This window comes from Lactuca serriola, chromosome 5 (genome assembly GCF_051521515.1).
Source record: "Lactuca serriola cultivar US96UC23 chromosome 5, Lser_US96UC23_V15, whole genome shotgun sequence".
NCBI classification, from domain to species: Eukaryota; Viridiplantae; Streptophyta; class Magnoliopsida; order Asterales; family Asteraceae; genus Lactuca; species Lactuca serriola.
Window position 1 is genome coordinate 348,187,315 of NC_136412.1, and position 72,089 is coordinate 348,259,403.

General features: G+C 37.9%; 4 protein-coding genes and 3 non-coding genes across 8 annotated transcripts in view; 3 read left to right on the forward strand and 4 right to left on the reverse strand.

Annotated features, from left to right (window-relative positions):
- Nucleotides 1-14,816: 14,816 nt before the first annotated feature.
- LOC145055855 (small nucleolar RNA R71) lies at nucleotides 14,817-14,923 on the reverse strand. Its single transcript, XR_013685404.1, has one exon. It is a non-coding gene; the product is annotated as a small nucleolar RNA R71 (small nucleolar RNA).
- Nucleotides 14,924-32,246: 17,323 nt separating this feature from the next.
- Nucleotides 32,247-37,862, forward strand: LOC145055514 (DENN (AEX-3) domain-containing protein). Its single transcript, XM_079003869.1, has 19 exons — nucleotides 32,247-32,413; nucleotides 32,622-33,259; nucleotides 33,382-33,585; nucleotides 33,685-33,768; nucleotides 34,163-34,222; nucleotides 34,363-34,407; nucleotides 34,839-35,038; nucleotides 35,127-35,573; nucleotides 35,664-35,757; nucleotides 35,835-36,008; nucleotides 36,106-36,195; nucleotides 36,321-36,383; nucleotides 36,497-36,571; nucleotides 36,646-36,696; nucleotides 36,778-36,858; nucleotides 36,953-37,087; nucleotides 37,182-37,289; nucleotides 37,392-37,457; nucleotides 37,626-37,862. Exons 2-19 carry the CDS (start codon nucleotides 33,062-33,064, stop codon nucleotides 37,689-37,691), a joined length of 2,241 nt encoding a protein of 746 aa, XP_078859995.1. The 5' UTR covers nucleotides 32,247-32,413; nucleotides 32,622-33,061; the 3' UTR covers nucleotides 37,692-37,862.
- A 1,187-nt stretch (nucleotides 37,863-39,049) lies between these two features.
- LOC145055515 (Transducin/WD40 repeat-like superfamily protein) lies at nucleotides 39,050-42,656 on the reverse strand. The gene is made up of 8 exons (XM_079003870.1): nucleotides 42,058-42,656; nucleotides 41,626-41,838; nucleotides 41,003-41,203; nucleotides 40,801-40,908; nucleotides 40,573-40,710; nucleotides 40,248-40,499; nucleotides 39,836-40,156; nucleotides 39,050-39,601 (listed from the first exon to the last, which is right to left on the reverse strand). The coding sequence occupies exons 1-8, from the start codon at nucleotides 42,565-42,567 to the stop codon at nucleotides 39,434-39,436; spliced, it is 1,911 nt and encodes a 636-aa protein (XP_078859996.1). The 5' UTR covers nucleotides 42,568-42,656; the 3' UTR covers nucleotides 39,050-39,433.
- A 24,505-nt stretch (nucleotides 42,657-67,161) lies between these two features.
- Nucleotides 67,162-70,473, forward strand: AAS (Pyridoxal phosphate (PLP)-dependent transferases superfamily protein). The gene is made up of 13 exons (XM_079003873.1): nucleotides 67,162-67,320; nucleotides 67,428-67,554; nucleotides 67,632-67,704; nucleotides 67,787-68,017; nucleotides 68,109-68,272; nucleotides 68,367-68,507; nucleotides 68,721-68,780; nucleotides 68,850-69,014; nucleotides 69,184-69,240; nucleotides 69,352-69,416; nucleotides 69,580-69,703; nucleotides 69,955-70,092; nucleotides 70,215-70,473. Coding segments are annotated over exons 1-13 (1,467 nt in total). The 5' UTR covers nucleotides 67,162-67,318; the 3' UTR covers nucleotides 70,335-70,473.
- Nucleotides 70,474-70,829: 356 nt separating this feature from the next.
- On the reverse strand, nucleotides 70,830-70,902 carry TRNAR-ACG (transfer RNA arginine (anticodon ACG)). The gene has a single exon. It is a non-coding gene; the product is annotated as a tRNA-Arg (tRNA).
- A 248-nt stretch (nucleotides 70,903-71,150) lies between these two features.
- On the reverse strand, nucleotides 71,151-71,230 carry TRNAL-UAG (transfer RNA leucine (anticodon UAG)). The gene has a single exon. It is a non-coding gene; the product is annotated as a tRNA-Leu (tRNA).
- Nucleotides 71,231-71,273: 43 nt separating this feature from the next.
- The window catches only part of MED6 (RNA polymerase transcriptional regulation mediator-like protein), a 2,945-nt gene continuing 2,129 nt past the window's right edge, over nucleotides 71,274-72,089 (forward strand). Inside the window, exons 1-2 of one of the 2 annotated variants that reach the window (XM_079003871.1) lie at nucleotides 71,274-71,384; nucleotides 71,893-72,089. The exon at nucleotides 71,893-72,089 is cut by the window's right edge and continues 92 nt beyond it. In XM_079003871.1, the coding sequence (XP_078859997.1) occupies nucleotides 71,934-72,089 (156 nt within the window). In that variant the 5' untranslated portion in view covers nucleotides 71,274-71,384; nucleotides 71,893-71,933. Of the gene's footprint in view, nucleotides 71,551-71,892 lie in introns of both variants that reach the window. The other variant, XM_079003872.1, reaches the window with a different exon arrangement.

Consider the following 72,089-nt stretch of genomic DNA (forward strand, 5'->3'; position numbering starts at 1 on the left):
TTTCCACCCCCAGACAGATGGGAAGAGTGAGAGGACGATATAGACTCTCGAGGACATGCTTCGTGCATGTGTTTTGGATTTTAGTGGCAGTTGGGATACATATCTTTCGTTAGCGGAATTTTCGTATAACAACAGTTACCACACAAACATATACCGGCCTCCTTTTGAGATGCTCTACGGGAGGAAGTGTAGGACCCCAATATGTTGGGGCGAGGTCGGTCAGAGAGTCATGGGGAGTACCGAGGTGGTACTCAAGACTATTGAGAGGATTCAGCAGGTCCAGAGCAGGCTCAAGACTGCTCAGAGTCGGCAGAAGATCTACGCCGACAAGAGGCATTCATATTTGGAGTTCTAGGTGGGCGACATGGTCCTCCTGAAGGTGTCACCCTGGAAAGGTGTCATCCATTTCAGGAAGCAGGGCAATATGGGTCCTCAATACATTGGTCTGTTTAGGGTTTTGGCCCGGGTGGGTCGAGTTGCTTACCGATTGGACCTTCCAGTAGAGCTCAGCCAAATCCACAACACTTTCCATGTTTGTTAGTTGTGGAAGTGCTTAGTGTACGATTCAACAGTAGTACCCCTTGAGGATATTCAGGTTGATGACAGCCTGAATTACCTTGAGCGACCAGTAGCTATCCTTGACAGGAAGTCGAAGGATCTGAGGAACACGAGGGTGGAGTTGGTAAAGGTGTGGTGGAAGCACCACAATGGGTCAGAATGGACTTTAGAGTCGGAGGACGAGATGAGGGAGCACTACCCCGAGCTTTTCACGGATGCAACAGTAGAATTTGAGGACAAAGTCTAGAATAAGTGGGGGAGATTTGTAATGCCCAGTTCCCGGTACGTATTTTAATTTAAGTTTTTGTATTTTTACTCTGGGACTCGACGAGTTGGAGGCCCAAATTGTCGAGTAGATGTGAGTTTTGGGACGCAGATGGAAGAGTCTACTCGCTGAGTCGGAAGCCCCGACTCGACGAGTAGTTTTCTGGATGAAACCCTAAATTTGAGGGTTTGCACCCAGTTTAAACACATTAAGTGGCCTCCACTCCATCCTCCATCACCCTCAGACCCCATTCTCGAAACCCTAATCAGTTGTGAGTGTTCTTGAGCTGTTTTTGTGCCATTTTAGTGATTTGAAGCTTGGAGAAGGAAGGAAAGGCTTGGAGGTTCAAGAAGAAGGTAGTAGATCCAGAGTCTTGGTTGCATTTCTAGCTTGTTTGCGGAAAAAGCTTCAACCTTGACTTCCCATCCGTTAGATATTCTTTAGGGCTTGCATCTTGTCATTTTTGGGGCATTTCTAAGTCAATTTTCGGTTTAAGAGTGTATAGTAGAGTGATGTTTCTCAATTCCTTTCATTTCTTCCATATTACGTCGATTTACATGCAAGTTATACCCGCGAAACCCCGGTATCAATCCCGAGACCCGAAGCGAGTCCCAAAGCACCGAAGATCCCGAGAAGAAAAGAGTTTCCGAGCCGAAGCTCTGCCCGTGAGAAGCCCGGTGTGTGAAGAGATCACAGTTTCACCGAAGAATACTACTCTTAGAGCCGTAATGTGGTCCGATCATCTTCTGATCAAGTGAGTGCATAGTCCCTTTCATATACACGATTTTAATACAAGTATTGATGAACGTATTAGATATGAGTAAGTGTGTAGTTGCTTTCTATAATATACACATATAAATTATACTCTATGAAATACATGCTATGTGATTATATACTATTTTTTATGTGGTATGAGTATCGAATGAATATGTTATACAGGTTTTAAGCTGTATATAAACGAGTATATTTTATCTACAAATATGTTGGGTAGAACATGGGTAGATAGTGATGTGTGATGAAATAAAAATGATGAGAGGCCTCGATGTGATTGTGATCTAGTCGTCCAACAGAATATGGATGACGACCACGGACTTTTCTAGACAGTTCAGTGGAACGCTGGCAGGCTCATAACCTGTAGGTGTAGTGAACTTGGGTGTTCATTTTCTGTATTATATCCCCCTCATGGTTGCCTTAGGACATTCATTGCTGAGGAAACCCCTTTGTAGTAGTGTCTGCCCCAATGAAAAATCCTAGACTAGGTCCCTTGTGATAGTTGTTGTTTTATGGACGTAAAGTGAGGATAACGGGAATGGGTAATCGGGTTATTGTTGGTTGGTGAAATTAAATATAATTATTTATTTTGAAAACCCTATATGCTTACCAGGCTCCCAAGCCTGACCCACTTGGTTTCTTTGTATTACAGGTAGTGGCGCGAGAGCATAAGTTGGAGAAATTGTGAAGATGTTTTTGTTTATAGACCAAGAGTTGTATATAACTGTGTAAGGTCTATGTTATATTGTTTATGCTTGTGTGTCTGTATCGGAACATGAAATCCTAAGTTTTGATATATAATGAAGATACATTTCTTTAAGAAATGCTTTGAGTCTGGTATGCCCTCTCCAACCCTCAGCTCATGACTGGAATGCTCCCAATAACCCATCGACACCGTTGTCGTCACTTCAGATGTCCAGCACTCCATCCTGCAGGTATTCACCTCCTCCACTGTGTAACATCCGGTATATTAAATAAATAAATAGATAGGGCTTAATATGAGTAGAAACCCTAAAATCAATAATAACATCGCAAGGTGTTGGCTTCGAGGAGTTAATTGTCACGATTTTAGAAGTTGGGGGTTAAAAGTTTAAGTTCCAGAGTGGTTTGTAAATATTTATGAAGGCAAGGGCTTCTTGGTAAATTATTGGGACTTAATTTGGATAGATTTTAGGATGCAAGGACTAAATGGTTAATTTCGGATTTAATTTGTAAAGATTTATGAGGGCAGGGGCTATTAGGTAAGTTGTGGACTTAGTTAGAAGAAGATATGGTAAGGAGGGGCTAAATGTGACAAAAACGAAAGGAAGTTTGGAAGGGGGCGGGATCTATCTGTGTTCTATTTCCCTCCTGTTTATGCGACACAACCCTAACCCTAGGGCACGAATCTACAGCCGCCTCCATGGGAGTGCCATCTGCCGCCGTTGCAACGCCAAGAGCTGTCGTCGCTGCTTCAATGCCGATGAATGACGCCATCACGACGCCTGCTACTGGAAGGGCTATGTGCAATCGAAGAACTGCCGAGACCGGTTGAGCAAATCATGTGTGTCGCTATGCAATTAGTGCGCGAAGAGAAAGCTTCGGTAAGACTGCTAGCCACCCATCTTTCTTCTTCTTCTTCTTCTTCGTTTCTTCTGTTTGGACGTCGTGGGATGTCACATCCTGCCGCTGGTGACCTTATGGCCACCATTCCTGCCCATTCCGGTTATGGCAGCCGCTTGTGAGGTGGATGAGTAAGGGTATGATTGAGTATTTTGGCTACTCTCGGCATTTGAGGTGTTCTATGCGAATTAATGGACCAAAAAATCCACCACCACCACCTCAAGGTGGTGGCTGCCACCCATTGTCGCTTTCTGCCGCCACCAGCCACCATGGTTGGTAGTTTTATGCGTGTGTATTTTATGTGTGAGGATGTTTAAGCACTTTTTGGGCAGGAACCACCACCACCATCACTAGAAATGGTGGCCGCCGTCGCCTGCCGCCATGAGCCACTGCTGACCACCACTGCTCGAGGTGGCAGTGGGTGGTGCTCGACCTAGTGGAACCCTAATGGGCCTAAACACTTAATCTTGGACTGGGATGCTTTGTGATTGGGCTTGAAACCCTAATTAAGGTTTAGAAATCCTTAATTTTGGGTTTATTAGTTTGGATTTTACCAGGACCCGTGGTTAGACTGTTAAATTGATATTGTGAATTATGTCTGACTTCATTGTGTGAGTGGCCTAGTGGGTGATGGACTTAATGGGTTAAGTGAGAAACACTTAACCCTAATTGTCATTTTATGTGAAAACCCTAATTTTGCTTGGGCCTTTAATTGGGCTTTGGTGACTGGGCTACTGATGGGCCATCCAAGAACAATCATGTGGACTAGAATATTTAGATGGGCTTCAGGGTAAGGCCCATATGAGGTTTGGGCCCAATTTGAAAAATTGGGCCATTAGTGGACTCTTATGGACCCATTTGGTATTTGGCCTTGGTGGGCCCATTGGGCTTGGGTTATTTCTGGACCGGATTGGTGGACCATATTAATGTGTGAAGGTTTGGTCTTAGATTCTAATGGGGTTAATTGTGGGTTTGGCTCAGTGTTAGAAGTCGGAGTTCAACAGCAGCATTTATAGGATCTGTCCGCCATCCAAGGTGAGTCTTCTCACTATACTTACCCGTGTGGTAATTTATGTGTGACCAGAGGGTCTTATTCGTGTTATTGACCGGAGGATCTTAATTACATTATTGACCGGAGGGTCTTAGTACATTGTAGACTGGAGGGTCTTAGTACATTATCGACTGGAGGGTCTTATTTGTTTATAATGTATTATGTGTTATCGTGCATACTGTCTTTGTGAGTTATGCTGTTATAGTAATCTGCGTATATGTTGATCTCATGTGCTTACTTGAGTTGTGCATTTGTCTGTGTGATATATGTATGGTATATTATGTGATATTGAGACCGGACTGGAGGGTCCAACGAGCTGTGAGACCGGAGGGTCCTCACTGAGACCGGACCGGAGGGTCTAACGAGCTGTGAGACCGGACCAGAGGGTCCAATGAGCTATGGGACTGGAGGGTCCCACTGAGACACATAGACCGGATAACCGAGTTATAGCCTCGAGTGGCTAATGTGATGTATGTGGTATTTTTGGGAACTCACTAAGCTTCATGTTGACCGTGTTATGTGTTATGTGTTTCAGGTACTTCTCAGGATCACGGGAAGGCGCCGACTTGATTGTACACACGAGATGGAGTTGTGTTCGAGGATCCTGGCTTTTATTTAAATAATTATGAACACGTGTTTTTGATAATTGATATATTGAGATTTTTTGATATGTGTTGATGATATTTATGTGATTTTAAAAATGAAAAATTTGTATGAAAATTTGCAGTGTTACACATTGCCCAATAAGGCCTACTAAATGTTCTTTACAACACCAACAAGTGTCACAGTGTTGAAACCTCACCCTACACTATCCACTTGCAGAACAAGTTGCTACCCCATAACACATATACACTCAGAACCCGATCATATAACTAACCATACCCATACCAAGTCTTCAGTATACTCCATCAGCATGCTCAATACCTGGGGACAGACCTATTGATTGCTATAGCATAGCAGCATACTCAATACCTGCACATAAATTTACTAACACATACAGAGTCTTCATCATGACTGGACTGCCTCACCAGGCCTTCAGTCTATCTGGACCACTCTCAGAACCTTCAGCATGCCTGGACCGCCACTCTGGGCCTTCAACTTGTCTGGACCGTTCTCCGAGCCTTCGGCTTGACTGGTACGCCCCACCGGCCTTTAGTCTATCCGGATCGCTCTAAACTGTTGATCACCTCCCTGGACCACCCCTCTTGGTGATCTTTCCCATGCAGACTGTTTTCACCCACTTGGGGTTCCGAACTCCTGATCCATTCCGTGGACTCCAACCCCCACCTAACCCTAGGCCTCATGTCGATCATCCACCTTCTCGGAAATCCGTGGTCTGTTCCCTGATCCGCGTGTCTACCACATACGCTAAATAACCCGCACACCCGTGCCGAAGCACTGCCGAGCTCTAGAAGCTAACAAAACCCTCCTTCTATCAATCCAAAAAAAACCCTCAAAGTCGATCACACCCTCGACCAAAAACTCGAAATGAACTCAATACACAACTAGAAATCCAACCTGGTTCCCCAACTTCTTCTATCAAGCACCAAGAAGACATGTTTCTTATGCTGGGGAGTTTTACCGAACCCCCAACCAACACAACCCTCAAACCAAGCAGCCAATGGGGCCTCCATTCTCCCTGTCGGGTTGTGAAACTCATCCCTGTTTCAAAACCTTCCCTGCTTCTGTATCCCGGGGTAATTCTCCCCCACTTAGGCTCGGCTAAGCCTCCAAAATACATGAAAATTGGAGGATTCCCAATCCTTCTCACTTCCAAACGATCGATCCGATGACAACCAACTCTTTCTAACTAGCGCTCCATACTAGCCAATCCTAATTGATCACACACTTCTAAAAACCAAAATAACACTTCCTGAATCCCAGAGAACCCGACAGTCACTAATTCCTGAATGGCCCCACACTCACATCCTAAAGACCAGAAGATAGATGCTCCAACTAATACCTTGGCGACTGGCTACTTCCCTTGGTGCTTTTCGTCCGTCAATCACGAACGGTTGCCAAAATCACTAAATCTTGATAATGCCGAATAACCATCCTGTGGAACCCTATCCGCAACCTCCCACATAATACCCTTTTTCCAAAGGTGCTCCAAACAAGTTTCCCGCTCTCGGGCTCTAGAAATCATTTCATTCAGGGTTTGCACCCTGACTCACCCACCTGCTCAAACGTCCATAGCTGAACTGCAGTTGTTGAAGCAACCTCTGCCCTAAACCGGGCTAGAACTACTCCCAATACATAGTCTACAATCCCAAAAGTGCGATAGGCCGCACAATCAATCCTTACCGCCTGATAGAAAAGATCCAAGTTACACCAAACCTCACAAAATACTCATGCCACATCGACCCACCTGTGCTCACCGGTGCTGAAATAATATCGCCAATCCCTGCAACCAGCATTGATGGTGATGTAATACTCTAGGTTAACCTTTGTAACCCGTCTTGAAATAATAAAGATGTATTATTTGAGTATTATGTGTTTTCTGTTTAATTGTGTGACTTAAATGAATTAAGGATAAAAATAAGCATCAAAATAAAATGTTAGATAAAACCCGATATCTATGAAGGATGTGGTAGTGGTTGTGACGAGGTTTCTGAATATATAAAGAATGTTGAAATCCGAGTTAGAACGAAGAAGTTATGACCTGTCGAAGTTTGGCGACAGAACCAACACGACGCTGAATGACGTAAAATATGAATTTAAGATAGAGAGATATCTAGCCTTAGTGATCTAAATGAAAGTCATAGAATATGTTAAACTGAGAGCGTGCATAAGAAGAACGTCTAAATCTGACTTCGTATGAGGAATGTATGATTTTTTGAAGTTTCGACTTGGCGATATTGATATTGCCATATTTATACGTATTTTTAGGCAATATTTAAGTACATTTTTATTAAAAAGTTGGTAATTTGTTTAGAATAATGGTACTTATGAGCTTAAATGTTATTTACAGTAAAAAAGAATACATTTTGAAGAAAAGGGGACTGAAAGTGTTAAAGAAAGAAACTTTGGGAATTAAAAGAGTAAAAGTGAAGTAAATCTGGAAAAAGGTTATTCACGACGTGAGACTTAAAGGATTCACGACGTGAATCGTTGGTTCTAGAAGATATGTATGCGGGTGAAGGAATCCTTGACGGGCACGGTTATCTACAACTCACGACGTGAATTGCTTACTATTCACGACGTGAATTTATGGATATCAGCAACTATATAAATCCTTGACAATTACGAATAGAAGAAGCTTTTGGCAGAAGAAAGGAATTCCAGAAGACGATTTAGAACGAAAGAAAGGTTCTGGAAGAGATTTTTCAACACCAAAAGAAGTAAAGGTTTATATTAGAACATGTCTTTCATTAGTTTTAGCTGTTTTGATTTAGTTGCTATGATGAGCAGCTGAATCTAGCTACTCTTGTTTAGCTAGATGAAGCTTTGAACTTATGAATAGTTATATACTTATGGATTAAGTTTAGTTGGTAAAAATTTCTTGTGTTTGATTTGTTTAACCTAGTATGTGATTATTTGTTTATCTAATTGCTTGATTGCATGTTCTGTGTAGCTTAGTGACCATTAAACTGCATGAACCTGTTTACCTAATGATTTAGTGAACATTGAATTGTTAGAGCTAGGATTGACCAATCTTAGTTAGTAATTAGAATAAATAAGCTTAGCTGTGCTAGAGAACGTGTACTGTGACCATAATTGCGTTTATACAACAAATCTTACATAGCATATTTACATTCATAATTAGTTCTGTGCTTAATTATGTGTGAACATACATAGTTTGACATGAATTAGTTAATTATTGGTAAGATAGAACTGAATTACTAATACAACTAAAAACCAGCTTAATAATCCGTAATCATTAGCTAGTCATAAGGGAGAAGTGGATTCGAACTAAACAAGAGTGTGTGTTTTTAAATATTGAATTTGAATTTAAGTTCATCTGATCTTGTAAAATCAGATAAAACCCCTTTTAAACTTGTTAAAAATTAGGTTAATTTAATAGTAAGTAAATTAATTAGTAACACCGTTCCCTGTGATCGACACCCGACTTACCCAAGCTATACTGTAATCTGACTAGGTACACTGCCTATAAGTGCATAGTTAGTTAAGTTTGTTAGGTTATAAATATTAAAATTAGTGAGTACTTTTGTGCACATCAAGTTTTTGGCGCCGTTGCCGGGGAACGAACCCGGGTCACCCGCGTGACAGGCGGGAATACTTACCACTATACTACAAGGTTATTCAAGTGGTGTACCTAGTCAGATTACACTTAGACTAACCTAACAAACTTAATATTTATAACCTAACAAACTTAGACTAACTATGCACTTATAGGCAGTGTACCTAGTCAGATTACAGTATAGCTTAGGTAAGTCGGGTGTCGATCACAGGGAACGGTGGATTAATTTAATATATTTGATTATAGGTTACAGGTCACACGAAAATAATAAAGAAAATGGTTTAATAAGTCTCAAACTAACAATTAATTAACAACTTTCGATAAACTAACAGGAAAATAAATCTCTTCAGGTACTTTGATTTAGATAAATTACACCTTAAAAACATAGACAATTGCATACATAAATTCATTTATTTATGTTCATCGATTCCTAAAATGATTAGATTCGCGTTCACTACAACTAATCCTTTAGCAAACAAGTCAATTCAAACAGTGATCAGTTGATTAAACTAACATGCTTCCTAGTGTTCAGTTCGTATTAAGCAAGACTTGTAAATATAGTTAATCAAATTACTAATTCAATTTAACCTCTTGTTGATGGTCATCAAACAAGGCTCACACATTAACTTACTTATTCCCAAGTTAATCCTAGTTTCACATTCGTTATTCTTAGACTTATAATCTCGATGGTCATCAAAATCATAAGCAACAAGCAATCAAGCAGATGTTCATACAACTCAATTTACTTAATAATTAACAGCAAATAATTATCATTAATACGTAAGGATCTTCTAACAAGCTTGGCAAGATAAATTAAACAAAAACAAATAATTCGATATAGCAATTAGTCTAATAATCAAAGCTTCATTCAATCATAAACACAAAGTAAAAGGTTTTTACACCTAAATCAGAAACTAAATACAAAAAAGTACCACAATGGAATGCTAAACATGGTCACGTTAACAATCCATATGATTACCGACATGTATCCGCTCTCGAACCCTTCCGATCTCCGCTCCCGTTAGCTTAACGGCCTTCCGGCCACCTTCTAAACCCTCAAAACGGCTTAACAGAAGTTAAATATCGACTAAACTAAGTTGTAAGTCGAATCCCCCCTCCTGGTTAGCTGAAAATCGACTTTTATAACCTTTGTAGCCGACTTACGTACGCTGGGCGTAAGTCGGATTACACGGAGCGTACTAAGGATCACTACGCGATTGAACATATCTGAGGCCAACCAGTACGCGGCGCGTACCCTTAAGTTACGCGGGGCGTACGTCACCTTGGTCGTTACGCGGCGCGTACAGGTGTGCTACACGGGGCGTAACCGTCTAATCTAGTATTTTAATTTCTTTTAGCTTCTAAGTCCGGTTTCTGCTTCAGTCTTTTCTTTTGTGCTTTATCGCCAACGAATAGCTGCAAAACATAATTCAAAGCATTATAAGTACTTTTTAGTTCTAAAAGAGAATAAATAAGGCCAAAATATTAAGATAAAGTGCATAAAAATATATATATAAATACACATATCATAATACCCCACACTTAGCCTTTGCTTGCCCTCAAGCAAATTTACTTTTATTTTACCAATATCGCACTAAACAATCCATTTAAAACTCAGCCATTATGCCAAGACCTCAACGCATGCTTTTATGTCTAAAATTTTCCTAAAGTACCCCCCCATATTTTAAATACTCACAATCTTCATAAACACTCGCCCACTTTTTCCGAACAATGCTCATTTTATGCAACCCTCCGAATCCATCCGTAGAAAACCTCCTAACCTCAAGGTATTTTTAGTTGAGCAACCTAAGCATACATAATCTAGAATTACAACTTTTCGATACCACTATGGAGCTCTTTTGGAATTCTTCAATTCTTTGACATTTGATCTTTGATCTCTTTGAATTCACCACCTTTATTTATTTGATTTCTGGTATCTTCAACTTTTTGGATTTCTTGGAATTTTGATCTTTTGATCTTCACTTTATTTGCTCCAAAATTCTTCAAACTTTTTTCGTAATTCTTTTTTTTTATATTACATGTACCTCCCTTTTTTTCACTCAAAACCTACATGCTTAAGCAGAGGCACTCAACCTCAACCTTTATTAGCTAATGATAATAATTTTCCTGGATACATTTCAGGTTTAGGCTGCTAAACATATTGCATCCCTCAAACCAAGCGGGGTTATGTTTTTGTTCCATGATTTCACTAAAATAAGGGAAGCCACAAATGCACTATAACGTATATTGGCTCAACTAAACATTTGAGTTCTCATTGGATCATCACATACAATATTAGCAAAATTTAAATTATCACTAGATTTTTCTAAATTAAACTATTATTTCAAGTTTTTTTTTTTAATTTTAAATTTCCTAAATCTAGCAATTTCCTAACTATTATTTTATTTTTTCTTATAATTTTAATTTACTTTTACCGACCCCCTACCCCTACACTTATTTCATACAATGCCCTCATTGTATGCTAAAACGAATTAAGAACATAAAAAAAAAGGAACAGACTCCCCTGGTTAGTTGTGGCGAGATCGAATGGGGCTGCTACAAGTTGCTCCAAATATTACTGAAAGACTGAAAAGTGGAACTGCTGCTTCTGAATTTGCCGAAAAATAAAATCAAGACCGCCATCTTCAAAAATGTGGTGCAAAAGATTGCAAACAAATGCAATGTGTAATAGCCATGACGTGGGAAATTGTCGACCACGTCGTCTTGTCAAGAATGACATCCTCTTCTCACGATGAAAAATCCCCCACAACATATGAAAATGTCAACCATGTCATGGCAGCCGGGATGATACGTCTTCCTCGCGTCAAAATAAAACTCTATGGTGTGGGAACTGCTCATCCATATCATAAGAGTCAAAACATCGTAAAAATGCCAATCTTCAAAACGATCGCTCACGAAATAAATATGCACCCCACACTTATGACAAATTGTGGGTCTTGACTATAATCTTCAACTCTCAAACCGCTCTCTCTAGCAACAGTCGGACCTAGCTGCTGAACTTACTGTCACCTTTCTAAGGGCGAAAATTCTGCAGAAATCTAAACAACCAAAGAGCATCAACATGGAAAACAAAAGTAAAACAAACTAAATCCAAGTTTAATTACATACCAAATACTAAATACTAAAAAAAACTAAACTAAAAATAACACAAAATAAAAATAAACAAAATAAAAAGGATCACTCATCATCTCCATCATCATGTGGCTGTGTCCCAGAAGTACCGGCCCCATCATGTCGTGGCTGGAATGGTGGTGGGTAGGGAACCGAGTACTGAAACCCCTGGTGGGCAAAGAATGCGTTCAACGCATCCCCATACCACCGCTGTTGCCTGTCCACATGTGCAACATACTCACTAAGACGATCAATGCCCTGAGCTAGGTAGCGCATATCAATCTCCGGCTCAGGTCCCTGCTGCGCTCCCCGAGGAACAGGTCTACGCCGCTGGACCCGTCTCGGCTGTGGCTCGGCGGCACCCTCCTCATCCGCCACATCATCTGCCCGAACTCTCAAGACACCATCTCCACCTCGCTCTAATACACGCATCGACTCTAACAGCTGAAGACTCATCGACCTCATGTCGTGAAACACCATCGATCTCGTGATCTCACGCGTCAGCAACTGATATGATCGAGCTAACCGCGTGACAAAATGCACTCCGCATATCGGGGTATCCCCCCGAAGTCCCCTGGCCCTCCGTCCTAAATATGCAGCTAACGCAACTGGAAGGTTCAGGTGCCTCCCTGGAGTAACCAGTGCCCATAGGAAATACAAGTCCGTCGAAGGCACTCTCTCACTATTCTTGTGATGCGTGAGAGACATAGAAATCAACCGGTGCAACATTCGGTACGTAGTAGACCGAATCATCCCCCATCGTGTGGTAGATGGTGTATAAACTCCTCCCGTAATCTCGGCCCAAAAAGTGTTCTCGTTATAGTCTTCTGGCCGGTCCGTGAGACAATCAGCAAGGAATGCCGGGAAGTGGACATTCCTCGTCTCATCGGCTGTGTAAATACCCACCCGAATCGCAAGCTCTATCACGCTGCATTCCCGGCTCACTCCTCCCAGTCTGAAAGCAAAGGTTGTCCTGTCATCGAGTGCCTTCCTAGGATCATAGGAAACTGTAGCGTAGAACTCCAGCAAAAACTCCCGATAAATAGGCTCCTGGATCCTGAACAAACGTGCCCATCCCTGACACACGAACAAATCCACACCACTCGCGTCCGGGTGTGTGAATTGCAAAAATTCCTGGATCAATGCAGCTAGTCCAGTCCTGGTAGCCAATTCCCAATCGAATGATGGTGCTATATCAATCTCTTTGGTGAGAAGCAAGCTCAAGTTGTTAACATAACGTGCCCGGGTTGCATCGTTCAGCGTTTGCGGAAATTGTAAAAAACGATGATCGGTCACATCCTCGGGTGGGTTGGTCCTTTGCGTCCTTCGGGCCATAATCTGCACACAAAAACAAAAAGCCCAACAAAATTTCACAGAATTAACAATTTTTTTTTAAAACAAAGAAATGGTGCTGGAAAGGGTTTGTACGCTGGGCGTACATCCAGCGTACGTTGGGCGTACGTCCAGGCTTGCGATTCTGTGTCCTGGTCCGTTTGCTTGTTCCCAAATCAAACATTTTTTAAATTACGCAATCCTACAGGCAAAAAAAACCAGCAAGGGAAACAAATGGGCATATCGAGCATAAGGATGGCGTGGTCCTACACAGTAAAAAAAACAGGACCTCCCAAATAATAAACCACTCTCCTGTTCGTTCCTTATCCATTCAAGATTGGCAAAAATTAACAAAGAAACTTCATAGGGTAGTTAATCGGAGTTTTTTTCAGGACATACGCATGGCGTACGTCCCCAGGCTTCCATCGATGGGTGTGGGACGGTATTAAGACCAAATTAAGTCCTAGGGTTTAGTTTATTAACCGAAATCGGTCCATTCAAGCCCTAATCAACACATGCATGTGCGAAATCGGCCCTAAATCAAGAACCCCATAAACCCTAGAATTCGAACAAGGGCTAAATGCAGCTAATGCCACTAATTTAAACACAAATTAACGTGATATGGCTTCCGAATAACATACCTTAGTGTCGAATTGTACAAGAAAAGAAGAAGAATCGGAGATCTTGGAGAGAGTTTTGTCGGTCACAACGTATGCGAAGAGAGGAGTTGTGAAAAGAATAACAAAAAAGTCAAAGGGTCAAGAGATATACCTGGTCGTCGTATTACGCGGGGCGTAACACAAGGTTACGCGAGGCGTAACCTCAACCCCCTGAAATGTTCATCCGCGATCCAGGGTTTATTACGCTTGGCGTAAGTAACCTTACGCTGGGTGTAAGTTAAATGAAACTTTCCTTTTTCTTTAATTTAACTTCCTTTTCACGACGTGAGACTTAAAGGATTCACGACGTGAATCGTTGGTTCTAGAAGATATGTATGTGGGTGAAGGAATCCTTGACGGGCACGGTTATCTACAACTCACGACGTGAATTGCTTACTATTCACGACGTGAATTTATGGATATCAGCAACTATATAAATCCTTGACAATTACGAATAGAAGAAGCTTTTGGCAGAAGAAAGGAATTCCAGAAGACGATTTAGAACGAAAGAAAGGTTCTGGAAGAGATTTTTCAACACCAAAAGAAGTAAAGGTTTATATTAGAACATGTCTTTCATTAGTTTTAGCTGTTTTGATTTAGTTGCTATGATGAGCAGCTGAATCTAGCTACTCTTGTTTAGCTAGATGAAGCTTTGAACTTATGAATAGTTATATACTTATGGATTAAGTTTAGTTGGTAAAAATTGCTTGTGTTTGATTTGTTTAACCTAGTATGTTATTATTTGTTTATCTAATTGCTTGATTGCATGTTCTGTGTAGCTTAGTGACCATTAAACTGCATGGACCTGTTTACCTAATGATTTAGTGAACATTGAATTGTTAGAGCTAGGATTGACCAATCTTAGTTAGTAATTAGAATAAATAAGCTTAGATGTGCTAGAGAACGTGTACTGTGACCATAATTGCGTTTATACAACAAATCTTACATAGCATATTTACATTCATAATTAGTTCTGTGTTTAATTATGTGTGAACATACATAGTTTGACATGAATTAGTTAATTATTGGTAAGATAGAACTAAATTACTAATACAACTAAAAACCAGCTTAATAATCCGTAATCATTAGCTAGTCATAAGGGAGAAGTGGATTCGAACTAAACAAGAGTGTGTGTTTTTAAATATTGAATTTGAATTTAAGTTCATCTGATCTTGTAAAATCACCACTTGGGCTCAAATGCGTGAGAAATTCCTGGACCAGTTTTGCCCGCCATCCAAGATAGCCAAACTCAAGAAGGCAATAGCCAACTTTGAGCAACAGCCAGGGGAGTCCCTATATGAAGCATGGGAGCGGTACAAGGGCTTACTCAGAAATTGCCCTCAACATGATCTAAATGTGCAGCAAGAGATGTCAATCTTTTATGATGGGGTCAACGTGATGACAAGACAACTCCTTGATTCTCAAGGACCTTTGACAAAGAAAAATCCAAGGGAGGTCAAGGAGCTAATTGAAGAATTCGCGAAGCATTCTCGCGAATACCACAACCCGAGGCAAGAAGGAATCAAAGGCGAAGGAGGGTCCCAAACTGAAGAAATAGCAGCGGTCATGGCCATGTTAAATAATATGGACCGCAGGATAACACAGATGGACCAGTCGATACATGCCATAAGAGTAGGTTGCGAGAGATACAATGGTCCACACTTGACAAAGGACTGCAATGTAGATGATTATGGGAACAGAAAGGTTCAAGTATGCTACTCTAGTGGGGATAAATTTGATGAGGACTGGAGGAAACCGAAGTAGGAGTGGCTGCCATATGAGGAGTATAAGAAGCAAAAAGAAGAGAAGTATAGGCAGACAGGTCGAGGCCTCTATCAAAAGGAGCAGCCACCAGCCGAGAAGAAACCCGACCTAGAGACCACTTTAATGAAGTTTATGGAAGCATCGGAAAAGCGACACGATGCCACTGATTCTGCTATTCTGGAACAACAAACTTTGATAAACAATCAGCAAGCCTCCATCCATAACTTTGAAGTACAATTTGGTCAAATAGCCACTCTAGTTCATGAGAAGTTATCCCCGAAGAATACCGAAGTAAAGAACCAATCTCATGTAATGGCCATAGACACCGAAGAAGAAGCCATCTCGGAGTTCCTGGAAGCATTAGAAGAAGAACCACGGAAGCTCGATCAAAAGATGAAGAAGATCAAGCTCGAAAATCATGAAGCTGCTGAGTTCCACAATTCACGACGTGAACCTTATAAGTTCACGCGTGGGCCCATCAAGAATAGAAAATTTCTGCAGTTAGTTTGGTTTATCAGCCGCATTTGCCTTTTCCTTCCCAAGCTACCCTTAGTCCACTTGAGAGAGAGCATAGAGAGTTTGTCAAGCATGTGAAGGGGATCCCGATTAATATCCCCTTTGTCGAGTCCTTATCTAAAGCTCCCGAGAACCAGAAATTACTGCAAGACTTGATAGACACTCGAAGGCAATTCAAGAAGCAGTCTACAGTGATTCTAAGTGAACAAACTTCAAAAGTTGTGTTGGGAGAAACACCAGAAAAGATGGGGGATCCTGGACGCCTCACTCTTCCATGTGAGTTTGGGAATAAAATGAAGGTTAATGCTTTAGCCAATTCTGGGGCTAGCATTAATCTGATGCCTTTTTCATTTTATCAAAAATTGGTGATTCAGAAAATGAAGGCTACAAAAATGAAGATTCACATGGCGAATCGTTCGGTGACACAACCCTGTGGCATCGTGGAGGATATTTTGGTGAAAATTGGAAAATTTGTTTTTCCAATAGACTTTGTAGTCTTGGACATGAAAGAAGATCACGATGTTCCAATTATCCTTGGTCGGCCATTGCTTAACACTGCTGGAGCCCTTGTTGATATCCGCGAGTCTAAGCTAACTTTGAGGGTTGGAGATGAACAAGAAGTCTTTGGGATAAAAGATGACTTTCAAGAAGATAAAGAAGAGGTGTTCACAATTAATGAAGAGAATGAACTAGAAGAACTGGAAAAGCTTATGGAAGAAGAGATCAAGGCAGTTCATCAAGTCAAAAGAACAAAACCTAGAGCATCTGTTCCATATTTGATTGAAGTCATAGCTTACAAGAGCCCGCCTTCTTGGGTAAGCAAAGAGGATGAGGAAATAACAAGTGAGGAAGAGTAGGTCACTTCCAGAGTAACAAGGCCGGTGGTGAAAGAGGAGGAGAATGACATAAAGTGCAAGGAGGAACCCAAGGGCACAAAACGCAAGCTTGAAGAAGAGGGAAAAGCTAAAAAAGAGAATTCAAAGAAGGCATATAAAAGGCGAGTTCAAGCTTACAAGAGGCGGTTCAAGGAACAAAAGATCTTGGTGGAGGACTCTTCCGAAGACTCAACGTAGGAGGCATGGAGTCCAGCTCAAGACTCCAAGAAAAAGAAGCGCTTCTCGGGAGGCAACCCGAATTTGGTTTGAAATTTTTTTCTTTCTTTTTGCATTTTAGTTTTAAAAAAACTTAGATCAAGTCATCCAACTCTATTAGAACAAAATGTAGGGACCTTAAAATGGAAGTAGTAATAATTGAGAACTTAGTCACAATTGATTTTTTTTTTCAGACTTTATTCACGACGTGAATAGTTAGTCGTTCACGACGTGAATTGTGAATGAACCGGACACATAATCCATGATACGGCTTAACCCATTAGACTAGCAAGCCCAAGATCAGTCCGTGAGTACATGGCCCAAATTTAAGCCCAGACACTATTCACGACGTGAATCGTATAGAATTCACGACGTGAATGTTTAAAAGTACGGGACCACATGATAAGTCCCTGGAAACCAGTAAACCCTTTCATTTGTTTATTGTTCACGAAGTGGAAACAGAAATTGGTCCCCCTTGGTCCCCATTGCTGCGATTTTAGCTGACAATTCTACTAATCACCCTTGTGCTTAAGTAATACTTCCAACAAAGGTACTAATTATTGATTATTAAGTTTAATTTTTGCTCTAGTAGAGGAACTTAGGGTTAGGGTTTGTTAAATGACGAAATTAATTCTTTAAAGTTTGTAATAACCTTTGAATGTTCATGCTAAGTGTTTGGAAGTAGTTTAGGAGTAAAACCCAAAGGTATTTTAACTGGATTTCTCCCCGATGGATACGATTCTGCCTTCTGTGGTTGCGAATTCACGACGTGAATCTTACATGATTCACGACGTGAATTCTGGGGTTGAACAGAATTCATATTCCTCTATGTTTAATTTGTGGATATTTGTTTTGGCTGTTTCTTTTCCGTGTTTTTGCAGGAATGGCTCCAAGAAGAGAGGTTCCAGCTGGGGTTGCGGGTTTGCACCTGTTTTACAATTTTCCCGCGACAACAGCCCGTGATGTTTTGACCCGTTGGAACAACAGATTGGGGTGGCTTTACAACAGGGAAATTGCAGTTGCTCCAACAGTCAATTGGAAAAGATTGAGGGAAGTAGGGCTCGTAGACCGGGCGGGCCCGTTCTTGACAAAGATATTCATTGGAGATGGGTATTCGTTCACCTGTTCTGGTTGGCAAAATCTGTTCCGGGTGCAAGAGCGCGTCTACAAGGAATTTTGTGTCGAGTTTTTCGCAACGGTGACATTTCAGGAAACGGTCCAAGATCCACATTGGCCACAAGCGTTGGTATTTTGATTGGGGGGTGAGTACCGGGAATGCAGCCTGATTGAGTTTGCTTGGAGAGTAGGAATGTATGATAGACAGGAGGCTATGACTCCCGAGTTTGGCATGTTTTTGAGTGGGGCTGCTAGAGGACATGCGGAGGGTGTCACGAGGTATTCTTTTTGGCATAACATTGCCTCTGGGATGTTTAATTCCGGAGTATCTCCCGAGAGCAGTATTCGGTCCCCGATCCATCGTTTACTCCACCGGTTCATTACCTTTTCCATCCCGAGAATAAAAGAGTTTCCAAGTCGAAGCTCTGCTTGCAAGAGCCCGGTGTGTGAAGATCTTCCAGTTTCACCGAAGAAATACTACTCTTAGAGTCGTAGTGTTGCCCGATCATCTTCTGATCAAGTGAGTGTATATTCCTTTTCTTCTATCACATAAATACGAAGTATTCTCTATAAAATACGTGATGTGTGTTTATATGTTATGTGTTATTTGAAATGAGTATTGATTGAATGTTTTATACATGTTTTATGTTGTATATATATATATATATATATATATATATATATATATATATACACACACACACACACAAAAATGTTGGGTAGAACTTGGGTAGATAGTTTGATGTGTGATAAATTGATGAGAGACCTCGATGTTGTTATTGATCTAGTCATCTAGCGGAGTATGGATGACGACCACGGACTCTTTCTAGACAGTCCAGTGGAACGCTTGCAGGTTCATAACCTGTAGGTGTTGTGAACGATGTGTTCACCGGTGTACTTTATCCCCCTCATGGTTGCCTTTATGACATCTATTGTCAAGGAAACCCCTTTGCAGTCATGTCCGTCCCGATGAAAATCCTAGATTAGGTCCCTGGTAATAGATGTTGTTTTAGGGACGTAAAGTAAGGATAACGGGAATGAGTAATCGGGTTATTGTTGGTTGGTGAAATTAAATATAATTATTTATTGTGTTTTGAAAACCCAATATGCTCACCAGGCTCCCAAGCCTGACCCACTCAGTCTTATTTGCATTACAAGTAGTGGCGCGAGGGCATAAGATGGATGAATCATCAAATTGTTTTGTTTATAGGCCTGTAGTTGTATATAACTGTTGTAAGGCTTATAATATGCCGTTTATGCTTTTGTGTCTGTATCGGAACATAACATCCCGAGTTTTGATTATCTAATGAAAATACATTTCGTTACGAAATGCTTTGGTAAACTTTATTTTATCATGTATTATTTTGGGGACAAATTCCGCAACTCTTTTAAATCAATGGATTTACTCTGAAATTATTTTAAAAACATAAATGAAACTGGTCTTTTCTGGCCGTGATTTTGGGGATGTCACACAACTCACCTCGTAAGTAGCTCGAAAGGTAGTGTCAAACTCCTCCAAATGTAGTTCCAACTCCAACACCTATATTTACCAATGTCCTTTGCTATAAATACCCAATTTACCAAAATACTCTCAGAAGTCAACTGCCAAGGTCAACAGTCCATGTTGACCTCAACTCGTCGAGTACCCTTAGCTACTTGTTGAGTTCCTTTCATAACTTGTCAACTCGCCGAGTCACTAGACTGACACGCAGAGCCCAAGACAATCTTCATCCGACTCGCCGAGTCACTCAACTGACCTGCCGAGTCTACGATAGTCTTCATCGGACTCGCCGAGTTACTCTACTGACCTGCCGAGTCTACGACAATCTTCATCGGACTCGCCGAGTTGACCATGCAACTCACCGAATCCCTTCAATCCATATCCATACAGATGTTTATTAAGCCATTTTAAGGTTTCATATTGCAGATCCAGCCTCCCAAGGCATGTTTATCACGTAAAGTTGCAATCTTTACGTGCATGCAAGGTGATAATAGCTCAAATCAAGCTAAAGAAGATATTCTAGGCAAGAGAAGTGAACTAACATGCTAAAGGCTGAAACTTTACAACTACATGGACCAAAATGAGACTAGATTTTAGGTTGCAACCTCAGATCATGGCCCAACACCCGAAATGAATCTCCAACATGCTAAAATGGCCCCAAATCATGAACATAGAAAGATCTAGCTAGAACGGTGTCAATGTAACAACTTGTTACCTTCAAATGATGATAAACTAAGGTAGACTTCAAATCCACAAACGTTCTTTCCTCCAACTTCTTGATCTTCAAGCTTCTTGCAACACGGTCCTCTTTCCAAGCTTGAAGTTTTCACTAATATGGAGCGCACACACGAATTAGGGTTTCTGGACTCTCAAGAGGCTGCAAAGGGACTAAGGGAGGCTAATGATCCCTTAAATAGGGTGTCAAACCCCGAAAATTAGGGTTTCACCCTCCAGCTCCAACTAGTCGAGTCACTGTTCCGACTCGGCAAGTTGATCACTTAAACACGTGGCCCAAACCCGCTGCTACTCGACAAGTCAGGCAACCAACTCATCGAGTAGATCTTGAATTCATGAGAATTATAACCATAAATTGGTATTCGAGAATCGGGGCGTTACAACAACATCAAAAATTAGGGTTTTCATTTACCCCCTCGTACGCCCCGTGATAGTTTATTTTATTTTCTTCTTTTTTATAGTTTATTTTAGATATTTTAGCCCTTTTATTAGTATTGCATTGTATATTCTTTATTTTATTTATCATGGATCATGTCGGGTACTTTCTATTTTACAGGAGGTATTTTGCAGGGTTTTCGAGCTCGTTGCGGTTGTGGGTTAGCTTGGAAATGGGCTTTGTGGTGTAACAACCCAAATTTTTATAGAAAGTTTTTTAACTTTTAATTCCATAAATATCAACCACAAGGTGTCCAAAAATCTCATTACATAGCCATATTTTTTAAAATTCAGAGTACGAAAACTAAATGTGAAAACACTGGAGAATGCATGTCGTGCCAACACGCCGGGCCCTTGCCCTTATCAATAGAAGCACCTGAAACATTCAATAAAACTGTAAGCACAAGCTTAGTTGTAACAATTATAAATTTCACAAAAATTTTAAACTTTTTCAAACATCCAAAAATCATTATATATTACACAATGTTTCCAAAATAGTTTCATATCAGAGTATCCCAAAAATCAAAATCATAAAATGTGAGGAGGTGCACGATCATGCCTTTCGCCTTCCCGCGATCATCCGAAGTACCTGAAACAAAATCCAAAATTGTAAGCCCGAAGCTTATTGATTTCCCCCAAAATACTGATACATAACAAATAGCAAACATAATTACAACATGTAATGGGTCCACAGCTTCGCAGACTGGATTACCCCCGAGGCCACAATATGAGTTTGGCTTACCTTTTAGGCCCACAACTCACACATGGCTTGCTCCCGAGCCCACAACTTATGACCGGCTTTCCTCTTCAGTCCTAAGAATGGAATCTAAATCATCAACCCTCAGTGTGAGTCTGGCATGCTCCCATGGCCCTCAGCTCGTATTTGGAATGCTTAGGAGTCCTCAATATGAGTCTGACATGCTCTCCCTGGCCCTTGGCTCATATCTGGCATACTCTAGGATTTGTTGGTTACCGCACGGATCAGTACAACCTCAACCCTACCCACACAACGTAACGTAACATGTCGACATGTAAAAACTAAATGTGCATACAGATAATCAGACAGTATTACAGGTAGTCCTACAGACCTACCAGAATAGCGTAGCAAACTAGCATGCATAACTAAATCATACTCAGTAGATCAACAACTACTAGGATATCAGATCCAATGGGCCAATCTTGGTGCCTTCGACCCCTAAGTATAGTGAGGACAACTCACCTCACATTGCTGAAGTCCCGCGGATAAAACCCTAATTGTTGGATAACAGATTCCCGAATTGTCAACATCAAAACAACACCCAATTAATAATTGGGTTCCAATACATAACCATAAGCCCATGCTTGGGGTAAAAGACTACTTTACCCCCAACCTAGCTTGATTCAAGCCCAAGGCCCAAGCTCACACTCCAAAGGTCCAAAAGTCAAACAATGGGCCAAAGCCCAACATATGGCCCAATTTTCCAAATTGGGCCTAGACCTCTACATGGTCTTAACTTAAGGCCCAACCATTTATTCTAGTCCAAACACTTGGCATTCTAATGGTCTAATATCTCATAATCATCAAGGCCCAATTATAGCTCACATATGGCCCAATTTTCCAAATTGGGCCCAAGCCTTTCCAATGGGCCTTATCCTAAGGCCCAATAATTTCCTTAGTCCATAAATCTGTTCCCAGTTGGCCCATGAAGGCCCACAGTAACTTAGTCCAAGAAATGGCCCAATGAGAACCCAACCCTAATTAGGGTTTTTCACATAAAATGACTACTAGGGTTAAGTGTTCTTACTTAACCCATTAAGGACTTAATCCATTAAGTCCATCAATCTATTGGACCAAACATTCAATGTGATCGGGCTTAATTCCTAATTCTAATTCAATGGTGCAAAATGCGGGTCCCGAAATTTCCAAAACTAACATATCCCAAATTAGGGTTTCCAATCCAATCGCGTGCCAATTAGTTAATTGGTTGAAAGTTTAGGTTTATTAGTGTTAATTAATTCGGGCACCACCCACTACCACCTCGGGAAGTGGCGGTCAACGGCGGCTCATGGCGGCAGCCACCACCTCACAGCGGCGGTGACGGATTTCCTTAATTATTCCGGCCCAAGTACAATTGTATAGCATAATATACAAAAGAACACACACACACACACACACACACTCAGCCACCCTTGTGGCGACAGGCAGTGGTTGGAGGTGACAGCCACCACCTCATGGTGGTGGTGGTGGTGGCTTTTCTCATGAAGTTCGGCCAAGCAAACGATACACACGACACATCTTTGCCCAAAACAGGAACATAACCACCCACCTGGTGGCGTACGGTGATGGCAGTGGTACGAAATGGCGTGCAACAACGGTGTTGGCGGCGACAGCCACCACGGTTGGCCACCATGTTGGTTCTTCAGGACTTGTGTACACACCTGCGTATCTACCCTGTTACAGCAACACACACGCACCCATATCGCGAGTCCACGAACTCAGCCACCATTTCACAGTGTCATGCGGCGGACGGAAGGCATCGGCGGGATGGAGCAGCCTCCTGAACGACAACGATAATGCAACCATCAGAAGAGAAATGAAGAAAGGAGAAGGTGGTGCGAAACCCACCAAGTACAGCAACAACAGCAGCAGAGAGAGATGCCTGCTCGTAATCCTCGTCAGCAATTGGAGTGACATCGGTGCTGGATGGTGGCATGGACGTCGACGGCTGCTGGACAGGATGATGGCGAAGGGCAGTCGAAGCAGCACCGACGAAACGAAGGAGAAAAGTTGATCCGCGACGACAGCAACGACGCTATACGGTCTGACGACCCTTTAATATGACGTCACGTGAGGCTCTTTGTCGTTGTTGGCGGTTGCATCGACGGTTTGGCTTCGATCGGCGACACCGGGTGGCTAGGAGGTGATGACAACGACCGGCTGGAACGAGAGTAATGAGGGTAGCAGCTGGAAGACTCATTAGGGTTAGGGTTATGGGACGGGGTTGACAGGTTATATGCATCTGTCCCATATCAAACATTTGGCCATATTGACACCTTCAGCCCCTCTATGTCAATTCTTTTCAACTTAAGTATCATAATTTACCAAACAACCCTTAGCTTTCAAAATTCTTTGCAAAGACAATCCGGAAATTACCCTTTTAGCCTAGCCTCTAAAAATCCTTTCATAACAAGTCTAATATTTTACCAAACACCCCCTGACTTCTGAAAATCTTTACAAAATAACTCCCAGAATTACACTTTAACCCCCGAAAATCCAAATTATATTATTTGGCTCCCTAAAACCAACACCCCGCTAAATATTATGGATTTCAGGACTACTATTTATTAATTTTATCTATTTATTTATTTAATAAAAGGATGTTGCATTAGTGAGTTCCCAAAACACACGAATCATATAATCACATAATACCATGCACACATATACACATATAAGTTTGCCATGTACTCCCTCCGTGGTCTTCATTTGGAATGCCATGAGCTACCCCCATGGTCTTGTATCCCTGGGCCATGGGCTCCCCCATGGTCTTATCATGTGCCATGGGCTCCCACCATGGTCTTATCATGTGCCATGGGCTCCTCCCATGGTCTTCACATAAATCCACATATAGATCAAATAGCAACATTTATATACTCCATTACTAATCATCTCATAACAATTAATGGGCTGACCTTGGTGCCTTCGACCCATAAGTGTAGTGAGAAGACTCATCTCAATTTGTTGAACACGAAAGCTGCTCGCCTAACAGTCTGAACCCACACGTTGAAAAATGATAAGATTAACCCTAAAGTAAGATTATACCCAACTTAATTAAATAGTCCAATCATCTAAGTCTAATTCCTTCCATAGTGACCCAAAAGTATACCCTTTGCTAATGGGCCCAAGATCCAAGATAAAAGTCATTAATGGGCCGCATGAAATCAAAATTCACATAAATGCAACATACTATGAACTATTAAGCTACAAAAACCCTAATGAAATCAGAATTCATAAGGAAGTTTACATACCTCTTGATTTGTAATTGTAAACAAATCTAAAACCTTCTTCAAACCTTCTGGAAGCGAGCACCAGAAATCTCGTGTCTCTGATGGTTCACACTCAACCCTAGTAGCTAGGAGACTTGAAGAGAGAGGAGAGAGGTGAGTAAAAATTTGGCTATCTATAGAGAAGAATGGGTAGCCGAAATTTGAAGGCTATAAGACGCTTTATATAGCTGAAGGAAACTTGGGACAAAAGCTAGGATTTTTGGGATAAGGCCTAGATTAATTAATATAATAATCAAGTTGCCTTATCACCTAATCCAAGCCCCCTCATGTGAAAATTCTAGGCTATCTCTAGCCAATTTTTGTCAACCCCATCCCATGGGGTTCTAGAGTCTTCCTGCTTCAACTTTCAATAAATAGCCAAACAATCCCTACATTTTTAATTAATCCAATTAATCCCAAAATTAATTCTAATTAATTTTTGATTCATTATTAATTAAATAATACAATTTCTAATTAATATATCATTTTCATAACATATTAAAAAATTCATTTTATTTTAATTTCTAATTGATTTATTAATCACATAATAAATTAATAAATCAGTCTCTCTCTTTAAAAGTCATCATTTTCAATTGACTAAATTGCAAATTTGGTTCCTATGGTTATCAAAAAATTGTGGATAGAGTTCAAAATCTTTTCAGCTTGCACCATTGGTCCAAAATCAAATTCTTTTTGTGGTTTTGGTCCCCTAGAAAAGTTGAAATGACTTTTTGCCCTTTTACTTTTATTTTTGAATTTCTTTACTATTTTTTAACATTTAAAAAAAGAAAAACAATAAATAAAGTGGCCCACCCACACCACCTGTAACCCTGCTCTCTTTTTTACATTCTTCATCTCTTTGACTCTCTCTCTCTCTCTCTCTCTCTCCTTTTTCCTTCCCACCATCGCTGTTGTTGTCTTTATCCCTTTGTTTTCTCTATGTTAAGCACATTAACCTGCAAGACTTACCTATGTTCATCATGTTCTTCACAACCAATGATCAAATATCAAAACATAAAAAACACTTCACATGTAGATACACCTACCTACAACTCAAAAAAACCCACCCTCCCCTGTATCTCTCTCTCTCTCTCTCTCTCTCTCTCTTTCTCTCTCTTAGATCTGCAAAATCCATTTTACAGCACATTTAATATCATCAATGACTACACCAAAATATCATGGAGTGGTGGGAGGTTAATTTAAACCATCCGTGCTAGAAACCAATCGGTAACATTTTTCGAAGCTATCCATCCTCTCTGGAAAATGGTAGAAACCGAAATCTAAGATATGAAGCACAAAAAACTATGAGATGTATCAGAACAGTGGGGAAGAAGTAAACAAACTGATTCCCATCCCCCAACTCGTTCCTGTCTCTGCCTCATCCACTCTCCTGTTGTTGGTTACCCAAACACCAACAACCAACTGAAGAGCATTGGTTCCTCAAGAATCCCCAAATTGAAGATGCCACACCAAACCTAATCAGGTAAAAATGAGATTTCTTCAACGGAGATAATAGTTGAAGCAAGCCCCACTTCTGATGAACATAATCAAGAAATTCAAAATAGAAAAATTTTGGTTTTTTGTCAACAACTTCTCAACCATTGGAACTGATCAAGATGCAAGTCCTAAAGTAGAAACAATCTTCATTTTCAGCCTCTACATACCTACTAGTTGCAGGATCTGGTTAATCGCCATTTGATCCATATTCATTTCGATTGATTGCCTCTATTATATGCTCATTGGAAAACACCACCAACTCCTCCCTCATTTGCATCATGTACATCCCTTAGGGACAACGAAATGGGTCGGTGCTGAAATCTCGGCTTTCTTGTTGGTTCTGATTTTAGTGTGTTTTGGTTTCCGATTAGGTGAAGAAGTGATGAAGTGAAGGAGTTCGATGGGGTATCATGTTCCAAATCGGGGATACAAGGCAGAAAAACGGGATAGATAAGGAAGATGGATGTAGAGTGTGTGTGTGTGTGTGTGTGAGAGAGAGAGAGAGAGAGAGAGAGAAAGAGAGAGAGAGAGAGAGAGAAGGAGAGAGAGAGAAAAAAAAAGAGTGAGAGAGAGAAAGATAAAGATGAGGGTACATCTGGTGTGGGTGGGCCACTTTTTTTTCTTTTTCATTTTTTAAATATTAAAAAAGAGTAAAGAAATTCAAAAATAAAATTAAAAGGGCAAAAAAGTCATTTCAACTTTTCTAGGGCCCAAGACCACAAAAATAATTCGATTTTGGACCAATGGTGCAAGTTGAAAAGATTTTGGACTCTATCCACATTTTTTTGATAACCATAGGGACCAAATTTGCAATTTAGTCTTTTCAATTACTAGGTTTGAGGGCAACCCAAAAAGACTTTGTTAATAATTCAAATATATATTAATTCAGTTATTGGCTTAGACACCTAATCCAACATTATATATGTAAGGTAGATCAATCTATTAAATTTCAGAATAAATGCTCTACAATCATTTCTTTCTCCTGATTTTTAAATCTCCTAGAAATAAATCTTAAATCATGGTATTAGGCATCCAGTTGATTTTATAATTCCAACTTTATATTAAACTTTTACATTTGAGTAAATTACACGAATGGTCCCTATGGTTTGGGGTAATTCGCGCACTTGGTCCCTAACTTATTTTTTTAACTCGGAAGGTCCCTAATGTTTGTTTTTGTTACGCGCTTGGTCCCTACTTTTTGCTTTTGTTTCGCGCATGGTCCCTGTCTTACCTAAAAAGACTATTATTTAAATAAGGGAAAATGGTGTTTTAGGTTGGGTAATGTGAGGGGGTTGGGGTTGGGGTGTGTTTATTTAAATAAGTTAAAAAATCAATGGCAAAATAGTCTTTTTAGATGAGACAGGGACCAAGCGCATAACAAAAACAAACATTAGGGACCTTCCGAGTTAAAAAAATAAGTTAGGGACCAAACACGCAAATTACCCCAAACCATAGGGACCATTCGTGTAATTTACTCTTTACATTTAATAAACTCATATAGTACAATATACACGGGTCTCACACCTAGTTTTATTACAAATAAAAACGTTTCTAAAGAGAAAAGCTAACATTATAAATGAAAATCATTTTTTGTCAAATGTCATGTTCTCATTGAATTTGATGCATGTCATTTTTTGGGATTTTTTAAATTATATTTTTCCACTTATCATTTTCTTGTGTTTTTTATTTTCTTAAATTTAGAATTCACATTTAACTAAGGATTTATATATGTAAGGTAGATCATTCTATTAAATGTCATAATAAATGCTCTACAACCATTTCTTTCTTCATTTTTTTCAAATCTCATAGAATTAAATATTAAATCATGATATTAGTCTATCAGGAATCCAACTGATTCTATCATTCTAACTTTATATTAAGTTTTTATTTTTAGTGAACTCGTAGGAGTTTTTTTATTTTTATTTTTTTTAAAGTAAGTTTGTAGAAATAGGTTAGTTTGAAAAAGAGTTGTAGAAATAGGTTGTTTTTAAGAGATGGCTTACATTTTTCTTTTTGAAACGGGAAACTAACTAATATACTTCTAAATAACCACCTATGTCTCTACCGAGACTTGAACCCCTGACCTCTCATATGAGATGATCAATCCATACCACTAGGCCATTGGCCCTTTGGTAGATGGCCTACATTTATATACCTTTAACGGACTGATTTTGCATTCTTTTTGAAATGTTACATATTTAACCCCTAAATATTACACATTTAGCCCTTCAACTTTTATCTTTATTTTTATTTATATCTTTCACTATTAATTAAGTTTTACCCATGTTATATATCATACATAAATTAATTTAGTCCACAATATATGATTATAGCTTAAATATTATTTTTAGCAACTCACACCATTAAATAGATCTTACAAATATCTTCAAATAGTTACCAATATTGAATATATTACAACGTTACGAAAATACAAGACCAATTAAAAACAAAATTACAATACAACTTAAACATAAATTACAATAATATCAAACAACAACTAACGAGCCTAATTAAAAATGTTACAAAGTTCACATCACAATGAATCTTGGTTGAGAATTTGGACAACTTTTTCTAATATTATAACCAGGTTGGTAGCACAATCTACATTTTTGAGGTTCACCAAGATGATGAATGTCCATCTCATTATGAAATCAATTTGAATGCTTTCGGCCTCGATGAAAAAAGCTTTAAATCATTTGCTTTAATCTTCCAATCCGATTCAGACCAATAATCAACATAAGGAAGTGGGATAAAAGAAGACATATATTATTGTCTATACGTCACAGTAGTGTGCACAATATTTACAATAGAAAGAGGGTTTTTCCATCTATAACTGCAAATTGCAATATTATGCGAACAAGGAAATCTTTCCATTTGCCACTTACCACATATACATGCTTGTTGATAATAATGGACAGTCTGAGCATTTCTACCTTTGCCATTTATTTGTAACTTTGTGAAAATTTTGTAGACACATTCATTGTAGTCAAACTTGGTTAATATATGACTTTGTGCATGAGTTTCTCGTTTTTGAAATAGACGCCACATACATGATGGCAAAGGTGTATTACAATTCATTGCAACATCATTGTACTTTCTAAAAAGATGTACAATTCTATTGAAAGTAAGGCCAATACACGCCCTAATCGATAATTGTCTTGCTCCTCGAAGTGCATTGTTCATATTCTTAGAGATATTTGTTGTCAACATACCCCGTCGCCGATTTTCATCAAATAAAAAACACCGTTGACTTCTTCTAATTTCCTTTAAAAAGTTCCAAGCTTTAAGATTGATTTTTTTTATTTCTTTCATATATGTAACGTACTTTCTTTCTTGTGTGATGCTGCCAATAAACCAACAAAGTTTTTTAAGACTCACATTCTTGTATTTTTGCCTGAAATTACTTCTAACGTGTCGAAGACAGTATCGATGGTATGCAAATGTCTCTTTCTAATCCTATATATTTTCCATTGCATTAATTATTCCTTTGTGTCTATCTGAAATAACACATAATTGTCTGTCTTGGACAACAAAATGTTTGAGTTGGTAAAAGAACCAACCCCAGCTATGTGAAGTCTCTTCATCAACGATAACATATGAAAAAGGAAATATACTCCTGTTAGCATCTTTTGTGACATCAACAAGCATTTTCCCTCTGTATGAATCCTTCAAATTACAGGCATCAAATGAAATAACAGGTCAAAATAGACGAACTACATCAATAGCGGTTCCAAAAGCCCAAAAAACATATTTGAATGTGGCTACATTTGATCAGCTATTAATATTATGGACAATTAAACCACTTCACAACCATATTAGGATTTAAAGTATGCAAAGCTACAATGTACTTGGGCAACTCATCAAAATTACTCTCCCAAGTTCCATAAATAGCCTATATGGCTTTTCTCCTACCATGTCATGCCTTATCATAAGTAATATCAACATTTAGGGTATTTTTAATTTCTGATTGTATATGTTTCAGTGGATAAGCAACATCTTGTTTAATTGAATGGAGGATATGTAAGGCAATAGTTGCAGAATTTAGACTTCTATTATTATTGTCAATACATAAACCAAAACAATTGTGTGTATCCACCCAACGTGTAATCTTCCATATGTGAAAAAATTTCTTCTTAATTGCACAAACATACCATGCACAACATGGTGTATAATGCACACCAATATAGCTTTCTCCTTCATTTCCAAGAGTCCTACACTTTGCTACCCATAAGTTAGGGTTACTATCATACACTTTGAACTCTCTATTTTGTTTAGGGTTACTATCATACACTTTGAACTCCCTATTTTGTTTGATGGACCAAAGTTTTACTGCCTTTTGTACTTGCAACTTACTTTCAAATTGCATTCCTAACCTTATTTTATTTTTTGACTCCTTCCAAACATCTATAGAAATGCGGTCTTCCAAATCTACGTTATCATCGTCTTTTATATCTCCAACGTTACTCATAAAGTTCACAACTGGAGTTTTACACACACCATCACCAGAATCACCCCTAACATTAGACTCGCTACCAGTATCTTCACTATATAATGAGTTGGCTTCATCATTATCTCCATCAAATGTATCACAGTTAGGCAAAGGAAATGATACATTTGACATATTGGGCTCAAAATTACAAAGGATATTTACCAAACTAGTATTTATAGGCGACATTATTTGTTCAACTTCAATTAAAACTTAACCCCTATAACTTTCAACATTCTCAACCAAATAATACATTACATCTAGACTTTAATCACTTATGACCCATGTAATATTGGATTGACCACCAAACCGATAGCATAGTGAAATATTCAACTTATATGTCATTTTTTCAACTCCAACATAAGCATAACATAAATCTTTAAATTCTTCATATGCTATTTTACGCCTAATGATATTTGAAGAACTAAAAGTTGAATGGTCACCATTTACGATACCATTCTCACATTCAATATTACCACCCAAATATAAAACAATCATAAATGGATGATCTAGATTCATAATGCTAAATAATACGTACGTGGTTATAGATGATTGAATGATGAGCAGGATTAAGAAGAAAATAACATAAGTTTGAATTTGTGAGACAATAAATGAGGTGAATAAAAGCGAGTATAAGAGTTGAAATTTATAATAACAAAAAGTGAATTGATTTGACAATCCATTCACTTACTTTTCCTGAGTTTTCATAAATAGTGACAATTATCTGTATGATAAGTTAGCATTTGCAGTGGAATCATGACCAGCCTTTGCAGTGGAATCATGAAAGTGACATAAATACGCTTATAATACTATATCAACAAAAATATCACTTACAAATACATTCTAATATATTTAAGTTGTATTGTCATATCGTTTTTAATTGGTCTTGTAATTTCATAACGTTTTAATATATTCAATATTGATATTTATTTGAAGATATTTGTGAAATCTATTTTAATGGTGTAAGTTGTTAAAAATAACACATCATCATATATTTTGGACTAAATTAATTTATGTATAATATGTGACAAGGGTAAAAAGTTAAATAGTCTAATAGTAAAAGATTTAAGTAAAATTAAATATAAAAGTTGAACGGCTAATTCTATAATATCTAGGGGCCGAATGTGTAACATTTAAATAGAAAAATCAGAGGTAAAAAGATTTAAAAAAAAAAAAAAAAAAGGTAATCTCTCAAAATCAACCTATTTATACAACTATTTTTTAAACTAACCAACTTCTACAAATACTTTTCAAAACAAGCCTATTTTTACCAAAAAAAAAGAACTAAAACTTGTGGCGTGTAGTACACTAAAACCTAGTTTTGTTACAAATAAAAGCATTTCTAAAAAGAAAATCGTTACATATATTATATATATATATATATATATATATATATATATATATATATATATATATATATATATATATATATATATATATATATATATATATATATATATGTACGTGTGTGTACATATATAGAATTTGATCTATTTTGTTCTTCACACATTCTTTGTTCAATTTTTGTCGCAACCATCCAATTTTATCAAGCGTATTTCTTGTTCATCGTCAATCCATTTGCATGTTAATCAATCCAAATTTCTCAACGTAACGAAAAAACCCTAGTAATTTCAAATAAGAAGTTCCACAAACACAGTTCATGTTCATGTCTATACAGGTACATAAGATTAATCCATTTGATTTTACATTTCTTTTCTCATAAAAAGTTGTCGTTTCATATGAATTCATTGGCGTTTTCATACCTTACAGTTTCTTTTCCACCTTTTCCCTATATCTTTTAGTTTTAGGTGAATCGAGATATTGATTTGCTTTAAATGTATATTGTATATATTGTTTTTGACTCTTTTATTTGAATGCATATTCAGGATTGTGATTTGTGGAAGAAACCTTCCCAACACGAGATAATACGTCTCTAATGATTCACGTTATTGGATGGGTTTAAGGTCGTGGTATTTGCATAAATCAAGGATCAAAAGAGGATTATACATCAACATCCTGATTTATATGTGAATTATCGTTAGAGAGTTTTTCATTAAGTTGGTTGAATTTGGTGATTGATATACAACATCTCCATGTCATTAATGATTGATATAATAGAAATAGTCTTAATTTATTGTTGAAAGATTGGAATCTGTTCCAAGGATTAAGTATTATTAGCGTGGTAGATATTTCTAGGCTAGTGAGATGGAAGGGAAGGAAAGGAGATGGTAATATGCAAAAGTGTTTCCAACATCGACAAATAATATAATGTTTGTGAGGTAGCAAATGCCAAATAGAGTAATCCGTGAAGCATAATATTCCAAGAATGACGACAGTAGGCAACCATAGACGTTGTAGAAGCGAAATAGTGACGTCATTAAATACTCAAAATCAAAGCAATGGTTTTCAACGATTGAAGAATCAAATGCAAAAAGCTTTAAACTGGGGTGGTGGCCAGGATTTCAACCAAGAGATTTTAGCTAATCAGAAACGTCAATGGAATCAGTTTCACTCAACATCCTCGGTAATATGTAAACCCCTAATTCATTTTAACATATTTTCCTTCTGATTGGTTCATATATATTATATATACATGCATATCATACAACTTATGTGAAGATGATGATGATGATGATGATGATGTAGGATGCCACCACAAAGTACCAAGATCCATCCTCGCTTTTTGAACATTTTCTTATAGCGGGTATCCATCCAAATGCAAATCTGGAGCCTGTTGAGGATGCATTTGCTCATAGAAAGATATGGGAGGATAGAGCCGACAAAACAGACCTAATGGATCTCAAAGTTATGCAGTTTCGATCACCTCCAAGTGTCACAATGGAACCTCAGGTAATTAATCTTTTTGTAGCTAAAAATGTTTAATGCCATATTGTAATTTGTAAGTAAGTTTGCCTATAACCACTACTCATTTTGTATTTTTACCTCCAGATACTTTTCAAGTACCCTCCAGGGAAAAGGCTATCCATGCGCTTAGGAGATTTAGCATCCTTTTGCTTTCCTACCGGTGTGAAGGTGATGTGTTGCTTTGCTATAGTTCATAGGAGCAATGTATTCTTCCATCCAAATATTATAGTTATTTTGGCCTCATTAGTAGATATGATGGTTTTATTTTGGGCTAAATGCAAGAAATATCAATATACTTTCATTTCTTTCTATTACAACATTGTGCTTTCAGTTTCTTTTGCTATTAAGGTATTGTACTTTGCAAGATCTACCCAATTATAGCATTCAAAATTTTGTTTGAATATGCATTACAATGCGATAATTGAGTAGATTTTTTGTTTTTCAAAGTACATTGTTGTAATAGAAGGCGATGAAAGTAGGATGTTATACCAAACAAATTAAAGAAAGAACGATTTATCTATAGTCCGAATCATGCAAATAGCTATTTGTGCTTTTTTCATAGGCATGTGTGATGGAGAGGACACCATCACTGAATGAGCTAAATCAAGTCGTTTACGGGCAGGTATGATGGCATGGAAAATCTTTTTTTTTTTAAATTATTTTCTACTACGGTCTTATTTGACTCGCATTGACCACATGCGTTAGCTCGCCTTTAGGTCCTAAAAAATAATTTTAACTTCTTTATTGTTTTTTCATGAACAGGATCATTTGACCAGAGATGACTCTGCATTTATATTTTCACTCAAGGCAAGTTGTATCTAATTCTGATCTCTGATTTGTATATTACTTTTATTCAATTACTTGTGTCTGAGTTTTTTCTTGATAACCTTCACCTACTATTTCCATACGTGTTAAATAATTTTCTATCAGTTATCCTAAATTGTTTTCTATGCTTGTTAAATGTTTTACTTATACAAAATGTTTCACTTCACTAGGTATCATTTGTTAAGTTGTTAACTGATTCAACCAGTAAGTTTGTTTTTGTTTATTTTTCTAATTACTCTAGTTACAAATTTAAATCTAAGAAACCCAATTTTTCTTGGATGTCCCTTGCATATGAAAGAGAAATTAAAACCAAAATTGGTTACCTTTCTATGTAATTTGTCATATCTTAAAACGATTTCCAATTGCATCATTATTATTGATTGTTAACACTAGTAAGATTCGTAAATTTACAGGTGGCAGACAATGCAACTCTGTACGGTGTGTGCCTACACACACAAGAATTCGTTCAGAGACCACCAGGAATGCTCGGCGCTGCAACCCCCCTTTCAAAAAAATCCGGAAGAGGCAGTCGTTTTTTGGTCACAGCACCTCGCTGTTATTGTCTCTTAACAAGAGTCCCCTTCTTTCAACTCCACTACGAGATGTTAAACAGGCTAGTCTATCACCATTCCTTCATTCGCTTCAATCAAAACACCACTCGATCACTCCATAATTAACTGAAACTACTTACTATGATGCAGTATTGTAGCACAGGAGCGCCAAAATCGAATCACACAGTTTGTAAGTGAAGTGGGCCCTGATCGTTCCCTTCCAGCACCCCCACCAAATGAAGACCAAGTGGATGAAACTGAAACTACGGGTCAAGAAGAAGATCCAACCCCTGATCGCTCATGGATGGATGCTGCAATACCAGTCGACACCACCATAACACTTTCTGCTATAACTACAGGCATTATAGATGATACGCTAAATTCGCCTTCATGGTTTCAAACCGGGTCTCCTAGTGTTGCAAGAAAGGAGATGACTTATGTTGATGATTCCAATAATGATGCCATGGAAAAACGATGGGAGTGTATAGGAAAAATGCATGGTGATCATGATAGTGTCAGAAAGGCAGATGTTGATGCGTGTGTTATTCCCATGAACCGGACACTTGAACGACATGGAAGCGTTGGGCCCTTGTTCAGGTAAAAAAAAAAAGTTGTTGCTACTTTTGTGGAATTTGACTCTGGGTTAATATATATATATATATATATGTTTTGTTATTTGGAATTTAGTTTGATGAAAGGCGTCTTATCAGAGGATGAAGGCGGGGTACATTTTTGTAGTGATAGAGATGCTACTAATAAAACGATCATGGAATGGGCTAAGGTGTGTTGATTTTGTTTGCTTATAATAAGTTAGTTTTATGGAGTAAATATAACTTAAACTAGTTTTGTTTATGATAGGAAAACAAAAATGACTTGCTACAGACTGTTTGCAACTATCATGCTTTGAGGGTTCCATCATATGGAGGTAAAATATGTTTCAGGCCACTCGAGCATCTACCCGCTATTGAATATTATAGAACTGCTTTTGCTTTTGGAGATCAAACTGTCGATATGTCAGAGATTCCCGATAAGGTACATTGGCAAAAGACGTGAATGCCCTGGCTAACAAGAGTCACTTAAGATTCCTCGTCGGTGCAAATGCCCTTGCTAACATGTAATGTTTTATTAGGTCAAATTCAAGCTTGCTGCAATCGAGGAAGCCGTGTCACTATCAAACTGGACAACCATAACACTTTGTAGAGCTCTTTCTCTTGAAAATGTAAGTCTTATTCTGCACTCTGGGTTCTTAACTTGTTATTATAGTTATTATATAAGCATCTTATTGGAGAAATTTGGAGAAATTATGGTTATGTAATGAGAGTATGATAATAAAACCGATTTCAGGTTCTAATATTGCTTTCAGCAGTACTGTTGGAGAAACAAGTGATTATCACATCCCCAAATCTGGTAATAAACTGAAAGTTGCTAAATTCATTTTTGGTTTTAAATATGATTATGACATGTCATGTTTTGCAATTGGTTGACCTTCATTTCATAATTATTAAGTGTAACATGTGTAGGGTGTCCTATCAGCCACAGTGTTATCTCTTATTCCTATGATTCTTCCATTTGAATGGCAGAGCCTCTTCCTTCCTGTGAGTCATACATATTCAATGAATCCCCCCTGATTCGTATGTTTCAAAGTTAAAAGTTTTGTCTTTGTTTACAGGTTCTTCCAGGGAAGATGTTCGATTTCCTTGATGCCCCTGTTCCTTTTGTTGTAAGTATCTAAAATACTAATGTTTTAAGAGATATTTAGTTGGTTATAAATTTTGTGGATGATGTGCATGTGCATGTGCAGGTGGGGATACTGCATAAACCAGGTGATAACAAGATGAAATCATCTAATAACCTTGTTCGTGTTGATTTGGAGACAAATCAGGTAGGTATAACTATAATAAGAGTTTTAAGTAAAGAAAAAGTAATTTGAATTTGTTTGTGATGTAATTAATTGATGATGGAGTTATACTATACAGGTGGAAATGTCGTCCTTGCCAGCACTTCCTAGGCACAAAGAATTGATGACCAGACTAGCGCCACTTCATGGTAGACTATCATGTGACAAAACTGCTGCTAAAAAGTATCCGGTTTACAAGAGCAACAAATGGCAGGTGATTTTCTTAGCATTAGGACCAAAAAATATTTTTTTTTAAAAAAAAGTAAATTATTTTGTGAAGAAGTAGAATAAGTTGTGACCAATCACAGATTGAAGCTGCAACACATTTCTTAGCCGCTATGAGGCAGCACTTGGAGTCGCTATGTTCAAACTTGAGCTCCCATATCGTCCCTAATGTACAATGCGAGACCGACCCGGTAAGATCACTTAATTTTATTATTATAACTATCTATATCTAATCTAATTATCTATTACACTTAATTACTTGATGACAGGCCTATTATATGTTTTGGTTGCAGGCTAACCTACTTCTCAAGGAAAGCTATATTGATTCCTTCGCCTATAGGGACCAACGATTTGTCAGGGTAAGGGTACCTCTTTCTCAATGTTATTGTTTTATACAAATGCACATATCACACACACACACACACACATATATATATATATATATATATATATATATATATATATATATATATATATATATATATATATATATATAGGAAAATAATCCGATACTTTTAATTTTGCAGGAATTTGTAGATACACAAATGTTCACGGTTCTATCAGACATTCGATTAGCCAGACACGTCGGTTAACATTCCATTCCATTCCAATCCTCTGTTTCTCAGATATCTATTCTTGGGTTGGGTTGGGTAGTGGTCAAAACAGGTCAATTTTTTTCGACACTCTTTAGGGTCGGGTAGGGTTAGCTCATCATACTTTTCCCGATACCTTTTTTTATTATTACTTTTATAAACAATTTGTGTATATTGTCATAAAAATTTCATTGTTATTATAAGAGTTGATAATATATGATTCTTTTGTAATTAAATTGTTTCTTTTTACACTGTTTTCCCAATTGTTTATGTTGCTGCTACCTCTGCAATCCAGTAATCTTCTTCTTCCAGAGACAACCTAATTTTAATATCCGGTGTTGCTTGGTGTGTAGTGATTCATTGCTAGTTAAGAGGCTATAAAATGTTTTACGTTATTTAACAAAAGCGTTAATAAAATAAAATAGAGCATCATGCATTTGGCAACAACATATTATAACTATTTTGATGGTCTTTGTGTTCAAGAATGATGTGTATATTTTTTTGGGGGGTGATTTATGTATATACTCAGTTTTCTTTGATCTACAAAAGAACAACCTACAAAGTTTTTTTCTAATATGTTATTTACCATGTACACTCAATTTTGGATTTTGTTTTCCCTACAGGACAATAGTTTTTAAAAGTAAACCATAACAAATGTATACGTGGTATATAAAACCACACCCAAAAAAAATAAATAAATAAAATAAAATAAACAAGTGATATTGTTTTCTGTTTGGCTTAATGTGATGCAATTTCAATTTGTAACTCTATTCATATCTGTTTGGCTAGATGTGATACAGTTTTAATTTGTAACTTCGTTATTTGTCAATTCTAAATAAAATGATAAAATAGCCATTCATTCAAATTCAGTCCGTTAGAAAAAACACATTAATATTAGCAACACTTCATCTACACATATCATTATTCATTAAGTATCAATACGAGCAACACTTTATCCATTAAGTATGATTTATTGATATCAGCAACACTGATATCAACATCAGTAATACTTTATCTATTAAGAACCATTTATCTATTCTGAACTTCAGAAGGGGTAAAAAAGCCTAAAGGTTGTTCGTTGGGTCTTTACTCCCAACCTCCTTATTTGCAAATTCATATTTTAATACCTCCGCCAAGACCAACTTTCAACTTTTAAGCAAGCAAAGTAGGTAACCAAAAAATAACAAATAATACAAAACAGAACCCTTCAAAACCAAACCATGAACCAAAATGTGAAAGAAAAAATAAATCGAAAAGGTCTGGTCCTTACAACAACCAGTTTATGAAGAAAAAAAAGACTAAATAGTTGATCAAAAACAGGTTTCTAAAATATACCTTTAACAGAAAAAGAAGACCAATATAAGAATGGTAGGTTTCAATCCAATAATGCAGCAGAGTCCTGGTTTGAATAGGATAATCATCCAATCCATGACATGACATGACACAAACATTCATTCATGTCCAATAACATATACATATACAATGCTTTTCCTATTAGAATCTTAGATCAAACATTGAAACCCTCATTAAGCCCGTTTACATATAACATTACTCAAGTACATCTAATCTATAATCTAATCATATTCTGGCCTGGGTGTTCCTAAGCTACATTTAAGAAAAGTTTGCAGCAATTTCCATTTGTTCCGATTGAATGATAAACATGAAAAGTAACAAGACATGGAATAGTAGCATTTGAAAACCATGGTCTTCATCTTCGAGGCATGAATCACACCAAATATCTTTTACTTATCTTCTTCCTCGGAATCAGACTCTGCAAAAACGGTATTGGGCTGGGTCTCAGCATAAGCTGGAGCGATGAATTTTGGATCTTTTTTAGCCACGTCAGCATACTTCAAGATAGCTTCTCGTGGATCTTCATCCATCCATGTTTCCTTAATCATCCCACCTTGCTGCAAAATACCAATACACCATATACTTTTATGAGTAAAGAATGTATAAGTTTTACTGTTTTATTTATTAATCTAATATATATTTTATTTAGAATCATAAAATAAAAAACAAATATTTTAATAAAACCAAACACATGATAACATCAGTCTCATTTTTATAAAATTAAAAGTATGTTGGCATGTTGCTACTATATGTAAAGAGAAACGCAAAAAATGTGTAAAAGAGTAGATTACCTTGAGAAGGTACTGTGTCAACAAGCTTCCCTTGGTTACACCAACCCTTCCACCAAAACCAGGTCCGTTCATTGGAGCTTCGGGCTTATGAGACTTGAGCGGGTCTTTCAACATTTTCTCGCGCTGACGTTTGCGGCTCGGCTGGTCTCTAAACAACGGAAGCGCGTGCGGGTTGTGAATCACCGGCTCCGCCTGGAAATCATCAACAGACTTCCTCCTCGGAGCACGCGCAACACACACAAGGGCACCCCTTGTGCTCAGTGTAGGATCGTATAACACGTGGGTCCCACCTTGGTGCTTATCCCCCGCAGTTGCAAATATCTACAAAAACATACACAACTAAATTTTAGTACAAAAATATTTTCAAGAATCTAAACCCATTTTTTTTATGTGAAGTGAAGTGAAAACAAACCTGATTTAGTTTTGGGTGCCAACCACACTGCACGACACTACATGTTGGTGATATCCCGACTTTTGATACGAGTTCAAGTTTCTCTCTATCAAACAAACATAACAACCCGCCAGTTGTGCTGTCCCTTTCAACAGATGTACCTGTCAACAGCAGCTGCTCATCGGGGCTAAATGCGACATTTGTTTGTGAATAGTGATTCGGAAGATCCTCAAATGACTTCAATACCGTTTTCATTTGCCTCAAATCCCACACCTCAAACAACCAAACCAAATCACCATCAGCAACTCCAAACTCAATAATAATTATAATAATAATAAATATATACCTTTAATGTACAATCAAAACTTCTTGAAAGTAAAGTCCTTCCATCACTAGAAAATTTAAGACCCGTGATTTCATCCGAGTGAGCATTGGGAACATAAATGTCGGGTCGACTTCCCCATCCAGGCTTGATGCCCCATATCTATATCATATTATATATCAATAAACTTATTTAATATATATGAATATAATAATATTATTGTTTAAATGAAGTTTTAAAATAAACTGGAACCTGTATAGATCCATCACCAATACCGCCTGCGATGGACTTCCCTTCACGGTCCCACGCACAAGTGTTGACTGGAACCCTTCCGTGCTTTACAAGTTTTGGTTTTATGACCTATTTTCATAGAAATAGAATATGATTATTTAATTTGTTTTGTGAGTTGAAGTTTAAAGAAAGTATAATGAATATTGAAAGTTGAAAGATGCACCTGTTTTTGGGATGTGAAGTCATTGACATCCCATATTCGCAATGAACCATCCTCTGATGAGGTTAGAATGGTCTCTTTCGTCTTTGGATGCCATTCGCCACATGTCAATCCAGTTATGTGACCTTTTGTATTCTTTAGATCACGAATATACATATCACCTTTCACAAACTCTCCCAGTGTCAATCCATCACGATCAAATATCTAAAAACAATTCGGATTGGAAATCAGGGAAATAATTACAAAGGAAAAAGAAATCCATCCTAAACCCTAACACCCCGCTCCCGACTTATAGCAAAGAAAAGAAGAGAAGAGAAAAGAAAGTAAGAAGAGAAAATAAAGGAAAAAGAAATTGTCATTTGTGCTCCCGAGTTGGAGAGAAATGGAAGGAAAGTTAAACATTTTGTTCTTTCTTTTCAAATCCTCCCAAATCGGGAGGAAAGGTAGGAGGGAAAGTTTTCCTTCCATTTCCTTCCACTTCCTTCCTTTAATGAAACTCGGGAGCCCCATTCTCTCTTGCTTTCCTCTCATTTCCTCCCATTTCCTTTCTTTTCTCTCTTTAAGTTGAACTCGGGAGCGGGGTGTAAAGAAAGTATTTTAGGGTTTAGTGTTTAAGATGTACCTACCTTGGCTTGAGCAGATCCAGTGACACACAAGAATCGATCAGCACTAGGACTCCAGCTTAAGCTACGGACTTGGTGTCCTTCAGAAGGTTCAAGCTGTCGGAATGATTCCAAACGGGCGTTCATTCCTTGGAAATCATACATACGAATTGAGTAGTCATAGCTTCCCGAAAGTACTCTGGATCCAGAATGGTCAATTGCAAGAGCAGAAACAACCTGCATACACCAAATATCAACATGGAAATACTACAGCGTACGTCTAATCATCTTTTGCCTAAACAATTAGGTCATGTTAGATATGGGGTGTTTGGTTGTGCTTTCTGAAAGTGAATATATGAGGGTTTTCAGTATTTTGATAGCCTACTTCTACTTAATCAATTCAGCAACAAGATTCTGAAAACATGAAATTGCAGTAACCAAAATCAGAAACGATACCTTGGTGTGACCCTTCAGAACAATCTCATTACTGAGAGGTATACGGTGCTGAACTTCTTGCTCACCATCGGAAAAGTCCTCCTCGCTATCCGAACCCAACGGAGGCCGCGGTGGGCCAATGATTGGCTCGTCGTCGTCGTCTTCATCATCATCATCTTCAGCGGGCATCGGCCTAGGAGGCCCAATCATCGCGTCATCTTCTCCATCAATAGAATCATAAGACGGTGGAGGTCGAGGCGGGCCAATTGCCACATCATCGTCAGATACAGTACTGGGTTTAGGGTTTTTCTGGAGGGAATTTAACCATGACTTTGAGGATGAAGATAATGAAGGAAAAGGGGTGTCTTTGTTCTTGTTGTTAGTGTGAAGAGAACTAGAAGATTGTGAGCCATCGATGCCGGTGGTGGGGCGGCGTGTGGCGTTGTGAATTGATTCGATTGGGGTTTGTGATTTGGATTTTTTGCCGAAAGAAAGGGGAAAATGAGCCCTAATTCCGTCATCATCCTCCATTGATTTGTGCGTGTAGAGGTGGTGACTTCGTTCTTTCTCAAAGAAATATTGGTGTCACAGTCCGGACGGGGGATTCTGTTTTGCAATTAGGTCGCTTCAAAATTATTAATTATTTTACATCGATAAATAGATATAAAACTTTCAGATTTATTTATTACTTTTTTTTGTTTGGTTTTACCATATAATTTTATCTTTTGTACATTTTTTTTTTCATCGTTTTTTTAAGTTTTCTTAAAATCAAACTCGTAATAAAAAGTCTTTGAACTTGTAAAAATAAAATTGGAAAATTGACTTATTAGGGTAATTATTTTTTCATTTCATTCATATCTCAATAATTTTTTTGTACAAGGTAACAAACTTGATGAAATTGTTTATATATGACAATTATGACCCGTTATAGCCGGTCATTAGATAAGTCCAAAACACTAAAGAGAGGTCAATATGTCAGTAACATCATTGTTACGTCTTTTTCGACTTCTTTTTATTCTTTTTGTATCTCAACTCTTATTTTAATTGTACTTTGACATATCAATGCATATCAAGTATCATATATTTTAAAATATAACATGTTTACTCAAATATAAAAATATATAATTAAATAAGATCATATCAATAGGCTAAACATTTGAGAGAACGAGTTTAACTATTGATCTTTAAAATTAGTAGTGGGGTCTTGTTATCGATGATCAATCAACTCTTTTTAAGGTTTAGTCTACTTCAAATACTTTAGGTATTTGTGCTTTTCTTAGTCATTTTCTTTGTCTTAGCAATCAATTAGTCTATCAAAATATGTCTCATAATAGGCTTGTCTATTGTCATTCGCATTCGATATTGCGGTTGGGTACACCAACTTAGAACACCCTTTTGTCTATAGAAAATTGATTTTCTTTTTCTTGACACTTCTTTCGTGATAGTTAATCATAGGACCATTGAATCTTTACAATTCTAGAGAGTCCTGAGAGTCCTTATACGTGTGTGGGTGCCTTGGTGTGGTGTTTGAAGCTTGGAAAGAGAATCTTGGAGGAAGAAAGCTAAGAGTGCAAAGGAATTGAAGCAAGGAAGGCGTGGGAAGCAGGATTTACCTCATCTAGCATCCTTTGGAGGTATCAAAGTGTCATCCTTACTTCCCTTTTTCCCTTTTGTTGAGTTTATAGGGCTTTTTATGGATTTTCAAGTTGGTATGATGAGCTATGGGCTAGATCTGAAGTTGTCACTTCAGATCTGGACCCTCCTTGGATTCTAGAAGCATAAAGTGATAGTTTTGGTTGTGATTGAGATCCCTCTTGGGCATAAAGCACCATTAAGAACTTAGATTTGGCATTTGGAGCCTTTAAGGCCATGCATGCACGTAAAGTTTGCAACTTTACGTGATAAGCATGCCCTAGAAGCTTGGATCTGTGATTTGGAGCCGCTGCATGGCTCAAAACAAGTCTGTATGGAAAGAGGACTGAATGGACTCGGCGAGTCGCAAAGTTGACTCGGCGAGTCACATGAAGTTGGTCGTGAACTCGACGAGTTGGATGAACAACTCGGCGAGTTCGATGAAGACCGTCATAAGACTCGACGAGTAGGATGAGTTTTCTCTTGGATATGTATGAGTGTGTATCCGTCGAGTTGCAAGGAGAGAACTCGACGGATGGCCTTAAAGTTTGATTGAGAATCGAAGGAACTCAACGAGTCACTCCGATGACTCGGCGAGTTGGAATGTACTTCAGGGAACTCGGCGAGTCGAGGTCAACATGGACAGTTGACCTTGACTAAGGACCTTAACCTTGATTAGGGGTTGACTAGTGGGTTATGGGGTACCTTATAAGGTTAAGGACTTATGAGTATATTGTACTATGATCATAGGTGGTGGAGCCGGTGTTGGGTGATCCAAGAGTTGGAGTGTATCTTTGGTTGGATGTCAAGCCCACCAAGCAAATTACACCCTTTGATTGCTAAATAAACGTAATATAATGGTAAAAAGGGGTATCGATCCTCGGGGAAATGGTTGTATTCAATTACTAATGCAATTCAATAGAACTAGTGAAATTAAACTAATTAACTACAATTAAACTAAAAGGGGGTTTTTTTTTTATTACTTGAAAATTAAAATACTTGAATAACTAAAAACCTTGCAATTAAGCAAGTTGATGAGATGCTCAAAGATTGGGAATAATTGGTTAACTAAGGCAATTCAACACAATGAACATTTGTGTGTTTATCATTAGGATCTAATACAAAGCTTGTCCTTCATCCCAAATTGGTTATAGCAATCATGAAGCATGATATGCCAAGAGTCCTCATAGGTAGTATGGAGGTTGGGGAAGCCCACAACATACCTTCTTAATTAAGATCAAGGGTCAATTGAAGCAATTAATCCCAAGAAATCAATTAGCCTTGAGAATGAAGGAATCCCCAATTCCTAGAGGATGCCAAATGATTACACATCCATAAAGGAGATATGATTCATAAGCTAGAGATGATTTCTACCATCATAAAGCCTTTGTTCTATATAAATTCAATGATCCAATGCAAAATCAATGAAATAAATCAACTATTGCTCAATCAAATACTAAGCTCATGATCAAAGCATCAAATAAGCATAAGAATTGCAAACTAGAATCATAAACATGGAATAAATTGATAATCAACATAAATCCTTCAAAACCCACAAACATTCATTGGTTTTCAGCCAAAGTCAACCAAATGAGAGTATTAGCCACTCATGGCAACAAAGTAACAAGAACAATAATCTAATTGCATAAAGAAACTACCTAAGATTTGGAAAGATGAAAGGAAATGATTTCTAGCTCCCAAAATCGCCTCTTACAGGTCTCCAATGGTGGAAAATCGTGAATGAGCCTCTAGATCTGATCCCCAAGGGTTATGGTGTGCCAAATGACCAAAATGCCCAAACTGGGCAGTTGCACGGGTACCCGCGCGGCGAAAATTCCACCTGCACAAATGTTGCTGTAATGCTATTGGTCCACCAAGCCACTCCACCCTTCCACTACCAAAGATTCCTTTGGTCCCCCTCCTTGTCCATGTAATTTGAAATGCACCAATCATCATCTAGCCACCAAATGGATGCTCCAAGCCCAAAATTTGAATTTTACGATCCATCTTCACAAGCCCAAATAATCCAAGCAAATAACTTTCAAAGCCCAATTCTTCCTCTTTGATTCCGCCAAGCCCAATAATGCCTCGGGAGCCCACTAAGCCCGTCTCTAATCAACCCGCAACAGCAACAAGCACCGAAAAACCTACAAAATATCTCATGCAACATAACAAGCACCTGGTACGATCCATACTAAAGAAAAATAAATAAAATGCAATGCATTAATGATAAAAAGATCTAAAAATCTGAAATAAACTAATAAAAATAAGGAAATAAAATAATCTACCAAATCACCCCAAGCTTAAACCTAACTTGTCCTCAAGTTAGAACAAGATTAAAAATGAGCTCGGGATGAACTATCTAAAAAGGAAAAAGAAAGATACCATAGAACTTGGTCAACATTAGTCAACATGGTCAGAATTAGTCCTTCAATGGACCCTACGTATCTTCAAAATGTTCCCCGCTTTAGAGCCATAAACCACATTCTCAACCACTTAATGGGCGAATAGATCACGGTTGGATGCGGTCGCGGTGTGCAAGACAAAGGAAACAGAGATGCGCCCAGTGGGGGCACTTTAAATCACCAATGTAGACCATAGTGCACGAAGGAAAGGCGCCTCTTCACACACTATGATTCCTACATTTGTCAGGCCAAAGTGTATAATAACGAAATAGGGTTTTGCAGCACGGCCTCCGGGCAAACATCCGGTTTCAGAGGCTTCTCCCTTGTACTGTCCTTTACAGTCTACCGTCTCATCGCCGGGGCCTTTTCTCACCAAAAATCAAAAATAAAATAAAATAATAAAAACTCTACTTAACCTAAATCTAAAACTAACAACCTAAATCTTCAATCTTGAACTTCTATTATTGGGTCTTCAGTCACATTCGCTGCTTGACACTTTTTTTTTTGCAAACTAGATATATAACATAAGTCTTGAACTTGGATTCTTGTTCTTCTTTTTGTGTTGCTCTTTTTCTTCAGTTTTCTTCTTTGCTTTTGTTGCTTTTCTTGAATCATCTTTAATAGGCTCTTATTGTCTTCACTTTTTCAAATTTCTTCATTCTTTGTGTTGCTTCTTGGAAGGTCTAAGGAATTTCACCAACTAACATAGGACTCCAATAGTCAAAATTGAGTGATAGATAGAGGCTAATATGAACACCTAATGATCATTGACAATGTGCCAAGATCAACTAAAAAGGGTGGGGAATGACTCAAAAATGGGTGTTACCGAAAAGACTTGGTCCCAAAAGATGTGAATTGGGGGACCCACTTCAAAGTTCATCAAGCACCTCAATGCAAGGTGTGATAAACAAAATCTATCTAACTATCTACCCTAGACCCCTAGAAAAATGATAACCTATCCTAAAAAGGTGGTGAGAATCTAACTAAGCAAGGCTCGGACAAGACTCGGGTAGGGATGTCAAAAAGTCCCGTGGGACCCCGATCCCGTGGGGGGCCCCGTCCCGTATGGGGGCATTTGTTGAAAAAAATCGGGGACGGGGGCAGGGGAGGGGGCAAGGTTAACCCCCGTTTTAATTTCGGGGGCGGGGGTTGGTAGTCCCGTCCTGAAACCCCCGTGGGGGCCCCGTTAACAAATTATATAAATTGACATATATTAATTATATAAGTATAATAAACAATAAAATGATTTTTACCTACAAAAATTCAACAAAAAACATGCTTTTAAGTTGCTTGTAACATGTAAAATTATGTTATAAATATCTGTTTGTTACCCAAAAAATAGTTTCTTTTAACCCAAACAAGAACTTATTTTAACCCAATATAAGTTAGCCCAAAATCAATTGGGGGCGGGGGAACGGGGGCAGGGGTCAGAAGGGGAATTCGGGGGCGGGGCGGGGGAACGGAAATTTTTTGGGGACGGGGGCGGGGAATGTAATCCCCGTCCCGTTTGCCCCCGTTGACATCCCTAGACTCGGGAGTACTAAGGGGTACTCCCCCCAAAACAAAGATGCGAGTCTTCAATGTCTTCAAAATACCTTATCAGGCTAGTCTTTGCTTGCACACATTGGCATGACCAACCACATCCCTCCGCACCTAGACCTAATCAAGCTACCTACATCTGACCCCCACACAAGCGGTCTCAAAGTGGTCTGTGAGGCTCAAAATGTGTCCCATTTATCAAATACAAGGAATTCCATATCAAGACCCAGGACCAATCTATGATTCAATACTTATGACTCGGCGCAGGAATTTGTAGGGATGAGAAGACAAGAGAGAACAAAAATGCATGAACTTAAACTAGAATGCATCTAAAAAGTATGAAAATTAGAAAAGAAAGAAACAAAATATGCAATATTTTTGAATTTTTTATGCAATTTTATGAGTGACCTAAATGACTAACTCTAAATGCAACTATATACAACCTAAATGCAATAAAAATAAAAGATTAGATTACCTCACCCCAAGCTTAAAATTAAGCATTGTCCTAAATGCTTAGGATGAGAGTAAGGAAGGATCATACCAGGATCAAGGTGGAGGAGGCCTGCGAGGAGGATAACCGCCCCCGGGCCGAAAATGATACCATAGGTCCTCCATGTAAGTGTGGGTGCATGCTTGTTGTTCCTCTATGCGATGGATGGCTGCGGTGTTTCTATTGCCCTGGAGGCGTAAGGAAGCAAGTTGGTTGTAAATATCGAGAGGAAATTCGTGTGCAGGGTCGGGCTCATTGGGTTGCTGGTATGAGTGGTAGTCATGCTGTGGCTGGGAGTGTTCTCTCGAGGGCTGAAAGTGTGACCCGGAGGCTTGACCTGGATGAGGTGGAGGCAACTGGCGGATTGGGAGATCATAATGGTCTTCAGCCTCGAATGGGCTATCAGCATTGTCAGGATCCACCTGCATGTCATCATCCGCGGCTGCGTCATCATCGTCTAGCAAGTCTTGAGGCAAAAACCATGTTTCGGGGTCATCGGTGGTGAAGGTGGAGATACTTGGATTGGGTAAGATGTAAACTGGGTCCTTGACATGGTTTAGCCAAGAGAAATGTCCAAGAATATTAGGATGAGGTAAAAGTAATTCCATCCGCATGAGAGTAATGCAACCGAGAAGGTAAAGAGGTGGATCATCCACTGGTACATATTCAGATTCTGGAAATTGAAGGCCCATACCCAAACCAATGAGGGTAATGAGACCTCCACTACAAATGTCACCAGTGGTCTTCGTCTTGAGGCTGTCACATTTGTCTAAAAAGAAGGTGGCGAAATCGGGTAAAGACCAACGGTGGCTCGACATGCAATAGAGAAAATACAACTCAACGGTGTTGATTTATCCCGGCTCGTGACGAGCAAAGATAGATGTGGATAGGATCCGGTGGGCAATTCTCCAGCAAGGATGGATGATAAAGGGGTCTTTTTGGCGACTGGGATTGAACTTGGGCAGGCTCGTGATTTGGGTCCAAAAGTCTACTTTGGGCAAGCTTTTGAATTGAGACCATTGGTAGCTGTAAATGTCGGAGTTGTTGATGTCATATGTGCCCATGATCTTGTTGAGTTTTTTGTACTTGAGTCGGTGCTGCCGACCATGGAGTTTGAAAGTGAGTACCCTCGCCGTGTCATTGCGAGCATAGGTGGAGAGGAATTCGATTGTGGGCTGCTTGTAGGTACGTGCAGAAAGATCGAGAAACTCGTGCCAACCAATGTTGAAAATATAGTTGTCGCAAGTGGTGGTCAAGGCCGAGTTGATCCATAGAATCTTGGTGGTAAAATTTTGTGGCGCAGATTACATGCTTTTGAAGGTTGGATTTGAACTCTCGGCTTTGGGCACTCGTGAGGGTAAGGTTCCCATCACGATCAACATGGTCGGTGGACATTTTCTTGGATGGCCCCGAGGATTGAGCTTCACGAGAAGAACCATGAGATGCGTGAATGATCTTGTCTCGTGCCATTGTACTTGTGAATAAACCTAGCAAAGACAAAAACTTGGGCAAAATTATCCCTCACACTCGCCTCACACCAATCCAATCAAATCAAATAATTAAAACCGGGCAATATTCCAAATTGGCAATTTGGCACAATGCAATTTAACCTAATGCGTAGCACAAGTCTAGTAAAGTTAGAAATTGAATGCAATAAATTAAAAGGAATTACCAACTTCGTGTGTTGAAGTCCGAAAGAAATCCGCAAAAATCCGCACCCCAAGCTTGAATTTTGGCCCACAAATTAAGTCTTTTGAATCTCCGGTGAGAAACAAAAATTTTGAAATTTTTGGTCAAAATTGGTGGTGGCGGCCGGTGGCGGAGCTTGGTTTTCCGGCGATAAGATTTTCCCAAATTAATAGTAGATCGGTGTGTGGTGGAGTGTTTGGTAAAGAATGCCCCAAGAAAAATTGAAATTTGATGAAATGTGGTGGTGGAATGGGTGTATTTTCGATTTTCCGGCGAGGGTGGGGGTCGGCGCTCCGAGCAGTTTACCGGTGATTAAATGGCAGGGGTTTGGTCGGAATAAGGTGGGGAAGGTGGTGGTGGTGGAGCGCCGGCGAAACAAGCAACTTTGAGGCGGATTCTGGCGACTTGCGATTTTCCGGCGAGGGTTTTGAGCGTGCGACCGTCGGCTGATAGCGGGTGGAAGAGAGAGATCGGGTAACGACGACGTGATGGTGGAAATTGCAGTGGCAGTTGGTGGTGCTTGGCTGGCAGTGGCAGCGAAGTTCGTCGGAAGCAGCAGCAGTGTTGGCGGAGCAATGGAGGCGCTGTGTGCGTCGATGACGGGAGAGATAAGGGGGAAAAGGGTTTGTTCGACGGGTTTAGGGGTGGTAAGGCTGGGTTAGAATTTTCGGTTGAATCCGGTTCAAATAGTGGGTATGGGGCGGGTATCCGGGTGAGTTTTTGCAATATAGGACAAATAAGGTGGCCGCGCAATAAATAAGGTGATTTGCTCTTGGCCGCGCAAACGTCTTGCGCGGGTGGGTATTGGCCGCGCGCAACAATTAGTTTGCACCCCTTTTTTGTGTAATTTGGAACTCGGGACCTGCGCGGCTGGGGCTGGTCGCGCAAAGACTATGCGGGTACCCGCGCAAAAGTTAAATTTTTGGAAATTTTCAAACTTCACCAAAATCACTAGAAGGCTTCTATATGCTTATTTTTATGCCAACTTCAAGTGTAGAAACACCCAAAACTTCAAACGGACATTATTTATTTACATTGCATTTATTTAACATCTTTGCCAAGACATAGTCCCACTTTCGTCAACCTTCGTAATTTGGGATTTCCAATGTTATTTTGTCGAATTTTCCCGTATCAAAGCCTTCATAAAATGGTTTCAAGCGGTGCCCATTCACTTTGAATATTTGATTTGTTTCCAAACTCTTAATTTCAACCGCACCATGATCAAACACTTTTATAACAATAAAAGGTCCATGCCATCGAGATCGCAACTTTCCCGGGAATAGCTTTAAGCGTGAATGATAATGAAGAACTTTTTGGCCCGGAATAAAGTGTTTTCGAGTGATGTGCTTGTCATGAAACGCTTTTGTCTTATCTTTGTAGATGCTTGCGTTTTCGTAAGACTCGTTTCTCAACTCCTCGATTTCTTGAAGTTGCATTTTTCGGTGCTTTCCACTTTCTTCAAGATTGAAATTGCACTTTTTAACCGCCCAATATGCCTTGTGTTCCAATTCCACCGGTAAATGACAAGATTTTCCATAGACAAGGCGGAATGGATACATACCAATTGGAGTTTTGTAGGCGGTCCGATACGCCCATAAATCATCTTCTAACTTTAAGCTCCAATCTTTTCAGGTAGTGTTGACGGTCTTTTCAAGAATTTGTTTGACTTCTCTATTTGACACTTCGGCTTGGCCATTTGTTTGTGGATGATAAGCGGTTGATATCCGGTGTGTGACACCATATCTCTTTGTCATTGCTTCCATCATTTTATTGCCAAAATGAGTGCCCCTATCACTCACCAAGGCTCTCGGTACACCATATCTTGCGAAAATGTTTGACTTCAAGAAGTCAATTACAGTTTTTGAATCATCATGTCGTGTAGCCTTTACTTCAACCCACTTTGAAACGTAATCAACCGCCAAGAGTATATAAGTATAACCAAACGAAACGGGGAAGGGACCCATGAAGTCGATTCCCCACACATAAAAGATTTTACAAATAAGGATAGGGCTTTGAATCATCTCATGCCTCATGGATATGGTACCCGTTCTTTGACATCTATCACAACTCTTGCAAAATAGATAGGTATCTCTTGACATTGTTGGCCAATAGAGTCCGCATTCAAGCACCTTTCGCATGGTTTTGTTTTGACCAAAATTTCCTCCGCATGCATATTCATGGCAAAACTTCAAAATTGACTCGACCTCATTTTGATGAACACACCTCCGTATTAGTTGATCCAAACAATGTTTCCAAAGATAAGGGTCGTCCCATATGTAGTATTTGGAATCACTCTTCAACTTGGCCTTTTGGTGCTTGGTAAAGGCGTGAGGAATTTCTTTAGTAACCAAGTAATTCACAATATCCGCATACCATGGAATGAAATTTGAGATATGGAAGAGGTGCTCATCCGGGAATTCATCAAGGATAGGAGAAGAAGAATCGCCAACATTCAACCGACTTAAGTGATCCGCAACTAGGTTTTCGGCACCACTTTTATCCTTTATCTCAAGATCGAATTCTTGTAAAAGAAGAATCCAACGAATCAACCGTGGTTTGGCATCTTTCTTGGTCATGAGATACTTTAATGCGGCATGGTCGGAATATACAATTACTTTTGTCCCAAGAAGGTATTGCCGGAATTTTTCCAAGGCGAATACAATGGCTAAAAGTTCCTTCTCGGTGGTGGAATAGTTGGCTTGAGCATTATCCAATGTTTTAGAAGCATAGTTGATGACCTGTGATGCTTTGCCCTCTTTTTGACCTAAGACCGCTCCAATAGCAAAATTGCTTGCGTCACACATTATTTCAAATGGAAGCTCCCAATTTGGAGGTTGGATTATTGGTGCGGAAGTGAGCAAGTCTTTAAGTTTGTCAAAGGCTTCTTGGCATGCAACATTAAAGTCAAAATCGATATCTTTTTGAAGAAGAAGGCACATTGGTCGCGTAATCTTGGAGAAATCTTTGATGAATCTTCTATAGAATCCCGCATGGCCCAAGAAAGATCTAACTTCTCTAACACATGTTGGGTAAGGAAGGGTTTGGATGACATCAATTTTGGCTTTATCAGCTTCAATGCCCTTTTTGGAGAAGATACTCGGAGAAGATACTCACCATACACGGTGAAATCATCCATGAACACTTCGATTATATTTTCAACATACTCGGAGAAGATACTCACCATGCATCTTTGGAATGTGGCGGGAGCATTGCATAATCCAAATGGCATCCGCTTGTAAGCAAATGTGCCAAAGGGGCATGTAAAAGTCGTTTTGTCTTGATCTTCGGGGGCAACGGGCATTTGGTGAAAACCCGAGTATCCATCAAGGCAACAATAATGCGGTTTGCCCGCCAATCGCTCGAGCATTTGATTAATGAAAGGAAGAGGGAAGTGATCTTTCCGCGTGCTTGAATTCAACTTTCTATAATCAATGCATACCCTCCATCCATTTTGAACTCGAGTGGGTACCATGACGCCTTTGTTATTCTCAACAACCGTGATTCCCGTTTTCTTGGGAACCACTTGCACCGGACTAACCCATTTGGACTCGGAAATTGGGTAAATCATATCCGCATCAAGTAGCTTGATTATCTCCTTTTTGACAACTTCCATCATGGGAGGGTTTAATCGTCTTTGGGCTTCCCTCCTAGGCTTGCAATCATCTTCCATGAGTATCTTGTGAGTGCATACATTAGGACTCATCCCTTTGATGTCAGCTATGGTCCACCCCATGGCCGCTTTATGCTCTTTCAAGACTTCAATCAATTGGTTTTCTTCAAAGTCTTTCAATTGAGAAGAGATAATCACCGGTAAAGTCCCATCTTGACCTAGATAAGCATATTTCAAATGGCTAGGTAAAGCTTTCAATTCAAGTGTGGGTGGTTGGATTATGGAAGGTGGCATCTTGATTGGAGAATGAGATAAGGCAACTTGAGAAACATCCCTCTTTGTGGAATTAGTAATTTCTAAAGCCTTCACAATATTTTCGACTTCGGAATCCAATGTATACATATCCAAGGTATTCTTCAAACTTTCACCTTCAAGACTCAAGTTAAGCACCATCTTCAAAAGATCCCCATTTGATAACTCGAATAATTGTTGGGTGATTGGCTCAATCACATCAACTCGATACAATGGAGATATATTGCTAGGATATCTCATTGCTTCGAAGATGTTGAAGTGAATGGTCTCTCCATCAAAATCCATGGTGATCTTCCCATTATGGACATCAATAATCGTGTGAGCGGTATTCATGAAGGGTCTTCCAAGGAGAATCATAGATGACTTGGAAGGAGTCTTTTCTTCAAGGTCAATGACATAGAAATCCGCAGGAAATACTAGTTGATTGACTTGAACGAGTACATCCTCCAACATGCCTCTTGGAAATACACTTGACTTGTCCGCTAATTGAATAATGACTCCGGTTTCTTCCAAAGGTCCAACATTGAGAGATTGAAAAACCGAGTATGGCATGACATTGATTGAGGCTCCAATATCTAGCATGGCACTTTTAACATGTAAATCACCAATGGTACAAGGTATAGCAAACATTCCCGGGTCCTTGCATTTGGGTGGAAGCTTCTTTTGGATGACCGCGGATACATTTGCATTTACTTGAATCTTTTCATTTGTCTTGAATTTTCTCTTGTTGGTGCAAAAAATCCTTAAGAAATTTGGCGTAACGTGGGATTTGCTTAATGGCATCCAATAGTGAAATGTTGAGTTGAACCTTGCGGAAAGTCTCAAGAAACGCTTTCTCTTCTTCTTGTTTCTTTGAGGAAGCCAACCGGGATGGAAACGGTGGTGGTATGACCAATGGTTTGATGGGTTTATTGGAAGGATCGGGTTTATCAACATTTGGCACAACCGGTTCCTTTGGAGGAACTACAACTTTTGGAGGTTCCACAATGATCACTCCATCTTTGTCTTCTCTTGAAACTCTTTTAGGTTGACTTTCTCCAAGTGTTTTCCCACTTCGCAAGGTGATGGCACTCACATTTGGGTTCTTCTCAGTTTGTGATGGAAGTTTACCCTTTTGTTCTATCTTGTTGAGAGCGATTGCCAAGTCTCCAATTTATGCTTGAATGTTGGAGAAAGTATTCTTGGTTTCTTGTTGAAATTGGGTTTGGCTTTGAGCAAGAGAAGTGACAAGTTCTTGAAGACTCATTTGATAGGTACCACTTGATTGGCCTTGTTGTGGAGGTTGTTGGTAATTTGGAGGGTTATAAGAATTTTGTGGATATGGAGGTTTTTAGGATTGGTATTGTGGATGTTGGGGTCTCATCAAAAGATTTGGTGGATTTTGCTTTGGTGGATAAGTTTTGTTTTGGTTATTCCTCCAATTTGGGTTGAAATTGTTTTGAAATCCCATGGGTCTTGGTTGACTTTGATATCCGCCCATTGCATTCACATCTTCCGGTTCACTTCCAAGTGTGGGACACTTATCCGTGTAATGGCCCGTCATTGCACAAATACCACACACCATCAATTGTTGACCACCTCCCACCACCATTTGTCTTAACACATTAGTCAAATCCAAGAGCTTTGATTCCAAGTGTTGAGTGTTGCTAACTTCACCAACCACTTGTGTAGAATTTCTCTTCATGTCATTTCGAGTCCCAAAATTCCTTTGATTTTGAGAAATGGTACCAAAAAGTAATCAGATCTCGTGAGGGGTTTTGTTGAAGATGTCACCACCACTTGAAGCATCAATCATCCTCCGAAAATCATACCCTCATAAAATTGTTGAAGAAGTAGTTCGGGTATATTGTGGAGGACAACTTGTACACAAGTTGTTGAAACGCTCCCAAAAATCATGAAATGTTTCATTTTCCCCTTGACGAATCCCCAAAATGTCACTTCTTTGACTTGAAATGCGGGAGGTGGGATAGAATTTGCTATTGAGTGCCTTGAGTAACTCTTCCCATGTGTGAATAGATCCCGATGGTAAGTTGAATAACCACTCTCTAGCTTTATCTTCCAAGGTGAGCGGGAAGGCGGTTAGCTTGAAATCATCCAATGTCACATTTTCGGGCAACATGCTAACAAGTATCATATGAAAGGACTTCAAATGCTTTTGAGGGTCTTCTCTATCCAAACCATGGAACTTGGTAAGTTGATGGATGAAACTTGACTTCAATTCAATCCCTCGGCGATTTGCGGGATAAACAATAGCAAGAGGTGTATGAGTAACATCCGTTTCCATCATTTGTCTAAGTGTCAACTCTTGAGGGGGGTTGGGTGGATTGAGGTTATTGGGATATTGTTGCAAGTAATTGGGATGTTGTTGGTAAGGTGGATATGGGTATTGTTGGGGATTGTAGATTGGTGGTAGATAAGGTTGGTAGTTAGGGTATTGGTTGTAAGGAGGTTGTTGTTGTGGGTACATTGGGTTTTGGTACATTGGAGGGTGTTGGTAATTGGGTTGATTTGGGTAATGTACTTGTTGAACTTGAAAAGCATTGTTTTGAGGTTGGTTGTTTTGGTGGAAGTGTTGGTTTTGTAGTTGTGGTGGTGGTTGATAATTGGGTTGGTTTTGAGGAGGGGCTTGATTCCAAGGTGACATATCAATAGGAGGTTCTTGTGGTTGTTGTCTTGGTTGATGGGGGTGGGGTATTGGCGTCTTGATTGATTGGGTTTGGGTTGGGATTGTGAGGTAGAGTGTGATTCATGGCTATGTGGTTTTTAAACGGAATGTCTTCAAAGGAATGACCAACAATTGGAGAACTCGGTTCGATGTCGGTATCACTTGAAGTATGAACTTGATCTTCTATGTTGATTAGTGGAGAAGAGGAAGAAGCTTGAACTAGTTGTTGTTGCTTTGCTTGTTTGGCTAACTTTTTCAACCTTTTTGCTTCTCTTTCAATTTCCGGATTGTAGAGTAGTTCACCGGTTCTTGTAGACCTAGGCATAAACAATCAAATAACAATAACCAATTTCCCAGGCAACGGCGCCAAAACTTGGTGGGATGTCAAGCCCACCAAGCAAATTACACCCTTTGATTGCTAAATAAACGTAATATAATGGTAAAAAGGGGTATCGATCCTCAGGGAAATGGTTGTATTCAATCACTAATGCAATTCAATAGAACTAGTGAAATTAAACTGATTAACTACAATTAAACTAAAAGGGACTTTTTTTTATTACTTGAAAATTAAAATACTTGAATAACTAAAAACCTTGCAATTAAGCAAGTTTATGAGATGCTAAAAGGTTGGGAATAATTGGTTAACTAAGGCAATTCAACACAATGAACATTTGTGTGTTTATCATTAGGATCTAATACAAAGCTTATCCTTCATCCCAAATTGGTTATAGCAATCATGAAGCATGATATGCCAAGATTCCTCATAGGTAGTATGGAGGTTGGGGAAGCCCACAACACACCTTCTTAATTAAGATCAAGGGTCAATTGAAGCAATTAATCCCAAGAAATCAATTAGCCTTAAGAATGAAGGAATCCCCAATTCCTAGAGGATGTCAAATGCTTACACATCCATAAAGGAGATATGATTCATAAGCTAGAGATGATTTCTACCATCATAAAGCCTTTGTTCTAGATAAATTCAATGATCCAATGCAAAATCAATGAAATAAATCAACTATTGCTCAATCAAATACTAAGCTCATGATCAAAGCATCAAATAAGCATAAGAATTGCAAACTAGAATCATAATCATGGAATAAATTGATAATCAACATAAATCCTTCAAAACCCACAAACATTCATTGGTTTTCAGCCAAAGTCAACCAAATGAGAGTATTAGCCACTCATGGCAACAAAGTAACAAGAACAATAATCTAATTGCATAAAGAAACTACCTTAGATTTGGAAAGATGAAAGGAAATGATTTCTAGCTCCCAAAATCGCCTCTTGCAGGTCTCCAATGGTGGAAAATCGTGAATGAGCCTCTAGATCTGATCCCTAAGGGTTATGGTGTGCCAAATGACCAAAATGCCCAAACTGGGCAGTTGCGCGGGTACTCGCGCGGCGAAAATTCCACCCGCGTAAATGTTGCTGTAATGCTATTGGTCCACCAAGCCACTCCACCCTTCCACTACCAAAGATTCCTTTGGGCCCCCTCCTTGTCCATGTAATTTGAAATGCACCAATCATCATTAAGCCACCAAATGGATGCTCCAAGCCCAAAATTTGAATTTTATGATCCATCTTCACAAGCCCAAATAATCCAAGCCAATAACTTTCAAAGCCCAATTCTTCCTCTTTGATTCCGCCAAGCTCAATAATGCCTCGGAAGCCCACTAAGCCCGTCTCTAATCAACCCGCAACCGCAACAAGCACCGAAAAAACTACAAAATATCTCATGCAACATAACAAGCACCTGGTACGATCCATACTAAAGAAAAATAAATAAAATGCAATGCATTAATGATAAAAAGATCTAAAAATCTGAAATCAACTAATAAAAATAAGGAAATAAAATAATCTATCAATCTTCCGAGTCGACATTTGCAAAGTGAGTTATCCTCACTATATCGATAGGGTCTACGACACCAAGGCCGACCCTTTGGTTGTTGATGTTATGGTATGCTACATATGGTTATGATCTGTTAGATTGGAATCAGGGTAGACATTATGTTATGCTCTTATGATCCGTAAGGATTAGTATGTTAGTGACCCGCTAGGTCGGTATGTTAGTTATGAGAGAATTGTATGTTGATGATCAGTGTGATAGATATGTTTGATGTTGTATATGCCAGTATGTGATAGTTATGCGCACATAGTTATTTGCTTACTGGATGGGTTGAGGCGGTCCTGCTTTGTGCTGAAGGCCAACATACCCTATGAGCGGTCCGGGGAGACTGCAGGCCCACGAGGCGGACCAGTCATGCCGAAGGCTCGAGATAGATTCAGATAGACTGTAGGCCCAGTAGGGCGGTCCAGTCAAGCCGATGGCCAGTATGCATGTTGATTGATTGATACATTGTTACTGATATGGTTTTGTCAGTGTGGTATTGGTATTTTGGGGGTAGCTCACTAAGCCCTCAGGCTTACAGTTTTTAGTTTATGGTACTTTAGGAGATCATAGAATGACGAAGGCGTGACCGTACCGCTCCTCATCCTCATGTTATGATTTTGAGACACTCTGATGAATATTGATTTGAAAACGTTTTTGTAAACAATGCTATTTGACTTTCATTTATGGTTGAAAAAGTTTTAAATTGGTGTAAAATTTATGGATGTTACAGTCTGAATAACTTGATTACTGATTTCCTGAGAATACATGTAGTTTTGAGGGTCAACACAAGGTTGGTGAGAGCTAGGGCCTGTTTGATAAGCCTTCTAATTGGGTCCAAAGTTAGGACCGGGTCCTCAATCCCTAATCAGCCTGTTTGTTTTGCCTTTTGCATCCTTTGACATGGTCTAAATCAGGGACTTTGTCTCCAATTTTATGTTAATTTGGTCCTCCAACAAAATGAAGCTGACTCGGTCATTCTTTTACCTTTTATGTATTTGCCCTTCACCTTTATTCCCAAATAGAATTCACGCATTTGCTTCTTCCTCCTGTCTGAAATAATAGGAACGATATTCACCATCCCTCCTTCCCCCGCTCGTGCATTCTCTCTTCGTCTCCGCTCCAGTATGGTAATATAAATTAAAGTGTGAAGGGAGAGCTCTGAAGGTCATCGTCGTCAACTGATTGTGGTTGTATTTGTGGCCTCATTCCAATCGAAATTAAGGTTTCACAATCCAATATAAAGGTACTCCCGATTCATCTCTTTGATTCTTGTGTTCTTTGACACTTTAAAAAAGCTTCAATTAGTGATTTTTGGAACTTGATATGTTATTAGGTATTGAATGAGCACCTTCTGCTTCTTCCACTCACTAATGTTCATATAATGTATATTCGTGAATACCCTGCTGCTCATTATACATAAACAGAGGTAAAATCTCACCCTTTTTTTTACATTATGTCTTTGGGTTCTTCAATGTTTGTTATGTCATATATGTCTACTCATGATTGTCAGATTCAATTCCCATTTAGAAGTAAGTTTTACCTGTTTCTTGTTTATTTATCTAGAAAAACTTCAAAATGTTATTTTGTTTATATACCTATTTCTTACTTATTTACCTTCAAATTTCGAGTATGTTGCTTGCTAATTTCTATCAATTTCGATTATGGTTCTGTTTAATTTGAAGATTGGTTGATTTTATGATATTTTTACACACCTTTTTTCATGTAAATTGAATCACTTTCTTTGATTACGCAACCAACATTGTAATTCAATATTGAAAAGAGTTTTTTTACTCATGAAGCTATTGAAGCTTAGAACACAATAAAGTTGACAATTGTGGGGGAAGATTTCCAAGAGGTATGAAACATCCCAAAACTCAAGACCAAAAATTTCATTTTTAAATCATTAAACAAACCATTATCAAATCATTTCCTTCATAACATAAGTTGTTTTCTAAAAAAGAGTATTAATTCAAAACATGCTTATTTTATCAGAGTAAAACATCGCAGGCTAAACTTCTTGGTGTGTGCGATGCAGTCATCCCGAGCTCTTCCCTCCGCTACCGGAAGTACCTGAAACCAAAACTGAAAACTATAGGCATGAAGCTTAGTGAGTTCCCCATACTACCATATACCATACACATAACCACATACTGGGCCCCCGCCCGCTGCATCGTGACTTGCCCGACATCGGACTTGCTCCGACATTGGGTCCCGCCCGGCATCAGGTCCCGCCCGACATCAAGCCCCGCTTGGTATACAAACATGTCTTTCTTAGGCGTCGCGTGTCTCTGGGCCTCACTTGCTATACACATACAAAACATATAACATATTATCACATAAAGAAACCATACTCTACTGTACTCCTGTTCTAAGGCCTCACCTAACTTGGGCTACGCACCTGGTCTACTACTGATGAGTTATGGAACCCCATCCACACTCCTGCTGTTAGTGAGATACGTGCCCCTGCCCACAATCACTTATCTCCTATCACGGGCCTCGCCCCTACTATGCTAATATTGAGATATGGAACCTTATCCATAATCAGTTGGTGAGATACGGGGCCTCGCCCACACTCACCTCCCTACTAGGCACATACATGTATCACAAAGACAACAAGTATAATCTAACATGCACATATAAATCTTCATTGGACTTGCCTCGGCATCGGAATCCAGTCCGGAATATACTACCATAAAAACATACATTAGGTTTTCCCCGATATCGTACCTTGGTCCAGAACCTATCATACTGACACATGAAAGAATCACAAAGACCTCTAGCATACTAACATTCCTCGGCCTCACCCGACATCGAATCGTGATCCGGAACATATAACATACAGTGCCTAGGGATAACCCCTAGGTCTTCCTATCATATACAAACATAATAGACCAACATTGTGGCCTTAGACCCATGCACACAGTGAGGGGACTCACCTTGCACTGCTGAAGACCTGTTGATACTCCTCAGGCTGCTAACTGACAATTCCCCGAACTGCTGCTCCTTCGGCTCCCCGAGCTATCAATAACAAAATGACACTTATCCCCAAAATGTCCTCAAAGTCAAACTAGGTCAACCTTGGCCAAAGTCAAAGTCAACACTCCGAGTTGACTCAACTCGCTGAGTTGCTCCACCAACTTGTCGAGTCCCATAAATCAGAATTCTAAAATCGCGATTCAACTTGTCGAGTCACCCCTGACTTGCCGAGTTCCTTGGCTACTCATGGTCGCGATTTATCGAATCAACTCATCGAGCCAACCCTCATACTCGCCGACTTCTAGCATGAACAGAAACAGGACAACTCATTACGACTTGTCGAGTCCTTCCCTGGACTTGCCGAGTACCCAGTCTGTTTGGGCCATCTTAACATATTAAGCCCCTACACTTCAGATCCAAACCCCAAACTTCGTCTACATGTTGGAAATGACCTCATGAGGGTAAATTTTCCAATTTTACCCACTCATAATCCTTCTTAATGGGTTTAGACAAAACCCTAGCTCCTTGAGAGATCTCTATGTCCAAAAACCTTCATTACTCCAAACCAAAGCATATCAATATAACTTGCACCTTTATGCCTTAACCACTCTTAGGGACTCTAGATCTAAAAGGATCTTTTCTTGGGACGTCCTTGTCCTATAGATCAAGCTCCATGGACCAAAAATCTCATAAATTGGTCATAAAGAGATCTTAGAAACTATAGGTCAAGATGAAGACTTAATTACCAGAAAATGATGGAAATGAGATGGTGTTGATGGATCTACAAACTTCTTATTGAACCTTCAAGCTCCTCCTTCTTCCTCAAGTCTCCAAGAACACATAAAACACTCAAGAATGTCTCACACACCCACAAAATGCTCTAGGGTTTTGTGGGGTAAGCTCTGGAGAATGGGGACTGGGAATGTAACCAAGAGAAGTAGAATAAGATGCTTAAATAGGGTACCAAGTCCCGAATTTAGGGTTTCCCAAACCCTGACCAACTCGCCGAGTTGGTCCCCCAACTCGTCAAGCAGGTCACTTAACCTGCGACCCAAAATATGCTCCTACTCATCGAGTCATCCCACCTACTCGATGAGTTGCCTTCTGATTTGAGGTTTTCCTCTCCTTTCTAGGTCTTTTGAATTCGGGGTGTTACAAGGTGCTTTCAAGGTGGAAAATGTTCTTTCTCTAAATGTGCAAGTGATGTTGAAATTGTATAAGAAAGAACAAGATTTGCTAGTTTACATTATCTTATTATGAGCTTTGCCATGGGAGTAGATTAGATAAGGATTGCAAGTTTATAATCACTACTATATTTGGCTCTTTTTAACTATGGTTATTTATTGTTTACGTTTTTAGAAGTTTATCATGAACAAATAGTTATGTTCCTTGAATTGTACAACGTAAAAAGTTCTTGAAACCACTCTTTAAGACATTTTATAAATTGGTTTTAATTATCAATATTGCATATTCTTCCTTACGATCATAAAGACAATTCTAAACAAATGAAAAAAGAATCAAACAACATAAACTCAGTCATATGTGGTCATAAGGGTAATATAGTCATTTTGCATCATTCACCATAGTCGGTCAGAAAATTATCAAACAACATAAACTCAGTCAGATGTGGACTCAGTAAGAACTTCTAACTTAATCATCTTCTAACCCAGTCAGCTCTAACTCAGTTAACAACTATCAAACGACCTCTATAACTGAGTTATGTGACTGAATGTACCCCCTGCAATGCTTCATTATACGTATCTCGCTCCAAATATTAATTGTTATTGTAGTGTGGGTATGCTAAGTGTTTAGACTTAGCTAATGAATATAATCTCATTAAAAGCCCTTAACTAAGGTATGTGAATAGCTCTCAACCCTGACTTATATCTGGATAAGTTACTAGGCATAATGAATTGTATAGAGTTTATAAAAGCATCGTTTATAAATAGTGGTTGATCTCGATCTTCTTTTCTGACGACTTATGGTTCCTCTTTTCGAGTCTCTCTCATCCTCACTCATAGATCTGCTCGATTTATATATAACCGACGCTCGATTTCTGTAAATGAGTTTTTAGATTTGAGGTTTTGATTTTCCGATTTGATGTGATTTGATTTTAAGATTTGGGGTTTGATTTTGAGGTTTTTGGAAGACATAGTGAGATGGAATGATATAAGAGGGGCTGGTAGCCGGAGACGGCTGGTGGTCGGAGGTGGTTGATGAACGAGGTGGTAGGAACCAATTTAAGGGGAAATTATATTTCCTAAAAATTATAATTTAACAAAAATTGGTATATAAACCGTAAACAATTGAAAATTAAATGAAAAAGAAAATGAAAAAGAAAAATACAAGATAATCATTTATTTATGAGAGGGACGTAACAATGCACCGTTTGAAGGACGATATGAGTTAATTTTTGAAAACAGGATTAAACGTGTTTTTGACACTTATATTAGACACGATTGGTGTACCTAAATAAATAAATCTCCCTTCTTAATAAAAGAAAACAAAATCCACATGTCATTCATTTCAATGCATTTTTCACCCATTGTTAAATTACCCTTCTGCCCTTCGTTTAAATATAGCATATGAAGACCTTATGTTTTTAAATTATACGAATATGAATGAATATGATATGAATTACGGAAATTATTTCAAACGCTATTTCATTCCAAAATTAACTGAATAACTCCAAGATTTTAGAAATTATTAGTTTTGCCAATTAATTTTTCAAATTTCAAATTATCCTCATATTCAATATTTTAAGGAAACTGATAGCTTCCGAATTAATTTTTAAAATACATACCATAATTTTGTGTATATATACACCGATTTTGTAATTCCAGTGACTTTTTCATCGTTGAGAAAGAAGGTCACTCTGCTTCAAAGTAATTCTTGTCCAATATCAGGTTAGTATTTAATACAATCAAAATCTCCATATCATTCATATAATCATTGTGATTTCGATATATATATATATATATATATATATATATATATATATATATATATTATGTATCTCTAAATCTGTATCTCTTATCTGTAATGTTTTCTCTACATCATCTGTAATCTTTCTGTGATAATCTAAATACCACTTAAGGTAATATAAAATTCTAATTTGTAATTGGAAAGGCAGAAAATTCATATATTTTTTTCTATATCTGTAATGTTTTCTCTGTTGTAATGTTTTCTCTTCATGATCTGTAATCGATATTTGTTAATCTAAATACCACTTAATGTAATATAAAATGCTAAGTTGTAATTGGAAAGGCAGAAAATTCATACGTTTTTCTTTTTCTGTATCCATATGTCTTAGTTTTTACTTTACAATTTTTACGTTTGATTGCTCTAATGATAAGTTTAATAGCATCACACTTTAAAAAATGATCTTTTTTGATATTCTTTTTAGATTTTTAGATGATCTGGAAAAGAGCTTAAACAACCCATTTATGTAATTTTATATGTTTCCTATCCTATTTATTTGTTTACAATTACATCAATGTAGTTTTAAGACAACTAAAAAAATACCTTAACGCCCTCTGTTGATCTGGTGAATGGCTTAGAGCCAATGCCTTTTTTTTTGGGTTAACCATCGTAGTCAGGTGTTGTTACTGCCTTCACCTGCTGCTGCCCTACAACATCTTGATAAACCATAATAATAAAAAGGTTATAAGAAAATTGAAAAAACATACAATATTTTATTTGTTCTGAGGGTATGTAAGGTTTCATCTTTGATTGTATAATTGTTAGCATAAACAGATAAGTCAACAATTTTGCATATCAAACTATTATAACACACACAATATTTCGTCTTTAGATATGTAAGGTTTCATCTTTGGTTGTATATTTTATTTGTTCTGAGGGTGTGTGAATTTAGCCATTCTATTTTCTTTTTTCCTTTGGGTTCATAAGATGTGATTGAACCTAGAAACTTGAATAATAAGTGGTTTGTGAGTGAGTTGGGGAGGGAGAGGTGATTGCAAAAAATAATCGATTCATTATCAAATAACAATGCTCAAATAGGAAATACTACTTTCAATTATTTCTATTATAACATAATACCTTTATTTGTTTGTATTACAACATTGTTTTATCATGTTTTATGAATTAAAGTAAAAACATGTCTTTGTTAAGTAAAATAAACATTTTATTGTTTTTAATTCTGAAAAAACTTGGGTCGGGTACCTTTGTAGTAAAAAAAATAAGTTACAAGCAAAAAACAACACATATATGTTCTATTCATACCATTTTTTTCCTAACTGATAGTTGTGGAGTATGTAATCATTTATCCTTTATAATTTGATATACTCTACCATTCACTTATGACTTTGGTTGAGCATTTACCCTTTCAGCATTGCTGGATTTTCAGCTATTGTACCTTTATATAAGTTTGAATACTTTATTTTATGCAAATATTCCAGTTTTTTTAAAATGATGCTTTAAAAAAACAAATTTATAAAATATGCATAAAGTATCATTAGAAGAAGATCAGTCCACACCATCAGGTATGTTAATTACATTAATTTTATCTAACATTAATTTTTTTCTAATAAATTGAACTCTACCCTCCAAAAGATCAACCCACACCATTGTGTTTTGTTTATTTATTTTTATTAATGTTATATTATATCAATGTCATTTCCATTATTGGTTGTGTTTTTACATATACTTTATCTACTCACATTATACATAATATATTCTTCTTTTATGTTTTGTTACAGTGACAATGGCAGAGAGAAACATCACTTTGATTAAAGACTTGGATAATATGAAGGATGATTACACACTAAAAGTGTCTATCATCCGGTTATGGAGATCAATTCCGGATGTTAACCCCACTATAGTAAAATCAATTGAGATGAAATTGATGGATGAGATGGCAAAATCTGCTATTCTAATAACAATATTTTTTTTACATTGTTAACCAATTTTTGTTTATTAAAATACAATTGTTTAACATTATATAATATTCTTATATTATTGTGTTTTATTTATTAAATTTTGGTTATATTTTATTTTTTATATTTATATATCAATGTCATTTATATTATTCATTGTGTTTTTCTTTGAACTCTATTCAAATTTATATTTTGTTTTATAAATCATTTACAATATACTCAATTATATATATATATATATATATATATATATATATATATTATGTTTTATATTATTCATTGTGTTTTTCTTTGAGCTCTATTCAAATTTATATTTTGTTTTATAAATCATTTACAATATACTCAATTTTATATATATATATATATATATATATATATATATATATGTATATATATATATATATATAAATTTTAAATAATCAATACAAAAAGTTTTAAAAAAACTTAACACTTAATAATAATTATAAATGTTTTATAAATTTTTTACCCGTAGTTTCTATGGGTTGTGACCTAGTAAATCTACTATAATAAATGAAGGTTTTTTTTGCCACATGTCACACTCTCATTCATTTTGCCAAATGTCATTTTGTGATTATTTTGAATTTTTTTTTTCCAGATGTTATTTTATGAGTTTTTTCTATTTTAATAAATTTCATATGATACTTTAATGTAATAATTAATAAATGTAGTAATAAATGAATATCAATTTCATTAATGGATTTATATTCTTATTTCAAAATTCTCAAATTAAAACTTATTAGTTTATTTTGTTTATTTATTTAAATTTAAAAGATAAAAAAATCAATTTTAATAATTTATTATTTTTTTATTTTCTTATATATCCAAAGATATTAAATATTTAAATATTTATATTTAACTTTTTTAATTAACCCATATAAAAGATAAGTCTTACGCAAATAAATAATAAAAGAGTCTACGAAATAGTAATAAAGAAAAACAAAAAGGCATTTATTCCAAAAGAAACGGTTAAGAGTTTGCGACAATTCACATGACTACATACAGATAAGTGGTGTATATGTGGATGCCAAAACTTGGCTCGGTGTGATTACACGTATATATTATTAGTTAATTTTTACAGAACTGCGCACTTATAAAGCCAAAATCTTCCAATTACTGATCTTTTGCTGTGCGAGTTTCACGAATTCATCAGCAAAATGTAAGCGTTGCAGTATATCTTTCATGCTTCTTGAATGCATACACGGTGTTTGATGATATGTCTGACTGATTGAACATGGTATTTCGTGTTTGGTTATCATATGACAGGGAGAACGGGTTGAATCTGAAGGCAATGGATGCAGATCAACTAAGAGAACATGGCCACAAGATGGTTGATTTCATTGCCGATTACTACAAAACTATCGAGAGTTTCCCTGTTCTCAGCCAAGTTGAGGTACGCCGTTATTCGCACCTTTTCCGTTCATGATAGTTCGCCCTTTGCAAGTATTTAGGAACCTGTTAATTTATCAGCCAGGATATCTGCGGAAGCTTCTTCCCGATTCTGCACCAGTACAGCCCGAATCCTTGCAAGCAGTTCTTGAAGGTGTCGCATCTTCATCAATTGTTTTGCATTATGTTACCTCGACTGAAAAACACTAATACGTTTTCAATTTCATTGGAATCAGATGTTCAAACGAAGATAATGCCAGGGGTCACCCACTGGCAAAGTCCGGACTATTTTGCCTACTTCCCCTCTAACAGCAGTGTTGCAGGGTTTCTTGGAGAAATGCTGAGTGCAGGAATTAACATGGTGGGGTTTAGTTGGATAACTTCTCCAGCTGCTACAGAACTTGAAATGATCGTTCTTGATTGGCTTGCTAATATGCTCAAACTTCCTGATGATTTCCTTTCCACAGGTACCCAATTTTCTTTCAATTTCCAGTTGCAACTAAAATATATGGGCAGAATTATGAAGAAATAGGTTGCAAATTGTAAATTGTGTTATAGGGGCAGGTGGTGGTGTAATTCAGGGGACAGCAAGTGAAGCTCTTCTTGTTGTGCTTTTGGCTGCTCGTGATAAAGTTTTAAGAGAGGTTGGTAAGGATGCACTTGGAAGGCTTGTGGTTTATGCTTCTGATCAAACTCATTCTTCTTTACAGAAAGCATGCCAAGTAAGTATGTCTGATTGTCTGTTTCATTTCATCATCCTTATTCATGATTATTAAATGTTTTTTTTAAATATTTCCTATATAAATATATTTTCAGATAGCAGGAATCTACCCGGAGAATTGTAAGCCGATAAGAACAGAAATCTGCAATGAGTATGCTCTTTCTCCTGAATCACTCACTGATTCAATCTCACATGACGTTGCCTCTGGTTTAATCCCTCTTTTCCTTTGTGCTACAGTAAGACTTGTATATATGTATGCTTTAATTTGTTTTGTTGCTGCTAGTTTTCTGATATAGTTTTTTCAGCTAAAAATGTCATGCTCTTGAGCCTATTTGCATTAAGCTTGTTATGTGTCTGATCCTATATCATTTTTGAATATCGGGATTCCATAGGAGCAAAATAATCCATGTAACTTCAAGCTTTCTAAATGCACTGGCTTATGTACACAGGTAGGGACTACATCATCTACAGCTGTGGATCCTTTGCTAGCACTTGGAAAGATTACCAAGGTAAAATATATAGATTTGCTTCTACATTTTATAAAATATAAAGCTGTTTATGCGTTAACTGTTTGACAGAGGTATGGAATATGGTTTCATGTGGATGCTGCTTATGCTGGAAGTGCTTGTATTTGCCCAGAATATCGACATCATTTGAATGGAATTGAAGAAGCCGACTCATTTAACATGAATTGCCATAAATGGTTCTTAACAAACTTTGATTGTTCAGCACTATGGATAAAGGTAAAGGTTTGGGACCTTAATTATTCAACTATTATTAGAGGTCAGAATATAAAAATAACACCACACCTGGAAATTTTCAAATATCTAAAATACCCTTACTCTTTTTTATATATAAGTTGTATAGTCTGTTTAATTCAGCTCTTGATTATTACCTTTCTTGTCTAAACAGGACCGACATGCTCTGATTCAATCTTTATCAACAAATCCTGAGTTTTTAAAGAACAAAGTAAGAACATGTTTTAATTTAGTGACATGGTAAAAAAAATTGATAACCTGTTTTTGGAAGAAAAAAGAAAAGCTAATTATGATTCTGATTTTTCTCAAAATAATCAATCAGGCTTCTCAAGGTGGTACTGTTGTCGATTACAAAGATTGGCAAATTCCTCTTGGACGCAGATTCAGGTATGATGCCAAGGGTAAAAGAGTAAATTTAAGTCGGGTCTAATTCACTCTACAAGCAAGAATCTTTGGTTCTGGCATTTATTCAAAACCGAGTTTTTTTTTTTTTTTTTTTTTTTTTTGTTGGTGTGTGAATATAATTTGTGTGTTATTTGGAAACTGCAAGATCATTGAAATTGTGGATGGTGTTACGGCTTTATGGGGTTGAAAATCTTCAGTCTTATATACGAAACCATATTGACTTGGCTAAGCATTTTGAACATCTTGTTTCTCAAGATCCACGCTTTGAGGTAAATCAGTAAATCACTTAGATTTCCGTTGGGTGAAATACACACACAAAAAAAAAAAAAAAAAAAAAACCCTACTTTCTGTACGTTAAAAAGAAACCATTTCTCCATATTAATTACCCAGTTTTGGAAATGGAAGTAATACGTACACAACTTAACTAACATATTTTTTATGATGATTATTATTAATTATTATAATAATAGTTGAGTTGAGTGGCTAAATGAATCGATGAAAAACATTTCACATTTTTTAGATGGTTGCCACAAGGACATTTTCGTTAGTTTGCTTTCGTGTTGTACCTGCCAACAAAAATGAAGATTATGTGAACAAAGTCAACCGTGAACTTTTGGATGCTGTCAACTCATCCGGAAAGATCTTCATCTCCCATACGGTATATCAATATGACTGCCATGCTGTTTAAATTGTTTTATTTAACTTGACAACCATATTAATTGTTTATGAAATTAAAAATTGATGTTTTTTTTTTTTTTTTTTTTTTTTTTTTTTTTGCAGGTTCTATCGGGAAAGTATGTCTTACGATTTGTGGTAGGAGCTCCATTGACGGAAGAGAGGCATGTTATTGAAGCTTGGAAGCTTTTTCAAGAAACAGCCTCTACTCTTTTAAAGAATTAATTCATTCCCAAACAAATAAATATTATTCTTCAAAACATTTGATTTCTGCAGCAATTGATTATGAAGAAATATCTTCATGAACTTGTTGACAAGTGTAATTTGTTCTGATATATAAATCATATGGAAGTTTATTTTTTCATACAGTGACTCGTTTGGAGGATAATCAACACTCATTTCTTCGTATTCTTCTGATTCTATACATAAATCTCGTTTACTCAAAAAAATATTCTGCACACCAAAAATCGCATGATTATAAGATTGATTGAATGTGTTAACAAGGTCAGATAATTTATTGGCCCTAATATTTGGTGCATCGCTTAAAGCTACAAATCAAAAGATCGAGCATTATGAAACACGCGTAAGTGCGTAACTAGTGAAATACTCATGCACATCAAAATCCACCAATCAAAAGATTGCGAACTCAAATAAAACAAAATGTGTAATTAGTAACAAAAATCATCAATGAGAAAAAAGCAACAAAAATTATTAGGAACTCGACTCTGCTGGGGATCGAACCCAGAATCTCTGGTTCCGTAGACCAGCGCCTTATCCATTGGGCCACAGAGTCCTTGTTGTTTACTTATTATCAAGTATTTTAATTGACTACAAATTAATGCCGTACATCTATTTCTATTGATAGAATCGTATAGATAACTGTCATAATACAATGCTTTGTATTTTTGGTTTCGTTAAAAAAAAGGCCGACATTTTTAATCGTTTTGTTTATTGAATTTGTATAAGAGATTACACGGCGTATGGTTTAGAAGTTTTTTCAAGTGATGTTTTAGATAATCATTTTGACGAGGAAAAAATAATTGACAGCTGTGGGATTTGAACCCACGCCCTTTCGGACCAGAGCCTAAATCTGGCGCCTTAGACCACTCGGCCAAACTGTCTTCATGTGTTATTGTAGCTTAAAAACAATTGTTATCTTCTCTTAATTACCCAAGCTTTTCAAAATATGATTTCCTCGGTGTCTTTTGAAGCCTGAAACTGAAAGCGCATACGGTTTACGATATCTCGTAGTGTCGTTAACATAGTTGAAGCCAGGTAATTCCCTAATTTCTCTGACACATACGAATTTAGTCATGTATGATCTGTGTCTTTCCTTGATGGTGTTATAACTCAGTCAACTGATTTGGATTTTGTTGATCGTGATTGGTCCTGCCATTGAATATTAGGGTTATCTTATAGATAACAAGATTGTTGAATCAGGGTAAATCCCTAACCGTCTCCCCAATTTGAGTTGCATTGTATGTAACTGTCTGTTTGACTAAAGAAAAATTGTCATTCTTGTGAATTTATTTCGAGTTTGTTTTGTTTCGATTGGCTTCGACATTTTTTCTGGAATGCCCAGAAGGTGTTTGATGTTTTGTCCATATGTAGTTCTGTTTGTTCGGGGTAGGATTAATAGTCATATCTTCTCTCACATGTTTGTTTACCTCCTTGAAATGATCTTACTGAACATATATGTCTGGAGCTCTTGCTCTAGGGTGTAATGGTTTTCAAGTTAATAATTATCATATATGTGTTGATATTCTTTGTGTTCTTCTTGCAGTAGAGTAGACTGTAAGTCCATTAATAAAGCTTGGAGTTGAAATGGCGGCTACACCCATGTTGCCACCAAACTTAGGACCTGGAGATGGAAATGCTCCAGCAGCTCCGCTTCCACCAGGGACAGACATGACCGGAATATGCTTTAGGGATCAATTATGGCTGAACACATACCCACTTGACCACAATCTTGTCTTTGAT

Bases quoted from the DNA above. Each gene is read 5' to 3' on its own strand.
- LOC145055514 (XM_079003869.1), top strand. From the start codon at position 33,062: ATGACGACAGTAGGCAACCATAGACGTTGTAGAAGCGAAATAGTGACG. The intron at 34,408-34,838 runs GCAAGTTGTATC...GTAAATTTACAG, and splicing joins CATTTATATTTTCACTCAAG to GTGGCAGACAATGCAACTCT. The intron at 35,758-35,834 runs GTGTGTTGATTT...TGTTTATGATAG, and splicing joins CGATCATGGAATGGGCTAAG to GAAAACAAAAATGACTTGCT.
- LOC145055515 (XM_079003870.1), bottom strand. From the start codon at position 42,567: ATGGAGGATGATGACGGAATTAGGGCTCATTTTCCCCTTTCTTTCGGC. The intron at 40,909-41,002 runs GTGCATCTTTCA...CTATGAAAATAG, and splicing joins ACTTCACATCCCAAAAACAG to GTCATAAAACCAAAACTTGT. The intron at 40,157-40,247 runs GTTTGTTTTCAC...ATGTTTTTGTAG, and splicing joins GGCACCCAAAACTAAATCAG to ATATTTGCAACTGCGGGGGA.
- AAS (XM_079003873.1), top strand. The intron at 68,273-68,366 runs GTAAGTATGTCT...ATATATTTTCAG, and splicing joins CTTTACAGAAAGCATGCCAA to ATAGCAGGAATCTACCCGGA. The intron at 69,015-69,183 runs GTAAAGGTTTGG...TTGTCTAAACAG, and splicing joins GTTCAGCACTATGGATAAAG to GACCGACATGCTCTGATTCA.